This window comes from Colossoma macropomum, unplaced genomic scaffold (assembly GCF_904425465.1).
Source record: "Colossoma macropomum unplaced genomic scaffold, Colossoma_macropomum, whole genome shotgun sequence".
Classification (NCBI taxonomy): domain Eukaryota; kingdom Metazoa; phylum Chordata; class Actinopteri; order Characiformes; family Serrasalmidae; genus Colossoma; species Colossoma macropomum.
This window is the reverse complement of record NW_023494796.1, coordinates 28,252,514-28,322,613: the sequence shown is the minus strand read 5'-3', so window position 1 is coordinate 28,322,613 and position 70,100 is coordinate 28,252,514. Positions and strand designations below refer to the sequence as shown.

At 40.7% G+C, this 70,100-nt stretch overlaps 2 protein-coding genes across 2 annotated transcripts; one reads left to right on the top strand and one right to left on the bottom strand.

Annotated features, from left to right (window-relative positions):
- Window positions 1–12,769: 12,769 nt before the first annotated feature.
- On the top strand, window positions 12,770–15,224 carry wu:fd46g04 (endonuclease domain-containing 1 protein). Its single transcript, XM_036583241.1, has 2 exons — window positions 12,770–13,124; window positions 14,220–15,224. Exons 1-2 carry the CDS (start codon window positions 12,825–12,827, stop codon window positions 14,724–14,726), a joined length of 807 nt encoding a protein of 268 aa, XP_036439134.1. The 5' UTR covers window positions 12,770–12,824; the 3' UTR covers window positions 14,727–15,224.
- Window positions 15,225–18,989: 3,765 nt separating this feature from the next.
- casq1b (calsequestrin 1b) lies at window positions 18,990–58,986 on the bottom strand. The gene is made up of 11 exons (XM_036583240.1): window positions 58,734–58,986; window positions 26,808–26,901; window positions 25,372–25,472; window positions 24,516–24,627; window positions 24,331–24,404; window positions 23,471–23,601; window positions 22,068–22,113; window positions 21,888–21,942; window positions 21,685–21,785; window positions 20,877–20,951; window positions 18,990–19,733 (listed from the first exon to the last, which is right to left on the bottom strand). The coding sequence occupies exons 1-11, from the start codon at window positions 58,968–58,970 to the stop codon at window positions 19,176–19,178; spliced, it is 1,584 nt and encodes a 527-aa protein (XP_036439133.1). The 5' UTR covers window positions 58,971–58,986; the 3' UTR covers window positions 18,990–19,175.
- Window positions 58,987–70,100: the final 11,114 nt, after the last annotated feature.

The window sequence follows — 70,100 nt, the reverse complement described above, 5'->3', positions numbered from 1 at the left end:
TGCGCTCTTGAAACGTGAAAGAATCATTTGTTGAGAATTAATTCAGTGTAGAGTGTCCAATACTGAGGAAACCCAACTTAAAATTGTACTTTGCAATAAAACATCCTTTAGCAATGGCTCAGAGTGTAAGACCATTAACTGATTCTTATCATCGTGTATATCGATGTGCAACCATGAAGTTGTGCTTGTAAAAGAATAGAAACGGATTGTGTTAAACCTACTACACCAGTCTCGATGAATAAAAGAGCTGCCGTTAAGTTTCTCTATTTTGGGTCGATCTTGCTTTAGTAATAATGAGTGATTTGAGTGATCATGACAATACGGTAGATAAATGTTCAGTTAAGCATATTCAAATGTGTGAGTTTCAAGACCATAGAAACATTCAGCCGTGGTTGACATGTGAGACTGTAACACCACTTCAACATAGGGGAGGGTGGAGAGTGAGACGAGTGGAGGACAGAAGTATAAAGTCTGAAGACGCCCTGTGCACATCAGGCTTTCGGCATTTTGGCCCAACTGAAAGTTTCCAGAGTAACTCAACAAACAGCAAAGGTAAGCTTGTTGTAATTAGCTGGAGGCTTTTTGTGCAAAGAGCTGTTAAAAATTCTGAAAATGTATCCAAAATTAGTCACTGATTGAAATGATAAGCAGTCATACACTATATCAACTACACCCTCAGTTTGAGGGGATATGAGTCTTGCTGTACTATATATCAAAATTCAAAATTCCAAAAGTAGTATTTTTTTTCTGAGTTCTTGCTTTTTCCTATGTCATACAAAGATGCTACGTGATTTACTTATTCATCTGCAACTATTCATATAATCATCAGAGATGGGCTGAGTAGACTAAACCTACACTCAAGTAAAAGTATTGTAAGTAATTACTTCAATGAGACGATGAATCCAGTAGACTTTTTCCAAAAACCTGAGCAGAAGAAAAATTAGGTATGTAAACGATTTACTAATTAACTGTTAACCAAACAAAAGGAACTGTTCGACCAATGCTATTGGGTAAAAAAACTCATTTAAGTTGATTTAATGTCCGAAACAACAGTTCCTATTTGAATAGGAAGGTTGATCATTCATGTAATGTTCTGAATTGTGTGCATGAGTGTACAATAGGCAAAAAATGAAGCATGCATGTAAAAATAGTGCTGTTCAGAACCCTCTTTTGGAAAAAAACAATTTATATCGAGTATATTGAAAGCAACTATATCGCTGCTGTCGGAACAAAACCTTGTATCTCCAGAATGGTAACTTTACAGGAGAAAGAAAAAACGTACTTTACGTCTAATGTAAGTCAATGGAACCAGACTTTTTTCTTGGTAATTTTGGGCTGTTTCTTTTGGTCCATTCATTGCAAGATTTACGCACAATGTAAAGGGCAACAGGCATTTTCAGATTATGTCAAAAACTAAAAAACGACAAAAATGGTGATACAAGGTTGTTCCAATACATATACAATACGATATACAAGACAGACAATTCTTTGAGAGAAAGGAAAGATGTGGTGGATGGTGATGACTTTTGAGAGCAACTGAGGTACTTTGAAGCAAAGCTAGCCTCAGTCATGGCTTTTATGTTTGTTTTCAGTTGGGCTGGTAATGAGGGGTAAACTTTAGAACTTTAGGATATAGAGGTTTCAGTTGCTAACACTGTATTTCTTTTTAGTTTTTGGTTATTTAATTATGAACATACTTTCATTGTGAATCCTTTAGTTAAGCAAAAATACGCTCTTATGAAAGACATGTTTAACATGGCTTTAGACTGTTAACTATCAGTGTTATGTTCCAAGGTTCATCTCATCGCATTATATAGAATTTGGTTGATATGTACAATCTTAAGTGCGAGTATAGGCTATCAAGCATTTCACAGCAGCTTTGAATATAACTCAATCAGTCTGCTTCTAGATCTGTAAGTTTCTATTGCCATTTAATAAATAAACTTTTATCAGTTAAAAGAATTTGCCAAAATGTATGTCTATAATAAGGACTCAGTACCTCATAGAGCTGCAGGTGTGAGTTCTTAGTACATACAGCATCCATCAGCATGGGAACTGAAGTTTGTTAGGTGTTTTTTTTTTCTTTTTGAGAATGTTTTGGTCTGAAATAAAATGCCAAACTCCAAAATGAGAGGTGTTAGCAAAAGCAAAGCAATATAGATGCTGTCACCAGTGTAACATAATGAAATGAAGCTTAAAAAGGGTTAAGGAGCTTAAAGTCAATGACTAATATGTGACTGGGTGAAGTTTATGCTCTTCACAAGTATGAGAAGATGTAAAGTGTTATCATTTGCTTTTTTGAGGGTAAATGTGAAATGCATGTTAACCAATCTTACAACAATGCAAGGAACATATAATAGCCTATAATATATCTATAGTATATAATAGACTCACAAATCACTGTTTTCAATAAAATGTTGAAATTGCTTCAAATGATGACAGCTGGGTGGCGCTGTCGCCTCGCAGCAAGAAGGGTCTGGGTTCGATTCCCCGGCCGGGTGACCAGGGTCCTTTCTGTGTGGAGTTTGCATGTTCTCCCTGTGTCTGTGTGGGTTTCCTCCCGCAGTCCAAAGACATGCAGTCAGGCCAATTGGAAATAAATCGTCCATAGGTGTGAATGTGTGCATGAATTTGTATGTCTGTATGTCTGCCCTGTGATGGACTGGCGACCTGTCCAGGGTGTTTCTTGCCTTCCGCCCAATGACCGCTGGGATAGGCTTTGATGGTTGTTGGTTATTTTTGTATAGCTAATAACTTTCTTTCTTCTTTCTCAGAATGAAGAGTGTTCTGCTTCTCACTCTGGTTATAAGTCAAGGTTGGATTACTGGCCACTGTGAAGACCACAACAAGACCTACTCTGACCATAACAACTATCCATGCTTGCGTGCTCCTAACATCACTGCCTACAAAACCTTCTTGATCAGACATTTAATCCTGAAAGATTTTAATGTTGAGCAAAGCTCAGCATGGGCGAACTACTTAAACAGGTGGGGCCTGTGTGGTCAGACAGGGTCCAGCGCTCAGTCCTTCTTCCAGTTTGGAGACAGAGAGGATGTCATAAACATCTGCAATGGACAGAGCATTTGGGAAAGAGGCAACTTGTGCAAGAGCATAAAAGCATTTGACATATATCTCATTGAGAGTAAAAGACTGTACTGGGCATGTTACGTTACGGGAATAACACGGAAGCATTCTGTCTATGCCATTGTGGCCTGTGATCTTTTTATTGGACATGTTTGTCTTCCTGTTCACTATGAAGGACAGGACACAACTGCACCCAATCGTAATCAGCAGCTCTGTGGGCCGCGTATCCCATAAAACCTGAATGTTCACTCATTATTTTGCTAGTATAAAGCGTCTTTACGAAAGCAGCTCTTATCACAGATGTGATGGGTTTGGGGCTGAGGGGTCCGCAGGAGTTTCAGGATTGCTTAACTCTAACTGCTAAAAATAATTTTAAAAAAATAAAAGACGTTAACTTTTTCAATTGAATTTAGTTTGTGAGTGTGCTTTTTATTTATTTATTTATTTTTTTTTGTTTGTTTTTTAAACTTCTATGACCTTTTTTTGAGTTTTTTAAAACTATTATTTCTCCCTGTCAGTGTGTTTTGACTACAGTTGTAAACAAAAGTTTGGACACCCATGGCCTAACTGCACATTTTGTTGATTGTGAAGTGAAAAAAAGGAACCAACCTGTAAAAACCATATTAGTTGACTTTAGTCAATTGACTTATTAGACAAGGCAAAAGCTAATGATAATTCCAGAGCATAATAAATTATCTTTATCCAACCATGGGCTCCTCTAAGCAGTTACTAATTGATGCCTACAAAGCAGGAGAAGCTTATAAAAATATATGAAAGAACTCAATTTCCACTGTCCAATATCATTAAGACATGGCAGGTAAGGGGACCTGTGGCAGTCAAGGCAAAATCAGGAAGAACAAGAAAACTCTCAGATAGAACTGCATGTATGCTGGCCAGAAAGGCAAAGCAAAACCCCCAAATGACAGCAATGAATTGCAGTAAGGTTTAGCTCACACAGAAGTGATGCTGCATCGTTCTACTGTGTAGCAATGCCTGTACAAACATGATCTGCATGGAGGAGCCATCAGAAGGAAGTCTTACTTGCAACGGTATCACAAAAGTCATTGTCTGAAGTAAAAACAACATCTTGATTAACCAGAGGGATTTTAGAAACAAGCGCTGTGTGCTGAAGTAAAAATGCAAAATACAAAAGTGAAAAAGCTAATTAAGAAGAATGAGGACATATCTGATCAGGTGCACAGTGAGAAATGCTGACCTTAACTTAAGTTGATATTAAGTCTTAAGCTAGTATTAGTTTGTAGCATAGTGATTGTCACAATTAATTTTAAAAAACTTTCATTTTATCACTGATTGGTGGTCCTGATTTTTTCCCTTCATGTATTGAAAAGGCCATTTTAACTGCACTGGTTAAGGACGTAGGCCATATCTTTGTTCTGGCTAACAGATCACAGAATGCAGTTCAGTAGAGAACTTGCAAAAACACCCACAAGAGACTGTTAATCAGACCTGTGAACAATCCCCATAATGCTGTGTGAAAGCTCTATTTCATATCGGCTGCCAGTTAAACAAGACAATCTTTTTCTTTATCATAGGAATAAATGAAGAATGGAACTAAAGAATGCCTTTAGAACATACACACCTGGTTGAACAGCATAGTGGATAACACAGTTAACCTGAACATGGTAGACTGGGGTTTGATTTCCAGAACAGATCTACCTCAGACATTGATTCATTCTTATTTCCCTGGATTGGAGCATCTGCTAAATACATAAAGGTGTTATTTTCATCATTTCCATGAAAAAATATATGTTGAACTTCAAAAATAAAAGTTTGGAAGCTGCACCACAGGGATATCTAACTAAGCAAATTGTAAAGAAAATGGCATTTTGACCTTCAACATGAAATCAATTACATAGCTTGTTGTCCTCCTTGTTATATGAGTAATCCATGCTCTACACTGTAATGATGATTTGATGACAGCAAAGATATGATTGCAATAAGATTCCTATGAGTAGCTATTTGCCTTCCTTCTGTCTTAGCCCATTAGCATTAGCCAATTAGCCAGCTAGCAAGGAAAAAATCTGACCAAAATTGCCCAACCCAGTGTTCGTTTTTTTTAACATTCCTCCCACCTTCATATATCATCAGAAAGGGTATACAGCTGCACCACAGTGGGAGGTTATTAGGCATGTGTGCAGTGGATTTTTCATTTTGGCCAGAGTGCTGCTTTAACTGATTTTCGCAGGGGTCAGTCTGAGTTACAGCTATTATTCTAGTCCACTGCTTTGTTAAGGATGTGGCCACAATCGGTCTTGAGAGCAAACTCAGCAGAGAACTTGTGAAAACATTGCAACACCTCAGCTATTCTGCTATCAGTAACGGAAAAGCCACAGGAAATGTGTTTATGGGCTCTGAAAATGCTGCTTAAACTACAGTGCAAACTGCTTAGAACATTCCGCCAGCCGGTTCACAGTTCAACAACAACAGACGCTGCAGAACAGCCTGACTGATGGTGCTTGTTGAATGAAGTTCTCTATTAAAAGCCTGTTTCTGTATACATGCTCTGTATGTAGGTTGGACACCAGGGTGGTTTCTGTAGAACACTGAGCTGCATGGATGTGGACCAGTATGAGCAATATACAAACAATTATACAGGACTTTATTAAATTATGATAGTTATGTAAAAAAATGTGTATCTTTACACACTGTAGCCCAAGGCTTTCAGTCATTTAGGCTGTTAAATTGTCAAGCCAGGAGTTTTATTAGCAGTGGGGAACCCTCAGGGCTTTTAAGGCCTTCAGGCCTAATTATTTCTGTAAAAAAAAAAGTTGAAATGAAGTAGCATTACCAAGAGAGAGAGAAAACATGCTAAAATATGGATTGGATTTCGTGGGAGATTTTTGGACTACGTCATGCATCTTTATTTATCAACGCCATAAACACAGGATGAACATTATACTGATGAAAATATGATGATAATAGTAGAAAATTCATTCCCATCCTCAGAAGACTCGTCCTTCACCACGTTTTGACCGAATTCTCTTTCAAACTCGCTCACGATCACCACATTCATCCACGCAGGGAAGGGCTCCGAAGCACAACCCACGTTCCATAATTACAATGCAGTTACAAATTTCCACCAGAGAGGTCTCCAAATCCCCAAAACACACCTAATGTAGGTTAATAAAATCATGATGCTTGTTGTATTTCAACTCTGAAGGTGCTGTAGTAATATTTGAAATGTATCAAGTTTTGTTTGGAGACAAAAGGATTAAACACCTGAAACACCTGTAATTATCTAGTCAGGATTTGTTCTCTGTGGTATCTAGGTAGAGACAGCTAAAGGAGCTCTCTCATTGGTCAGGACTTCAGGAGCCGAACTGAAGGCCTAATGTTGTCAGATTAGCCACTAAACATAAACTGACAGTGAAATCAGTCGTGTTTTGATTTCCAGTGGGTGGGGCCAATTTTGTGAGGAAAAAAAGTCCTTCTGGAGGTTCTAGAAATGTCACGTCAGATATTAAAAATGGAAAACAGTAGTAGCTCCATAACTGAGAGTAACTGAGAGTAACTGTAAAACTGCTAGAATGCTTTTCAAAAGTTCTAAACAAGGTCATTGTGAGTGGTTTGATCTGAAATGATGCCCTGTAGAGAAGCCATTGGACACTGGTGCTGGAACCAGAGGTCACAATGTCAACAATGCAAATACTAATACTAAATTGGTTGAGAATATTCATCATACAAATGACGAGTGAACCTACATGTGTCTTCTGGGTTTTGTATGTAATGGCAAAATTGTTTTTTCTAAGATTTCTTTCAGTACTATTTTGCCTTAAAATATGTATTTGTGTTAAAAATGTGATACCTTTACATTTAAAGGATATACTTGATCTCAGGTGTGTTTCAGCAGGAAAAAACAAACTGACCAAACTGTGCTGAACAAAAGCCCTCTAGGCCCGGAGGTGTGCACCCCTGCATTATACCATTCGAGAGGAGAAGCCAATTCATTCACATCAGGTAAAAAAGAGCTATGAATTATGACTTTGAGATGTCTTCTTTGGTGCTCTACTAAAAATGGCTTTCCTAATTTTTCCTTCCATAATTTTGACATCTAGTTTGACCAAAGAACTGAACTGGGGCAGGCGAGGTGGTTGTTGCAGCTACAACCCACAAGGGGGAGCCAGAGGAGCATGAGCAGACTGCCAATAATGAGGTACACCTGATCCTCATTTCTAAAGCTATTTATGCTCTACCTCTCCACAGTGAGGGAGCTGGGTTTTGGAGCGAGAAAGTAACAGAGGGCCTTTGAACTTAACGGATAATTCTGCTGATTTTTAAGAAGCTCTGCATATTTATTCGCTTAAGGTTTACACAAAGTCAGTGAGAGTATTTTGGTGTGGATTGCTCTGTTCTAGACAAGCTTCCCAAGTCAGAATTGCTCACAGTGGTGGTGATGATAGGGAACCAGACTTCTGAAGAGTTGAATGTGTCTAAATGCTCCTTCACAGACACCATTACACCAATGATGATTGTTTGAAATGAGGTTTGGGCCTAAAATGTATTTTTAAAAATATATTCATAGCAGAAAGGTACGTGTAGTGTTGTGAGAAATATGTTTCAGATTTACCACCGTTTTACTGTCATCAGCACTCCATATAAAAGCTCAGAAGACCCCTGTAGGTTCACTGGTGGTTTGGATAGTAAATAAAATGGCTATATTTGTGTTCTAGTCATTGTGACCCCTGGTTCCTATCACCACCACTGTGAAGACATCTGAGACTAAGCTTCTCTACCATGAAACGTTTCACATCAAGCCACTCTGAGCGACTTTCATCCACTGACTTATGCAGAAATTTAGCAAAATTGATGGAATTTCCCTTCACCAAGGGTGCAACGCTGAGGTCTGGGTTATTTAGTCTTAGTCTACGTCTGGGGCCTGTCTCACAGCCTCACAAAAACACAGTAATGGCAAAATGAAGATTCATTATTTTAGGCCTTGGTTAATGACACCTGGTGGTTAAAAGCAGGAACAACAGCTCTGTCCAAAAGTCCAAATCTTTATCTTCTAGTGATTTGAAGTATGCTATTAGTTTCTTTTGCAATACATAAACACAAACATGATGTTGTGGTGTGATAAAAATGATCGCTTTACAGGCTCAAGATTTATAGCGGGTATTTATAGCAAACCTATGAGTAACCTTGTTCACTTAAAACTTCCATATGATTTTCACCCTTCATATGATTTTGTAGTCAAGGTGTGAGTCTATATATGAAATCTAAATCAAGATCTAAGTGTCTGGTTTTGGCTTGAAACCATATTGGTTGTCTTCTGCTGAATCAGTTTCTAAAGCAGTCATGTGGTTGTAGGTCAAACATGCTTTGGACATCACTGGTCACACGTGTTTTTGGAAAATAATCAAGCACGTGCTTTAATTAAGCGCTTCAAAGTTAAGTGAGTTGATTTTTTGACACACGCTCAGTTATAATGGTAAAACTCCAAAAACTGGAGTAATAATTAATTAATATTCTTAATATCTATGTATCTAAGCCATTTTCTTCATATGATCGGTGTCACAAAGAGTGACCGGAGGGGTCCACCTCCATCAGTCCTTGATTGGTCAAAGGTTTGGCCCTAAGCTGTACCTCACCAACGGTCTCAGGCATCAGGCAGCGCAATCATAGCAATTTCATGTAACAACTTTCTGTGAAGGAGCTTTTAGAAGCATTAAATTCTTCAGATGTCATCAGGTTACCAGCCTTCATCTTCTTTTCCATCAGAAAGAAGTTTTTATATCTACATCAGAGAATCTATGAGGTTTATAGTCACAAATTGCAATAATAGCTGCTCTTTTAATGAAGTGCATATATTGAGGTCACTTGAGGAGAACCAGCCAGAAATTGCTTCGGATATTTTTAATGTATTTCAAATGTGGAAATCATCCGAGAATCAAGGGCCGATTTCCCAGACCCAGACTAAGCCTAAACATGGACTGAAAAGTATTTCCAATGGTGATTCAACAGGAACTGGACTGTGTCATATTTATTTATCGCCTGATGTGCTGTTCAGAGACAAATTCAATACAATAAAGCTTTTTTGTGAACTTTGTGTGTTGTCCAATCATGAAAATCTATCACTTGTGCTGGACCATCCTCAATACATATACATATGCTGATACCACTGAGTGCAACAGGGACACTCATTATGCTGTACACTGTTATAGTCCTAAGAAGGCCAGTGATTTTGCACCATTTAGTTACTCAGTGGGTTTAACTGTGTTTCACAATGTTCATTCAGAACGCTGGACTCTATAAAGCCAGGGTGTCCAGTCTTATCCGCAAACGGCTGGTGTGGCTTCAGGTTTTCGCTCAAAATGAGCTGAAGCTCACCTGATTCTGCTTGTTTAGTCTTCGAACTGCTGATCAGGTGTCCTCCTGCTTTGCTGGAATGAAATCCTCAAAGGACCGGTGTGGCTGCAGGTTAAGATTGGACACCCCTGCTATGAAGTGATCTTGTCTGGGGTCATTCTGTTGTGTTTGTTTTTTTGCTATATTTTGCTTGGAATTAACTTGGACTCTGTTCATAGACAACACATTATATAAGACTACAAACTGTTCAGCATATGGAGTCTTTCCTTGAGCATGTCAATCAGACCAGTTTCTGATTACTTTTGATATCGTTTGCTAGGGAAAAATGGGTGAAAAGCACCTGTGTGTGCACCGATTACTCAAATGGCCTCATTCTCTTAGAGATAGCTTGTAAAGCCATGGCCAAGACACGTTTGGCTTCTGAAGTTCTTCAGTTTTGCACTGGAGCTACAATGCTAACTTACATAAGTATTGAAAGTCTCACCCAAAACCTTTTTTATTAACATATGAACATGTCGTGGCTGATTAACCACGTTTGGAGTAAGGGAAAATCACATACATTCGATTTTTCAGTAGCCATACATTTAAAGTCTACTTTCTTTTCATAAGAAAAGTTGAACTACAGCATAGTAAATCTAACAGATCTCAAAATATCAGGGTAACATGAGGCTGCCAATAAAACATATATCATCCTTTACATATACGGCAATTGGTAGGCAGACTGTCCAGTTTCATTATGTTATAGAGGTAACCTAATGTAGCATTAGGAGTCTTGCCCAGGGACGTTTATTGGTACAGCATGTGCTTTCCTAAGTGAGGAATCAAACCTCAGTCTGATGGATAGAGGGGAGACCGTTTGAAGAACAGAACGGTGATGTTACCATTTGCCATTTCAATTAAATACACTTTGTGTGTCTCAATAAGTATTTAACCCCTTAAAATCACAGGATTATTACAGATTAAGTCTTATTATTCAGTACAAGGACTTCAATGCAGATTGGCTGAGCTATTCTTAGGTTATAGATGTGTGTAATAAAATGTTGGGCCTACAATTTAAGTTACAATTTAAGGATCTACATAGTTTAAAAATGTAACAGTACTTGTTGATGTGGTGGGTGTTCTGTGGAAATAACAGTAGTAACATCACCCTTTTTGTCTTTAGTTCACATCAGGAAGGGAGTGGTGGGCAATACTGCTGACCTCCACCCTGCAAACTGGGGTTTGACTCCTAAGAACTCCTTGGGCAAGACTCCAAACTCTGGATTCTGGATAAGAGTGTCTGCTAAATGGTATAAATGTAGGCTAAATGTCTCTGTTCAGAAAGCAGGTCTAGTTTTAAATACAGAGCACAAGAGATGTTTCAAAATGTTCTACCGCACATTGAAGTTGCACAATTCCACCAGAGAGGTCTCCAAATCCCCAGAAATGTAGGTGATGACAAAAGCAGTTGTTGAAAACTCTTTTTTACAGCATATAAAACACTTGATCTCCCATTATGCAGTGTATAGCGCCCTCTAAAGGTAAGACGTGACATTATGAAATACAGTACACACAAAACAGGGCGTTAAATGGATCCTACATGCATTATGCAGAATCCTCCACCATGTATATTAAGAGTGGCCATTCACATCTATGTAGTCAGTATTTAATCTGTCCACTCTACGTTAATGGACCCTACACTGTTAGAAATAAAGGGTCTGTGCAGATTTTTGTTCAAGGTACAAATAATGCAAATCTTTCCTCAAAGGTACAACAGTGGTTTTAAGGTCCAGTTGTGAACTTTAACTAAGTTTTTCCAGGTGAAAAGTTAATATTTGTATCTTTTCATAACCAAATGTTTTAAAACAGAACAGTAAAATAAAAGCCTGGAGGCGAGACGGGGTGTGTGGAGTCAGTACAGCTTAGAAAATATCATTTCAGTGGATTATGGTCCAGTTATGTTCCCTGACTAAAGGTACTGAGATGTGATGAGTGGTACTGCCACAGTGACCATTTTGTACATTAATTTCTTAGTGTACAGCCACTTTCAATCTTCCGTCTTCCATTCTTGCAACCCTAATGAGTTATGGCTGATTCCTCCCAACAAAAGCTGCTCCCAAAGCTGGTGGAGGATGAATAAGAATCTTTATTCCACATCAAGATAAAGACACCAAGCACACTGCTGAGATCATGCTGTGCTTTTCAAACACAGAATCTGCTGGTGTGAACAATGGACTGACCACCCCAGAGTCCAGACATAGCATCACTGAATGTGTTGGATTGTGTGTCAGAAATTACACCCAACTTCTAAGACTGAACTTTGGAGGTATGGAAAAATATCAGCAAATTTCTTTGAAAAACTGAAAGTGAAGAATGTATGAAGTTAAACGATTAAGTGTGGACTCATGAATTACTTTACAAATTTTTATTACATTTACTTGTTGAGGCTTATTTGTTATTTTCTGTTAAATATGTACAAAAATGAATTTGTACTTGACCTTTTTGACTGAAAATGAAATAAATGGTATATAAATGGTAATAACTGTATCTGCGTTATATGGGGATCCATTCTCAAAAGGAATTGCCAGGATCTGAAATATCGATTCCTCAGTATTGATCCGCTCACACCTTTTTGGTGTGCAAACAATCTACGCTAGTTTAGTAAATGTGTTATTAATGTTGGCCATCGCCCAGCAGGCGAGGTAATAGTGAGCTAGTGTCTTGCTATGCGTTCTGCAAGATAAATGAATGACTTTTATAACCATTGGTCGATCAGTGTTCATCACAGCAGCATGTTACCATGTTTTTCTGGTTAGCGCCTCAAGCCCTAGGTTTATTATTCATACATTATACTACTATAAATTGCACATTCTGCAGTTATGAGAATGAGGAACTGAACTGTTAAGGTGTTAATCGATACCAAAGACAGACCTAAGTGACAGTCGCCAAAGTACAGATTAGAACGCATTTCTTCCTTCAACGTTCCTCAGTTTCTGGAAGGATACAAACTACACAACTGTAACATTACAGACCATATAAGCCACAAAACTGACCAATGCAAAGGACCAGTTTTAGTCAGTCGCTTGCATGTCAGTGATAGGAAGGTGGCAATTTCATGGATCAGTTGCCTAGTTAATGGAAATCTCAGGTCACTGCAAATGGGCGAAGTGTACAGCTCCAAAAACTCAAGCGAAGTGTGCTGTATTCTGTGGCTCGTGTACTCGGCTGAACTTTAAATATATCGATATTACCAAGCTGTGCCTTTCCCATGCAAATTTGAGGCCGCAGTGCTTGGTGGTCAATAAATAACATGATGGATAAAAATAGCTTTGGGTTCTGCTGTGTAGGCGCACCTGCGTGTGTATCTGGAGTATTTAAGACGCTAACAAAGCAGACTCCTGTGTTTCCCTGTCTGTATCACAGTAACAGGCACAATGCCATACGGCTCTTTCGTGCTCCTCGTTCTACTTCCTGCTGTCTCTCTAGCCGAGGTCACCTCTTTCACGCGATGCCCTCAGTTCTTTGTCGGAGGAATTTCTCCGACAGTTCTGACAGATAAAACAGACAATAATCGCTACGAGCAGATCTGTCAGTGCCTTCTGGACCAGAACCAGAAGCCGGAATACTTCTACGCCACACTGTACGACACCAGGAACAAGATTCCCGTCTACTCGGCCTATGAATTCCGTCGTGCTGACGTGGAGAGAGACGATCGCTGGTATGTGGAGCCACAGGTAAGAGTATCACCAGAAAACTCAAGCTGGCTTCAAGATCACATCTCATGAATAATATGGCCAGAATGTGACCATAAACATATGCTTTTATGTAATAGCCCTGTAATAGCTTATGTTATTACACCTGGAAATAGCAAAGAATACCAAAGATTTGTATTGTGAAGGTTTTTAGGTTGGAAATTATGCTATAAGCTAGATACTATATTGACGCTGTCATGCAAAAACCTTAATAATTTTGCATAAATGATATAAGAAAATCTTGTTATATTAACTTCCATTAAAAGTTAATGTTTTTTCCTGTGCAACAATACAAAAATACACTGTTTTAGTGTTTGAATATTTCAAGAATTTTATTCCAAAAAGCTTTAAACCTAGTAAAATAATAAAAAAAATTGGATATAATAAGTTTTTGAAATTAATAACAAATATAATGGAAAACATTTTTATTTATCCAATGAAATTGGTGTCAATCATAATATAGCATTAATATTTCTTGTATATATAAAGCCCACTCTTAACAATGTGTATCGTGGAGTTCTTAAAAGTGGTCTATAATACATTTTGGAGTTAAGCCCTTCAGTTGCCCAAAGAACTGTGTTTACATTGACCTGCCACTTGATTAGATGCACTTACTTTGTTGGCAGTTCTTGTAGGTACACAGTTACAGAGATGATACACCTACACAGTGCACCTATATGGCAGGTGTTTCTGATAAAATGGCCCGTGAATATCAGCACAAGGTACTTATACTTTATAGACTTGCAACTGAGTGTAAATGAACCTCTTTTCTGATTGGCTGTGTTGTGTTGGGCCCCATCCAAAAACAGTCCAGGCAGAAACACTCCCACATGAATGGGTGGAGCTAAACATCTGTAGGCTAAATAGATGGATATATGTAAATATATTGGTTTTAGAGATAATATAAATACAACTAATATACAAAAATGAGCTTTGCTTCCATATATGGACCGTATGGACTGTCGAATGAACAATATGTTTTAAAATTTTTAAGTATATCAAACTCTTTAGTGTTTTTGTTTTAATTTACTGAAATAATATGGTAAAAACAGAAACACAATCTTTCTTTTCTTACAGCTGGACGGGGGAACCATGGAGTGCATGGGGTCCCTAAACAAGATCCCGTCAGCCAACCGAGGCCAGCGGCAGGCGCTGAACAAAGACTATGAAGGCTCTGGCTATGACAAGGGCCACCTTTTCCCTGTGTACCACACCCACACTGTGGACACCATGCTGGCCACCTCCACCCTGACGAACGCTGCTCCACAGGACCCCTCCTTCAACCGCGGACAGTGGAGACGCTACGAGGAAGATGTGGCCACGCTGCTGCAGCAGGAATGCGACGGAGCTTATGTCGTGACAGGCGTCATCCCTGGAAATCAGCAGATTGGGGATGGCGTAAGAGTGGCTCAGTATTACTGGAGCGCCTTCTGCTGTTCCGGAGGCAGTGGTGCTCTGCGCTCAGAGGGCTACATCGGCCCCGATAACAATGGCCGCGTGCAGAAGGTCGAAGTGAAGCAGCTGGAAGCCGTTCTGAGTGACCACTATGGCTCGGAGTTTAGCATCTTCCAGGGCACATGCTAATGCTAATACCTGTAATAAATATTTTCAGCATATTTTTGAAAATACTTTAATAAAGAAAATTGTAATAAATTGATATTCTTGCAGGAAGTACTCATACCATCCTATCCCTAATTACCACTGAGTTAAGACTCTAAATCAGACGTGTAAATGTAAACAGGAACCATTAAATGTAGAGGAAAATGCAGTGGGAATCTCTCAGGGCCTTGCAGGCCTGTGGTATATTCATTTCATTGTTGAATTTTGGTTTGGAAACAAAAGGGTTAAATTGACATGTCAGATTATCCATTAACATAATCAGGAACTGAGAGAAGAATCAACCAATCATGTTTTGAATTCTAATGGCTGGTTCCAACTTTGAGAGAAAACCATCACTCTAGGCCTTCTGGAAGTTCTAGATACGTCACTGACTCTGAATATGATTGGTAGCCTGACCAATACCTTCTTTATGTCTTAAAATGTCCGTCAAAAGTTTCTAATAAAACATGAAATGTCATTTTACAAGCCTCAAATGTCTTTTTGTTTAATTGAGAAGAGCCAAAGTGTTTTAACTTTAACTTTAGTGCTGACTAACTCAGTGCTAACACAGCACTAGAATCCCACAGGTGCACTAGCTGAATTAAGGAAAATGAACTCTGTGAGGCAAAGAAAAGAGAGTTAGAGTAAAAGATGGGCAAACAACTAAAGGACAGTAGTCAGGAATTAAGTAAACGTGTAGGTAAATGACCTCATCTAGTAGTAGCCTCAAAAAGTATTTGGACACTTTGGCCATTTGACCATTGGTAGACTTTGATGAGGTTCTTTAAAACATTTAACACATAATAGACACATTTTTGGCACAACATAAGACTGATGGTCGACTCTCTGTGTGGAGAAAGCCTGGAGAAAACCTCCAGCCAGACTGTACTGAGAGTACTGTACAGCAAAATGTCAATGTCTGGACCTTTTTTTTTTTGCAGTGTTGTCATTGATGTGTTTACTGACAAGATATTCAAATGATAACGACCCCTTTTCCAAGAATAGTCTCGGAATGGTCTATTTAAAAGCAGTGCCACTTAGTTTGACATTTTATTTCCTAACACCATAATAATAAGCTATTATGTTTTAAGTATGCCATATGTCCAAATACTTTTGGGAGACACTGTAAATCTGCCACTGAATAAAATGCAAAAACAGTACCGTAGCAATGCCCTTCCACATAACAATTTCAGGCTGGCATGTCTGCGATATTCATGATACTTTACTCTACTGCCCCCTACTGGGAAGAAACTACAATAGCAGCCTTGTTTTGTCCAAAGCACATGGAGCTGCTGGAATTGTGCCCTGATCTGTCCTTTCTGAACAGACCCTGACTCAGCATAGCTTTGCACACCTGCTTGGACTCTTGCTTCATCCCTGAAGATCTCCTAGCTATCACTCTGCAGAGAGTTTGCTAGACAGCTAATGCTAATGGTACTAGCACTCATGCTTGCCCGATCCCATTTTCATCTCCCAGCATCACACATTTACAGGTATGATCTTGGAACTGTAGGCTTATTTAATGTGAGTGTTTTGAAAACTAGCTTTTATGACATTTCCTTGATATCAATCCTGAGAACTTCATATAGGATGTAAATTAAACAATGTTTCTTCACTGTTGGTACCCATAAAAGAAGTAGAGCTCATCGGCCTCTTAAGTCCCAATTTAATGACTGATTATTACCTTCACATGCAAGAAACAGAGGAATACTCAGCACAGTGAGGCCTTTTTGGAGTTCTTCTCCAAAAGGCCCTGTTTCAGATTAAAATCACTGCGACAGAAAAAAATGGGGGCACGCCAGTGGAATAGCTAGAATTTAATTTTAAAGGAGGCCTGATTACAGGTGGCAGGGCCAGTTCACTAATATTAAGGCCCAAAGACCCCAAGAGACTGGCATAGTGAAGATGGCAACCACCTGTTAGAACTCTTTATTAAAGCTAGAAACATTTTTTGAATATTAAAAACATCACATTATTCAAGTAGGAAGACATAGCCACCCTCAGGCCCCACTGTAGCTACACCCGTGAAGGTACGCCCTAGGAAAGCTAGTGGTAGCTGGCTATCTAGATACCTTACCTCAGCTTGGCTTCTTTTCTCTGGCTGAAAGGGGTAAAACTTGTCTCTGGTGTTCATTTCGTGCTGAATAAAACCAGAATCACTGTTTTCTTGATGATTTTGTTAGATGACTGAGATAAGAGTTACACTAAAACTAGTTTGTTTGTACTGATTAGCCTCTAGATCAGTGGCTAGGCTAGCAGTAAGGATTGGTTGACACCATAGGGATTCCCAGTGGTTGTATGATGTATATGCCTGCTGGGTACTGTGGTGGGAGAACATAGATGAACAAAAACATGAAAATTAGATCAAATTCATTTACACTGCTGCAGGATACACTACAGGATACTAAAAAATAACAGTAAATCTAGTTTTGGGCTGGAAAGCCCGTTTGAAGTGTTAATTCAAACTCACTCTCACACACTCACACGAGCGAAATGAAGACCATGGATCTGTATTTCTGTTTGTTAGTTTTCGTCATGTTCTTCTCTTCTTGCTTTTTCCAACATTGAACAAAAACAGTCAAACTGATGTTGGACATTTTCCAAACAGTGCTGCATTAAGACATTCTAGTTAGCATAGGCTTCTCCTTTCCAAGTCTTGTGGGGCCAGATGTTGTCTCGTATGGGAACGACCATGAGAAATCTTGGGTTAAATGTGTAAAAAGTGGGAGCATAGCCTTGATACAGATGTGTCCCGTGTGTGGATGTGCAGTAAAAATAAATCTCTTGCAAGTGAACAGTGCCTTTAGCCAACAATAGCATTTCAGTAGCTAGCTTATTTTGCTCGTGCTATCAATTTCTCCGAAGTTAAAAGAGCAGCACATATTACAGAATTTAGGGGCGGGATTTAGATATGTATTGTCATTATAAGATCACATCTGGCCCCACAAGACTAGCTCCTTTCCTAGAAAGTAACAAAATATGGTTTTGGTACAAGAAGGAGCATACAGTATATGATATGAAAAATATATATAAATCTGTTTTTACCATAAGGGTACACAAACACACATACAGCCACATACACAGTAAATCAACAACACACAGCCCTTACAGCTAAATAAAGCTGCCCCCAAGGTTTGCCTCCCTCTTTATTTCTCAGAACGCTGTTTATAATGAGCCAACAGCAGGTAACAGTTTGAGAGTATGAGCTTGGACCATAGACCGGTGGTGAATGATGACAGTCTGAGATGTTCGCTAGTCCGAGTCGAGTCTCCAGTAACAGAGGTTTAAGTCCGAGTCGAGTCTCCAGTAGAGAATTTTCAGTTTAGTCGCTTTGTTAGCTGCAGGCATTGCTTTGTACAAAAGTAAACCCCAACTAAAACCTATTAGGTTCAACACAGTATCAAATAATGAAACTTTCATTATAGAAATACCTTCAGTCTGATGATGCTACATGCAGCTACAGTTAATGGAAAGAGGCAAGACAACCTGAAAAGGTTGGTATATTGTAGATGCTAGCGTGTATGCTAACTAGCTAGTTACACACCAGCTGAATAACTAGCTAGTGTATTAGCTAATCCAGCTAAACCTTTGGTAATCTTAGTCTGTAACTTACAAAAACTTCAGATAGATTAGCTGACAACTTCAGCGAAGTTAGCTATCGTGCTAGCTAGCATATTTGCTATCCAAACATGCTAGCCAACCGTTTCAACTTGTTTTGCTTGTTTTCTTTTAAACACCGCGTTTAATACATGTCGTGCTTCTTTCTGTCCATCAGACTAAAGATGTTTCTATAATGAAAGGTTTGTTACTCGAGCCGTATTGAACCTGATGCCGCTGTGAGCTGTGGGAGAACGTCACTGCAGTAATGATGAACAAGTACACTGCAGAACTGACAGGCTTGTTATGTTGGAAACAAAAGGTTCCTACATTTGAGGTTGGTGATCCTAATTTAGTCAATTTTGTCCATTGTCAGGCTGAAATTTCAGTCTTCAGTCTAGAGTCTGAGTCAAGGGTCAGCTAAGGTGAGTACAAGTCAAGTCAGGAGTCCCCATCTCTGATGACAGTCATTGTAGACACGGGGGGTGGGGGGTGGGGGGGGGGTGCTGTCAACAGATCAATCAGGTAATGCTCCTCAAGCTTCAGTGGTGGCAGGGGTTCAAACTGACTGATGCTGTCTGCAGAAAGGCAAGGATTTTCTGATAACAAGTAGTGATGACCATGAAGTTTGGACACGAGATCTGAAGATGAACTTTGAACTTGACTAGATGTTGATGATTTTTGACGTCTTTTGGCCAGTGCTGGCCAACGAGCGATCCCTGAGATGATGGAAGTAGTTGTTTACTCATCATCATCCTCATCATCATTATCATTGTCATCACTGTCTTCATCATTGTCGTTGTAATCATTGTTGTCATCGTAGTTGACGGCATGAGTTCACTCATCGTCATCTTCTTCATCGTCATCTTCGTTATCGTCATCTTCGTTATCATCATCTTCGTCGTCGTCGTCATCATCGTCGTCGTCGTCATCATCGTTATCGTCATCTTCGTCGTCGTCGTCATCATCGTCGGCATCGTCATCGCCGTCGTCATCGTCGTCGTCATCGTCGTCGTCATCATCGTCGTCGTCGTCATCATCGTCGTCATCGTCATCGTCGTCGTCGTCGTCATCATCATCATCATCATCATCATCATCATCATCATCATCGTCATCTTCATCTTTTTCGTCATCGTCATCATCATCATCGTTATCGTCATCTTCGTCGTCGTCATCATCGTCATTATCATCATCTTCGTCGTCATCGTCGTCTTCGTCATCGTCGTCTTCATCATCGTCGTCGTCATCATCAGCTTCATCGTCATCATCCTCGTCAAGGTCATCATCTTCATCAGGGTTAACTTTGCCTGCCAGAACATCCTCGATCCAGGTGTCCAGCTCATAGGCAGTGGGCATGTCCTCCTCATCGTCCATCTCCATCCAAACACTGTCAGCCTGTGGAACAGAGATATGAGTAGAGAGACAGAGAGAGAGAGAGAGAGAGAGAGAGAGAGAGAGAGATGCAGATAGGAAGAGACAAAGAGAAACCGTGTGAGAAACACACTGAAACACATACAAAAACTGCCTAAATAATAAGAATAAAGATAAACTCCTCCTGAACGATGCAGTAAAAGGGAAAATAAGTTAAACACAGAAACCATTCTTACATTATTATTAAAAAGCTTTAGATTAAATCAGCCAGACAGCCCAGAGACAGTCCAGCACAGCATTCACATCGGATGTGGCACGCAAGTGCAGCAGAAATGAAGTGCAAGCAACTGTCCATCCAGTCCACACTGACAGCTCTGTCAACTAACCTGAAGGGACTATCAGCCTTTAATTTTTCTCCTTTCTGATTGTTCTACAGCAGGGGTGCACAGCTCCGGTCCTGGAGGGCTGGTGTCCAGCACAGTTTGGTGATTTACCAACTCAAACACACCAGATTACACTCATCTGTTAATTGCTAGGTTAAATGGTTGTGTTTAAGTTGGGAAACTACCAAACTGTGCTGGACACAGGGCCTCCTGGACTGGAGTAGTGCACCTCTTCCTTTTTTTTGCATGTTCAAAACATGATGGCACCAACAATAGATATTGTGACAGTCAGAATCACAGGTTTAGGTCTAGTCATCATTATCACAGTTCACCACTGGTGTACTGTCACTATTAGGGCTGACCCTTCAGTTTGGGCTGTAATTAGTACTTTTGATCATACAGTGTACACGATTGAAATGGCAATGACGGGTGCCTCACAAATGCTTCAGAACTGATTTCCCTTAATATAACATAGAGACGGACCAGCCGTGGCAGGCTAGAAGAGAAGTCCAGGCTGACAGAGAGAGAGTCTGGGAGAGGCAGGAGCGGCAAATACAGACAGGCAGGTCAGGACAGCAGTACCAGGCAAAATAGACTCAGCCTGTGAGGGACAGTCTGAAAATAGGGAGCTTGCAAGGCAGAAAGCAGGACTAGAACACACAACCCTCTCACAAACTCTCTTACAGACCACAGCCGAGTATTTCACGCAACGGACAGGCATCGTATCACAGCCCCTCAGGCAGCGAACAGGCTTTTAACACAGCTCTTCAGGCAGTGGCCTTACATCCTTCACATCCACCACGCCGATCTGAGGAGAGGAGAGGTCAATGCCGAAGGTCTTCTCCCAGTAGGGCACCAGCTGAACGACAAACACAGAGGTCACAGGACACGGTCATGATTTACAGACATTCTTTAATTCACTAGCCCTGTGAAAAATGCTTATTTCTCAACTTATTTTACTGAAACACTCACTTAACTTACATTTTTAGCACTGCATCTAAGTTTGGTTTACAAAATACAGTGTAAGTGTAGCTTACTCAGAAACACAGTGAACGTGGCTGCCTCCTTATAAGCTGAAATTGCTGAAATTTTTTTTTTTTTTTTTGTTACCCACCAATATATATACAGTCTATAACTGTAGAACTACAAAGTGCACCTATATAGTAAGTGGAGCTGATAAAATGGACAATGAGCGTAGAAACAAGTTATGCCTGATCGGCGTATAAGCATGTTCTCTGCAGAGGATGTGTTACCCTGTTTTCACTGAGAACTGTGACCAGGGATGTTCAAACATTGCATTTAATAGCAATGCCGACAGTGATTCGCAATTGAAAGCCCTTTTTAGTCTGGGTTCAATCCCTGATCTGAGAAACTGGTTATGAATTTCTCAATCTGGGGCAGCCCAGCATAATCAATATTTAGAGCTGCATAATCATGGTTAGCATAGTCGGTGTTTGTGTCGGTTCTGGGACACATCTTGATGAGCTTCTCAAAAACACTATGCTGAAGTATCTGTGCTTTAGAGAATCGTGAACTTTAGACGATCATAAGAGTGGGATCTGGTTTAGCGTTAGGTTTGTGGAGGCTCTCACCAGAGGGAAATCGTCCGGGTCAATCCAGATGATGCTTAGGTCAGGATTTTCTGTGTTCTCGCGGGCCACCTCCTTCAGAATCTCCAGGAACTCGAAACCATCTATCCAGTGTCAATAAAGACACAATACCAGAATGTTGAATGAATAGAATGATTATCATTCACTGTTATGAAATGTAAATGGGGTTGAGATGTTCAGGGTACCGGGGTCAGTTTCCTCAGCAAAGGCCACAATGTGCTGCCCATTGATGTCGTCCTCCTACACCAGAAAAAAACCCCAATATTAATCATTTTTGCCATATTAAAAGATGTGTTTCTATTAGTTTAGCTAAAAAACATGGGATATCTTAATGATGTATGTAGCGTTCTTGCTATCAAACCTACCCAGGTTTCATACATGCTATGGGGTTCCAACTTTCTCAGAGTTGGTCTGAAAAGAGAAGAAACTGATTCAGTCCCTCAAGAACACTGTGAGCTTATGGGATGCATTCATGTAGTGAACTTGGACCAAAATTAGGCATTTTTCATCAGACAGATTAGCTATTAGCTCCCCCTAATGGTCACTACCGGTGAATAGGGCAGTACATATCCCAGTAATCTTTGCCAGTTGAGTACTGAAAATCTTAGATTTACATTTCTGGTTGTCATTAGAATTAAAATTGTGGTAAGACTGTAAAAGTGCATTTCAAATAAAGGATTATACAGAACAGATGGTTGGAATCTCATCGTTTTATTGTTTAATCATAGGTTACTATTTGCAAATAACACAACCCTCATAAAAGTTTATGAATGGTTTAACATTAGTTTGTTCATTATTATTAATTAGGTCATAAACACGATAAAAGTCATTAATAAGAAGTTATAACATTAATAAAAAGGGCGAAAGTGAGATGTTATATCTGATGAATATGAATGTGATTAAGCTGACAGGTTTAATGTTGACTGATAAAGACAAGTAAGATCAGTAAAGATCAAAATCTGAGGTTTAACAGTATAAATAAGTGAGTGTTCACTATTAGGCAAACAACAGGCCTTTTTTATGTGCTATAAATGCTTATTAATGGTTTAAGGTCTTTATGACCTTATTAATAACCAATAATAAACTCATTTTAAACCATTCATGAACGTTTAAAAAGGTTTTCTAATTTTAAACTGGTACCTTTTCAGGTCACTTTGCAGTACAAAATGTAGCATAAATCCAGCCATGAGCGATATATTAGGATTTCCTTCAGTAAAGAAAAATCAGAATACACTTAGTAATGATCCTACCAAATTCTATGAATGTGGGTTTTCTAGAAGATGAGATTTTTTGGTTTGGAATTTGAAAAAAATTTGGATTTTTAGAAGAAACGGTTTTAAAAATGGCTGCTGAATTGCATTATTCAGTGAAAACTCAAAAAACAAATTTGTATGCTTTAGTACAAATAAAATAGACATATTTGGACATTTTAGTTACAGAAAACAAGCTTTCCAATGATGACATGATGTGCCGAGTGTGGGCGGAGCTAAGCCTTCATTAAAGTTGCTAACTTTCGGAATGCAGTTTAGACCCAAGGGGAACCCTGATGAAATAAATGTATTTCTGTTGAGTTTTGACGTTTATGATTATAGTTTAAGACATTTACACAATTTATCCATAAATCAAAACCAAAATCAACATTTCTCCTGTAGTGTCTTGCCTTAATTAGTTGAATGATGCTTATTTGAGCAGACAAAACACCAAAAACCTTTGATTTCTTCAAATTTCCAAAAAAACAAGGCGTCTCCAAAGTACAGCCTGAACATACCTCTCATGCTCCTCGATGTAGTCGACCAGCTCGGCCTCAGTGTATGGTTTTCCCGGGATGGTGACGGGTTCCTCCATGAAAGGCTCATAGAAGTCCACCTCATTCAGGTCCAGCTTCAGCTTCTTGGCAATCTGAGCAGACGCAGCAGTTTGGACAGTGAGGAAAGCCGATAGCCAAAAGCAACAGCAGCACTAAGTGCATAATAACAAGATTACTACAAGATTTTTGTTTACAACCAAATATACCGAACATTTAAACGGTTACAGCACGGCACTGACGTGGCTCCTATAAGAACCTATCACCTATCATTACAATAAAATGTATCAGATGAAAAATGCAAATATATAAATACAGTTTATATTCTGTAAAAAAACAATCATTTCTTTGTCCTATATACAGTCACTCCAAAAATATCTGGACGCTTTAACCCCTTCAAATCCCGGGATTATTATATACTAAGGCTCATCATGAACTCATAAGTGTACATTTTGGTTGCAAACCTGCAAAAATCTGTTCTGTTTTAAAGAAACACCACTTGGTTTGACACTTTTTTTTCCTTACACAATGAATATAATACATTTCTAAGTTTGGCATAAATGTCCAAAAACTTTTTGGGGCCACTGTAATTGAAAGGTGATGATAAATATGACACATATTTGTATACACTGAAGCTCTGGGCAAGTATTTTGTTTAAAACTATGCTTTCATATTTTTGCAACATATTAAAAGCAGCAGTAACTCTTATTTCCATTATATTATAAAAAAAAAATCGTTTTCAGTATGTAATTTTCAGAGGACCAACCATTTTATTTATCTAAAATGATTTGCAGATAAAAATATCCATAATGGGCTTTTCCTACTTTGGGATCGAAGGTGGCAAAGAACTTGACGAAGGGATGGAACTCTTCAGCGGCGTCATCGTACTCAATAAAGTCTGAAACATGGAGAAGGTCAACGTATGGATTAGTATAAAATACCGACAGGGCAAAATAGGCTTCTGGGTGACTGTACTGCACAGCATATACAGTCACTGATCTATACTTACGGCGAGAATTCTCGGTTTTAAAATATCCCACCAGCTTGATGTCCTCATCGAGGTTATAGAAGCCCTTTAGCTCCCTTTCATTGTCGATGATCTCCACTGGATCCTCAATGACCTGAGGAGAATGTGGTCAATGGGTCATTAATAATTGGCAGTTTTAAATTACGTTTATTTCACTTCAATATGGCCTCAAAGCTTGACCAGTCAATATACCGGTCCTAAAGAGGTCAGTGTCTGAGTTGATCCAAGTAACATCCACTTATAGCTGACAAAGCCATGAATGTAACCAGTTGTACTAGTTGTTTGGTTTGGTCAAGTAAACAATATGTATATTTGATGGGATGGACCAATGACATCATCCACTGCAAAAACAGGCACAAATGCTGCTGTTGGTTGTTGCTTTTGGCATCATTCATATATTGAATACTAACTTTACTGCATTTACACCTTTTTAGCCAATTCAGTGCAACTTCATCCTGATAAACTTGGAAATTCATGACTTTACAAGTTCACGAAAACCATCTTCACGCACCAAAACTCTGACTTTACAAGCTGATATATCACCAATCTCTGACACTAGGAGAACACAGCTGGCTCTGGTCCATCCCAGTAGATCCATTTTTAGCTCACGTGATACATTTACCAGTTGCTGATGACCACCTGAATGCAAACAACTGGTCATTAGAGCTGAGTAGTCAGTTTGAGTTGATAAGAACCATCCAAACAGGCCATTAGAACCTCACTCTGTGATTCTGAGACTGAGACAGATCTAAGTAGTGAGTTACATGCAGATAACAGCTGGAACTCTCTTAGGCAGGTTTCCAAGCCAAGCTCAGAGAGCCAGATCAGCGTGACTCACGTCATAGAGGAATTCCACCAGCGTGTCTGCAGCCATCTGCCCATCGTACTCAATGATCTCATCATCAGCGAAGATGTAGATGCTGTCCACCTCCTCCAAACCTGCCAAAAACAGAGTATTCTGGGTCAAACAGCTACTGTTGGCATCGACCATGAGGATTGTTCTTAAAATGTGGTGTATGCTTGTGGTGATGAGGGTTCTTCAGGTCCAGTGAACAGCATCAAAACAAACTTATGAATGCAACCGATGAAGTTTCTTCACCATAATCCTGGGCCAATGATTGATATTACACAATATCATGATCATTTATGTAAGTGCTGATATCATGAAGTCATTGTAGTCTATGGTTAGAAAAAAATTGTATACAGTAGAAAAGATTGCCCTTAATTTTAATTCTGGTTGAAAAGGCTGAAGATGAAAATGAGCTAGGCCGTCCAGAAGAAAGGTACCAAGTTTTGGTTTTCCACCAAGCAAATGCATGCAACTCAGAGCTCAGAAGAAATATTCGCCCAATGTGTATTAATATGATAATTATATTACCATCAGGGACAGTGCAAACTGTGAAATTCTCACATGTGGTACTTCATAACTGAATTTGGGTTATGATAATATGATTTATCTCAATAATTCCACACATGATAGTTATCTGTCTAAATATACACACTTAAAAGATGGTTCTTCAAGGCTTCCTTAGTTAGGAAAATGGATCTATAAAGAACCATGAACACCCAAAGAACGCTTTGCATGAATAACAGGCTCTTTAGACTGATGTTTTATATAGTTCTAAATAGAACTTTCTTGAAAAGTGTCCTTTTTAGAACCAAAAAGGGTTTTTCTACAAGTTTGACTTCATAAAATAGAAGAACCTTTTTTGGTGCTATATGGTTCTATATAGAACCATCTATTGCACATTCTCCCTCAATCTGAAGCATTAAACAATGCAAAGAATGCTTTAATCATGCAAAGGGTTCTTTGAGTGTTTATGGTTCCATATAGAACCATTTTCTTCACTAAACAACCTTTTTTGACATTTAAATTTAAAGCTTTAAATAAAGACCTGGGCCTCTTTTAGCATCTAAACTGGACCAGATACGTAAAATAGTTCATAGACAGCCAGACTAGTGCATGCAATCTGTATGAACACCAGCTCATTCTCCATAGAGATGCTGTTTCATGGTTCACCAACAGAGGGAGATGTTCTATTTTTGGTTGAACTCTAGTTCCAGTGCGTCCTACAGATGTTCCAGCACTGTGGGGTGCTGTAAACCAGCCGTTTGAATCTGGCAAATGGCCAAAGGAGGAAGAGTGATTCTTTTAATCTTGTCCTTGTGTGTTTTACAACCACCCCGAGAGGGGAGAGTGATGGTGACTGAGCAGCGGAACCGAGCGTGCGATTATTGTGTTGGGGTTCAGAGATTGCAGTACGAGGCCATTACCCAGTTTCTTGGCAACAGCAGCATCTTTCTTCTCGTCCACCAGACCGAATCCGATATCCTCGTCGTCGAGATCGTCGAGCACCTGGGCGGCGAGCTGCGTGAGAAGAGAGGAAGAATCACTGCAGCGTTACACATGTGCAGACGGGCGGAGAGCCCAAAAGCTCTGATGTATATCTATGTGCAACCTGGGTCTCAAGCTGCAAGATCAAGCAAGAGCTTCTCATAGCTTCCCATCTCCTAAGGTACGTGCGTGCGCATGTGTGAGTGTTCGTAACAGCTGGGCCCAGAGCGCCTCGCTGTAGAACGCTTAGGATCGTACAGCCGCTAATACTGAGGGCCTTCTCTGAAGAATGGCCCATTGAGCACTGCGCACCACCAGGTGGGATCTTTGGAGGGTTTCTCACATGCTAAATATGTGCACAGCCCTGCTGGGACGCTTCCTTGCAGACTTGCAGCCATGAAAGCAAAAACAAAACAAGCTGTTGGCACTAATCCTGTGAAATTAGAGCTGTTGATGCACAGCTGCCCCAACCAATGACAGAAGAAGAGAAGATGCATGTCTAAAAGGCTAAAAAGGAGGAGATCATATGCAAGCCTACACATATACATGGACACGCAAACATCCACCAAACTGTACGTTCACTGCAAGACCCTCTTCTGTTTTGCCGCAATTACACAATAGACCTATTTTGCAGAGGACAAGAGTTGCCCATGTGTTGCTAGTAGACACTATCAAATCTTTTTTTTTCTCTTATTGCATAAACCGGCAGTGCCCTGCTTGTTTTCATCATTACATACTCCCTTCCTTCACCCCTGCTGATGAGTAATCACAATGTTTATTGCAGCTGCTGCACATAAAGATCATTCAAAACCAGCCAAGCTCTCCATTCACCACAGCCAGGGAAGCAGCATCGTGAAGACTCGCAGCTTTAATGAGTCACGTTGGCTTAAAATCGCTTGAAACTGAACCAGATCTGGTCCCGTTATTACTAGTTAATACCTATACCTAAACCAAATGCTGTCACTGAGGCGGTGCATGATCAATTCCTTTAGTTTTGAAACATAATTGTACCATATTAATTTAATGCATTGACTCCATACATCTCAGATTGTTATTTTCTTATGAAACGCTATAAACATGCCCCTTTCCCCTGGGAAAGTGAATGTGGTGTACCTTTAAAACTCATTGAAGAGAACGCTTTGCCAAAATTTTCACTTAGCCCAGATGTAGTCAATCAACCAAAACATGGTTAATGTCCAAATTTTGCTTCTTTGGTTCACTGCTGGAGGCTAACGTTGCTAACAAACACTAGAAGTCAACGGTCACCCAAACTGTTTTGTTAAATGCAACCTTAAAACTTCTCTCAACCAGCTCAAACCACATCCAGGTCTTCGTTAAGGTCACATAACAGGCCCAGCAGTCATTTAGTGGGGCGATGCCCCACCAACCGACAGTCAACATGCCCTAATAAACCAACCACTTTTTGTTTACGCTTCTGTAGCAACAGGCGGCGAAAAACAAAGTGAAACAAAACTTCGAGCGTGCTGCTACTGTCGCTCTGCACATGTGGCATAAAAGGCTGCAATGATTAACACAGGAGAGTTGGCATGCATCACTCTGTATTAGCTGCATTACAGGGGTGCAGTGCATGTGGTGGGAAGATAAACGCTCCTTTGAACAGATCTGCCATACATTGCTCACTCCATATTTTACTTAGCTGGGGACGTTGAGGTGCATAGACATGCTGTTTTGATCATTTTTTAGAATTTACAGTAAGTTATACTGTGTTATACTGTATAATGAAGACCTGGATGTGGTTGGAGTTGGTTGAGAAAAGTTTTGGGGGATGTATTTCTGGAAAAGATTTGGGTGACTATTGACTTCCAGTGTTTGTTAGCAGTGTTAGCTCCGAAGCGAAACTAAAAAAGCTAAATTTGGACAGCAAATACATCGTGGTTGATTGAGTACGTTTGGGATGAATGGAAAATTGTGCACCACTGCTTTAAGAAACACAAATTGGACCATGTTATTTTTTTTTTTCAGGACATTTACATTGTATGTATACCTTTCGGGGCTAAAACTGTACCTGTACAGTACCGGGTTTTTCTTGATTTGCTACCAATTCGTCCATCTCAAACTAAAACTTAACGCTTGAAAATGTCAGCAGTTGGATGGATGGATGCACAGAAGGATAGACGAAGGTTAGATGGATGCATGGAAGGGTTAGTAGCTGTAGTTGCGTGCACAGGAACATACAAAGAAGGTAGCAGAGGTTCGGCTTCTCGCTCTCCCACAGCTAAGCATTGTCCTTTAAAGAACGCACTGCTTTGGAGGGGCACAAGCCACATTCAAAAAATCTGCAATAGCATCGCTCTTTGTTTGCTTCCTCATTTCGCAACTACGTAATGTGGCAGAAAATACCTCAACAGGTGAAAGCAGTCCAGACAAACCAATCCTGGACAGAGAGAAAGGAAGGATGCCATTCAGATTTTTTTTGATCAGGCTTTAGTGATAGGCCAACAAAGACTGGGGTAAAAAGAAAAGAAAGTAGAAAGGAAGGAGAGAGGAAGAGGGAACAGATCGAGGGCCTGAACATACCTGGTAGGTCAGGGCGGCGGGACTTGTTAGCAACTGCAGAGAGAAGTCAGGTGACTCTTTAGAGTTGGATCACAGAATCATGCAACTCCAGAATTCACAAGAGCAACCAACGGCACGCAGAATCACCAGGAGAACACAGCCCAGGGTAGAGCGCTGAACTGAGGCGTCGACAGTCCAACAGCTGTCAAACGCACCACAATGCAGCAAAGAACCACTTAAACGAAAGTGCACACTGGGACACTGTCGCTCGCAGGACGACAGATTCACACGTGCTGCTCCAGGCTATGCAAGCATTTGCACCTCATGTCCACTTTACCCCTGACTATTATTAAACAGTTCTCATGTAAACAAAGTCCTTCAGAGTGCTTGACGTGAAATGTTCTGTTCTAGAGAAACTTGCTGAGTCAGAAATGTTCACAGTGGCGGCGACAGGAACCATGAAATGCTTAATAGCTGCCTAACTGAGAGTTATTACAAAAAAATGTAATGCCTAAAATATTATGGTCATTTTGAGGGGTCTGATATGTATATTTCAGGGCCTGATATAAAGTTTTAGCCATTTAAAGTAGTCACTTGACCCCTAGGCCGAAACTAGGTCAGAATTTGTGAAAGGGCAACTGATGGCATCAAACCATGGTGGTCAATGGGGGTCTTCTTTATGATACAATACCATGGTCATATTTTCTAAAAGCATGCAAAAATAAGTCATTTGTTGTTAGTTATGCTGTCTGACCGTTGAAGAAAGTAAAAACTTGTGGACAAAGGTATTTCAGTAAGTTGTGCACTTTTGAAGTTGCTATATTTTGCAATGCGCTTTTTATTTTAAAGTTTTCAAACATAAAATCACCAAAATAGCCAAACAATTTTATTTAATCGACATATATGGACACAAAAAAAACGTGTGTAGACTTTGCAACCCTGTGTTTTAATCCGAGAAAGTACAAGATGCTTCATGCGAGTCTGAGTGGAGTGTTGTCATAAACACCGCCCCCTCCAGGGCCTGCACGGTAGTTCATGTGGCGAGGCCATGCGCTTTTGTTTGTTTTTCTTTTACAGCTCCAGCTCCGCCCACTCATTAACACACCTGCAACTCCTCTCTGGACTCATTAGCTCCCTCATACATACACACGTGTTTGTAGCCGCTCTTGAGGTGAGGTCTCTGCTTGGCAGATTGTTTAGTTCTTGGTTTGTGTTGGTCTGAGGCTGACTCTCGGCTTCCTCGCCATAAAAGTCTCACCTGCCTCACCTTGTTTGTTACAAGTATCTGGAGTCTTTGGTAGAGACTTTTAGTTAAGTCTTGCTATTGGCTGCAGCCATTGCACTGTACAAAAACACAGCTTCAAGTAATGAACCTCTTGCAGAGAAGCTTGCGGTATGTAGGACAGAACTGTAATCTTTAGCAAAACAGCTAGCTCTAGATTAGCTGAATTATGCTAGCTAGCATACATGCTATCCAAACTGCACGCGAGTCAAAACTTTCAAATATTTTTTTCCTCTTTACTGTATGTAGCACTTCATTCCATGCTTTTGTATGTGTACTCCATACCACTGGTCATTCCATGGCAAATAAATGGCTATTTAGGGTTGTAGATATCACGATTCCCTGGTTCCTATTACCACCATTATAAAGAAATTCGAATCGGTAAGTTTCCCTACATCAGGGCTGCCCAATCCTGGTCCTGAAACTCTACCAACCCTGCTGAAACCATTGAGCCAAATCCCTTTACAAAAAAACCAAAACCATTGTTTTTAATCCTAATAGTTTCTAATGGCCTTTCTTCAGCAGGGCCCCTGCAATCCTAATCTAACAAACCTGATTCAGGTAACCAAGGCCTTCAGGGGCATCTGATTATTAGAGTCAGATGTCTTGAATCTGAACTCTCCAGGGTGGTAGATCTCCAGGACCAGGACCCCTACACTATTTCACATCAAACCACACTGGAAGTCCTTTTTAACAGCTTTGGCATACGTTTTAATGGCAGACATAGAGCCGACGTGTTACGTGGACAGATACACAGTAAGAAACGTTCCATTCCACGTACAGTTTCTTTTCCAAAGCATGGCACGGTGCAGGAGAGTCGCTGGAACCAATCCCAGGAGGTGCATGCAGGACTTGTGCCAAGTAGTTGCAGCAAACTGTGAGATTTCATTTCTGAAATGCTTCCTTGAATTAAATATATGTGCAACAAAATAGAAAAGAACACAGATTCAATTTATGACCGTGAAACATTCTCAGCTGCTTGCTGGCAGTAAATTAAAGCAACCAGTTGATCCTTTTGACACATCCAGTCAGATGGGCTTCCCTTGCCCAGAGTCTGCCTGTTCAGAGAAATGCACGTTTATCCCATATTTCCTGTCTGGATAAACTCTCTATCCCGTGAATGCTATGGGAAAAGCAGTAAGAACTCTAAGATCTATGCTTTCAGACACTTTTTAAGCACATCACAGTATTGTGTTCCCCTATTTGAGCTCAAACTGGGGGAAGTTTGACTGCAACATGTTCACAGTGTTCACGAGTCGCTTCATGTGAGGCCGAGACAAGTCGCAGTCTCTGGGGTGCGAGTTCGAGTCAAGTCTTGTGTATCTGGGGTGTGAGTTTGAGTCTTTGGTATTTGGAGTTTTACTCTTGTTAATTACTCCATGCAAAAGTAAACCCTACAAAAAAAAACCTGTCTGCTTCAAATAATGAGCCTTTCATAATAGAAAACCCTTCAATCTGTAGGGCTACATATGGTAAAAGCAGTGTTCGAAGGTATGCTAGTTAGTTTTATAGCTAATCTAGTTGAATTTTTAGCATGTTTTAAGGCGCCTGTGTCAGGCTCCAGTCCTCATGGGCCAAAACACTGCAGACTTCAGCACCCTGCTTCATTAAACACACCTGATTCAGCTCATCAGCTAATTAGCAAGGCCTTCATGAACTATCCAAACTCCATGCTAGTCAACCTTTTTTAAGTTGTTTTGCCTCGTTAATGCTTTGTTCTAGCTGTTAGACTGAAGGTTTTATCTAATGAAAGGCTCGTTATTTGATGCCATACTGAACTGGATGCCGCTACAGTCTACAGAAGAACGTTGCGGCAGTTATCTCTGCTTAAAAGCACCATTAGAACCCTTTCTAATGGGAATTGGTCTCATGCTTTCCAATAGAGACCTCTAGTCTCCTGTAGAACACCTGTAGATCCCATTAAGAAGCCACTAAAAGCATTTAGAATCAGCCATTGTTCACCTCTTAAATGAAGCATCCCTTACTTTGTGATATCATCCCATTAAAAAGGCAAAACACATTATAAAACCACCAGAAACCAAAAGAAACACTTGGTTTCTGTTGGGATTGGTTTTATGGGTTTTTCGGCAGGGCTGACTGTGCATGTCTGTAGCAAAACCGTCAGGCTTATGAGGTTGGAAATGTTTTATTCCCTGACCACACTGGCGTCCAAATTTAATCAGTTATGGTTGGGGTTTTTTCTCAGGCTGCAATTTCATATGTCTTGAGTCTCGAGTCGAGTCTCGAGTCCTCATCTCTGTTTAAATCGAAACGCCAAGTGAACATTTTGGCAAATAAGTGTTCTTTAACACAGATGTTTATGGGATGTCATAATCCAGATTAGCGCTCAACTGAACACTGTAATGCGCTTAAAATATTTTAAAACCTAATTTGGATTTACAGTGCATCAGGTACGTGCACCAATAACAGACTGTTCATCAATACTAACATGGTCATGACGTGAGACCATCAGTACCAGTGTAATAGATCTTCAACAGACCACATCAGATTTTATTTATACATTGCCCGTCAAAACTTTGGTGACACCTTGGCTTCTTACGATATGTTCAAAATAAAGTTAAAATGATTTTCGCTATTACTTTTCAAAGAAGAAACCAGAACTGCAGAGGTGTTAATATAAAACAGCTATATCGATGGCGACAAATCAACAAAGAAAACTTTCGGTTGTACAACAATTTGAAACCAAGATGTCCCCAAACCTTAGACTGGTAGTGAACATGTTAAAAGAACACTCCAGTCAGACTAGGAAAATCACCTCCTGGTGACATATCTAGAAGGTGGGAGGAAGTTTTGAAAAACCACATCTGCTTCCGGGTTGGATTTCTTTGGGTGCAGGCTGTTTGGAATGTGTTTCTTTACAGTAACATTGGCTATCTAGCTTCCTTCCGCTGCAGCTTTAGCTTCTCAATTCGTCCAACCTCCAAGAAACATCATCAGAAGGCCTAGACTGGCCAGAGTGTCCCTTTAAGTGCTCTACCAGTATTGTATTCCCAATTGTACGTCTTGGTGCCAGGCTGAAGTTGGACATGGTTATGGAAAGCCAACAAGCGGTTTGGATGAAGTTTGGGTTTGATCAGTTATCAGAAGGCAGCAGGTTGTTGGTGTGAAGTTTGGTTTGGTTGGTTACTGTGAGAACGATGACAGATGACATGACTCAGACATGAGCAACAGCCGGCAGCACGCATTCAGCAAGAGAGAGAGGGAGAAAAACACAGGCCGTCTGTTTTAGGCGCTAAGAATACGTCATTTGTCTGTCTAAAAATGTAATAATGGTGGTACAGTTTCTGTCACTCATTGTTCAAAGCCCCCCAGACAATCGTTCCGCGCTTCCCGAGAAGGAAATGAATGCCACTTAGCTTTCGGTTAAATGAATGGGGCTGAGCCACCCTTCTCTGATCTTCCCATCAAAAAAAAAAAGAAGAAAAAAAAAAGGAAAGTAAACTGGTTGGGGTGCAAAATTGAACAGTGTTTTGAATGGATGTGACCCCAGAAGTCCCACTGAATGGGTTTGTGGAAGGAAAAAAAATGCTTTCGTAGCTTGAAAGTCTGCAATACAGTGCAAATATTAAATGCTTGACAATGTCAGAAAGGTCAGCCGGCTTCAGCTCTGAATAGTTTGAAGTTGGCACTTTTGTCCATTGTGTTCTTTTTTGGTTGTTTTCCCCTCTACGTTGCCAGCGCCTTACATTTATCCTTGCCAACTTTAATAAAACCAGGGCTTTGTCATAGAGACGTAGATTGCCTTAATTACATTTCATCTGGCATCAGTCAGAGTTGGTGCTCTGCAATTAATTTGTTGAAAAGCCTAAACTCACACATACACGCATGCAAACCGCTGTGGTCGTTGACGTCATGGTTTCCTGTCTGTGTTCTGAGTGGATTGCGCTGGTGAACCATAAGAAGGCGAAGTGTAGCTGTAAAAGGGCCTATAAGAGGTCAGTGCTAGTAGAGGCCTCAAATAGGCATCACTTCATTTGAAAGCAAATCTCTACCAGTGTATATCTGTGTTTATATAGTACTCTGCAAAAGCCAAAAGACCACCCTTCATTTATTTTATATCTAGTCAAAATGGTCAAGCGTGTCTACTCTTGACCTTTATTACATCGTCCATTCTTCTCAGGAGGCTCACTTTCAGTTTCTCAAAGAAATCTGCTGGGATGTTTTTCCACACCTCCAAAGGTTTTAGAAGTTGGTTGATCATTTTCTGAACGAATCAAACCCATTCAGTGATGTTGAGGTCTGCACTCTGGGGTGGTCAGTCCATTGTTCAGCTTCTTTGTTTGATGTGTTCGTCTCCTTTTCTCAGTGAGGTTCTTCTTGACAGCTACACATCCTTTCAGACCCACAGCGCTGAGTCGTCTTCTCACAGTGGAAGGATGGAGAGAAACACCTGTGGATGTTTTCAGATCTGAAGCAGCTTGATTTTCTCCTCTCTCTCACAGATGAGAGCTTTAAGTGCTGTTTATCTGATGGGGCCAGCTTTGGTGGCCCACCAGACCTTGCATAGTTGGTGGGAGTCCCATTTTCTCTACATCGTTTTAGTGTTTTGAGCTCCAGTTTTGGAAACTCCACTTTTTTTCCACTTATTTTCCTTTGACCTTATTCCAGTGGGCCATCTTATATCTAACCTTCTCAGAAACACCTCCTAAAAATGAATATCTCATACTTAAAGGCCGTTTTTGCTGGAAATCAAAAAAATGAATGGTGGTCTCTGACTTTTGCACACTACTGTGTTAGCGTATGTGCTCTCAGATAAGGGTGCGATGCTGAGAATTGTCCGCAACAAAGTGAGTGGGGGTCTCATATGTGCCAAGCCTACGGAGAATGCTTGGTATCTGTTCATGCAGGAGCCTGTTCTCCACGTTCTCCTTGGCAACCCAAGGCTTAATGCTGGCTGCTGTAGACGTATGATTCATACTTTCTCCACTATTACACAGCATATGTTTTTTCCCTTTCATTTCCAGACATTTGGCTTCCACAAGCTCTCACATCTCCTTCACCTGTACTCAAAACTGGAGCCAGAACCCCACCACCACCAACCCAACCCGACCCTCCCCATCCAGTGCCATGAATGACTCATCGAGCCTCTGGCATCACCTCAGCTTTGGCTTTCTACTTCTTCTCTATCAACCTCAGAGGACCCCACTTGATGATGTTAGCACTGCTCTTGTTGTTCTAGCAATATTTCTTAACCATTCCTCTCTCAGAATGATATTACACAGGCGAATCTTTGCCAAGAGGCAAAGCAAGCTGGACCTTTGCGCAAGGCCTGCATACAACAACGATTACAACTAACATGGATTGTATAATTGAGGCCATCTCCGATGTTCAGGAAGGGTTCTACCACAATACTCATTTCCATTTAAACGCAGACCAAGTAAGTTCCCAATGCTCGTATTTTCCACCAAAGCAGAGACAGAACAGATCTCACCAATCCATTCAATTCAATAGAGACACTGAGCGAGTTTACATGCACTCAATAGTCCGATCACAGCTTAACCAGTACACAAAAGCCATCCGAGGTACAGAACGGATAACTGGCTTAGCCCGAAAGCGCTCTACCACACATTCCACCACAGTGCTTTTTTTATAGGTACACTTTTCACTTCAGTTGTCAAAACTGTAATATTTCACAATAACTACAGTTTAGAAATGCACCATGTTTCTTATATAATCCTGTAGTACTTTCAAAACTGACAGGCGTCAAAGAAACTGATTCATTCAGTCCACTGGCAAATTTAAGTCATTTATCAAACATGTCAGATCTGTAGAGTCACATTTTAAACCTCCCTTTTAAACCGCTGTTTAAAACCAAGTTGTCAGATGAAGTGAAAGTTGTGAGAGCACTTTGAATGCTTTAACGTCTAGCCGCTCTGAGTTATTACAGCGCTAATTATAAGAAACAGCACCTTCAGTAGCTTACCACTGCGCTATACCACTGCGAATGACTTAACAGTCATCTTACTAATAACAATGTCTTTGCGTGGAGTAGACTGCCTTAATTATATGTCTTTTTCAGTGCTGCAAGTGTTCATTAATCTCAATCAAGAATTCTCGACTGACCACCTCAGTTGTTGCAGGTCTTAGCTGATGCTATCAAACACGATGGGCCAGATTCATAAAACTCACTATGATGTTTTAGCTGCTTGTCCTGCATGTTTCCTGATTTTGGGAGTCTAGTAAAAACAGAACAATATAATTTTATTAGTAAGAATTCAATTTACACTAGTAAAACTTTTAGACTTATATTGTGACTAATACAAATTATTTTTTTAGTCAAATTTTTATTTCACTAGTAAAAATAGAATTTTCACCAGTCAAAATTTAAATTTCACATGCGAAGTTTAAAATTAATATTAATTTCTTTTTACCCTGCGGTATTTTCATCTATGTTATAGTCAAGAGCCAATCAATATCAACATGTAAATGAGGTCATACTGTCTGGTTGGCTGCCAAAATAGATGTGATACAAGAAATGAACAATGAAACAAACAAAACCAAAATTTTCAGAAACAGACTGAAAATTCACTGATGTTAGAGGAGAGGGCCTGACTCGCAATTTCCGTTCATCCCAAAGGTGTTCGGTGGGGTTGAGTTCAGGGCTCATGTCTTACTATCTTTTGTTAGTTAGAATTAAATTTTCACTAGTAAAACTTTCATTTGTATTAGTCGGAATTAAGGTTTTACTAGTTAAATTTAGATTTTAGCTGGTCCAAATTTAATGTTCACATGTGAAAAATAATATTTACTATTAAAAAGGAAATTTTCACATGTAACAATATAATTCTTTATTTTAAAAAAAATAAACTTTTTAAACTGCTGTATTTTGACCTGTGTCCTAAGAGCCAATCAAAATCAACATGTAAATGAGGTTAAACATATTAAAGACCCACGTCAAGTGTTGGCTCCCAAAATTGACTTGACAAAAGAAACCGACACAAAGAAAACCAAAATTCTCAGAAACAGAACTACAAGTGCTGGCAAATAATAGTGAATAGCCTGATGAAGATGCTTTGAAAGTTTATCAGAAAATGTGCATACTTAAAAAATAAAATTTTAAAATTTTAAAATTCAACTTTTAATTTTAGGAATTATATTTTAGCATCTTTAATTTGACATACGCTAAAGTTTAACATTCAATTCTTTGAACATCGACATGCTGGAATTGTAATTGCTATGGCAAGCTTTATTTCCAGGGAATTTGGGGCTGAGAGGTGGGGCTAAACGGCTGTAGGCTGAATAGCTGGATCTATGGAACTGTGGCATTACAAAAACAATGAATTCAAAACAGGCTGATTCACAGCTTCATTTCCATATACAGACTCCACGGGGACTGAATAGTATGTCTTAAAACTGCATCAGAATGTCTCCATTCGGGCCCTTTAGGTGGCTTTGTTTCAAAGACTGCTGCAAGCAGAACTGCAGCAACAGAGCATTACACAATGTAAAACTTTAATCACCTTCTTCCTTAGCAAAGCAATAACCCGCCCGACCATGCGGTACTTCAGCAGTACAGCTTTATGTTCGACCCCTTGCTGGAAAAGGAGCATTTGTTTCTCTGTTTTTCGAAATATTGCATGAATATGAAAGCTACGCTCCTGCTGTGATTTGTGAAGCTGGCCGTTTGATGTATCCTGCAAATAACCGAGCTTTTCCAGGAAAGCGGGGAGGGGAAATAAGTTAATGAGTTAATTACGCGTTGATAAAACTTCTTCCAAACTCAATTTTCTTCCAACTGGGAAATATGACTCAGTCTCGCAGGACTGACGCATTCTGTGCTGCCCAATCAGCTCGCGTTCACATTTTGGCCATGAGCAGAAACAAAATGAGCTTTAAGTATTACATTTCGCGTTGAACACCAGCAACATCAACACTATTAAAGCAGCAAACTGCGCTTTGGCAATATGGATCAGCATACAAGCCAAAAAAAACAAGTATGATGTCTGTAACAGAAGAATGGCACATTTAAAAGAGCCATTTTGTGAATTGCAAAGAACCCTTAAGAACCCTTGAGGAACCTGTTTCCTTGATAGGATGTGCATTTCAATCACATTGGTACATTATTCAAAAATTGTGCACCGGCCAGCCTCCTTGTTTTTACAGTAATTGTCCATTTTATCAGCTCCACTGACCATATAGAAGCACTCTGTAGTTCTACAGTTACAGACTGTAGTCCATCTGTTTCTCTGCATACTTTGTTACCCTGTTCTTCAATGATCAGGACCCCACAGGACCACCCACAGATCAGGTACTGTTTGTGTGGTGGATCATTCTCAGCAGTGACACTGACGTGGTGGTGGTGTGTTGCGCTGGTGTGAGTGGATCAGACACAGCAGTGCTGCTGGAGTTTTTAAACACCTCAGTTGTCACTGCTGGACTGAGAATAGTCCACCAACCAAAAACATCCAGCCAACAGCGTCCTGTGGGCAGCGTCCTGACAAGGTAGGAGTGTCTAATAGAGTGGACAGTGAGCGGACACAGTGTTGCACCAGCACAACACACACCAACACACCACCACTACATCCGTGTCACTGGAGTGCTGGGAATGATCCACCTCCCAAATAATACCTGCTCTGTGGTGGTGCTTTGGGGGTCCTGACCACTGAAGAACAGGGTAACAGAGTATGCAGAGAAACAGACGGACTACAGTCTGTAACTGTAGAACTACAAAGTGCACCTATTAAGGTCAGTGGAGCTGATAAAATGGACAACAAAGGTCGTTCCAAAATAGAGTCTCCTTGCACTAAGCCTGAATGAGAGCTGGACTGAATGAGCTGTGAGAATGGCAGCCGTGTAAATGTTCGGCGATGGAAGTGTGACACGGTCAAGTCCCCTGCTGCTGGCTTCACACTGCGTGGGGCGTCAGAGATGGCAGGAGAGACCGGGGGAGTGGAAAAGCCCTGCTAATAGCATCAAGCTGCGTGCTAACTCATTCAGATGGTCACCGTGGATGACGCACATTAAGGGTGGCCTGGCCTCAAACAGGACATGCAGTTAATTTACTGAGTCACTGCAGATAGACACTGATTAGAAGGCTCGATGTTGGGTTCCGTGAACTCTATGTTTAACAGGGCCACTCAAAGCCATAACGTGTCTTGGAAGGCGACACATCATCTACTCTTAAAAAGCATCGCTTGACAAAAAATCATGGACAAAAATACGTTTTATGTCCGAAGGTTAGTAGACTCCTGCTCACCCAATATTTTTTTCCAAAATTAAGGGCTTTTACAGGGACCCCTTTAACAGTAATAGCCTCTACTCCTCTGGGAAGACCTTACACTAGACGATGGAACATTGCTGTGAGGAACTGAGTGAGCATTAAACTTAACAGCTCATCCCAAAGAGATCCATCACTGCAGTGGATGCAGTTCCACTGCTTTACAGCCCACTGCTGGGAGGCTTTATACCCCTCTAGCTTACGCTTGGCATTGGGCATAGTGGCCTTAGGCTCATGTGCAGTGTCCTATTCAACAGGCAGTCTGGATACTTATATAATGTAGCTAAAACCAGTAAGTCACGCAGGGTCGGTTATTATATTAGCAAGTCTATTTTAGATGACCTAATAACTTGATGAAGTTCGATGCAAATGAATGATGATTTGGGCATGCAGTTTCCATAGTGCTAACTGGCTAGTTGGGCATTACTTGTTGGCTACATTAGACCAAAAACTAAACAATCAAACTTCGAACACCAAAGACGTCTTGGCTGATCAACTATCAATTTAAGACAAGGGGAAAATTTGGAATTATTCTTGAGTAAAGGTCAGTCTGGTGACCGTATGCCCTTTTATATGCAGTCACAAAGCAATAAGCACATGATTTAGAGGGGTGACCAAAGTATAAAACTCTATTGCTTGACTTTTTTTCTCTATGGACCATTCACTGAATTACTTCCACATTTAAAAAATCAACATCAGTATTCAGACCTTAGATATTTACAAAGATTGTGTTATGAGCGATTTAAACCCAATACATTAATAGAGATAGTAATAAGCTAATATTAGTAGTAATAAGCTTTCTGTTGAGAGGTGTCTGTCCCAAATCCTAACCCCTAAATTTACACTTAAAAAAATAATACCTGACCAATTTTGTGTATTTATTAAATGTTTTTTTTTTTAATCTTTTACATTTCTACTGAATTGAAGTTGAAAGATTTCAATTTATTGTTGTTTAAGAGTTAAATTGTCAAATGAGATAAAACTTAAAAAAATGCTATTCCACCGTTAGTCTGTGGGCAGAGGCTTATTTTAGCCATGCCCCTGTCTTTTAAAGCTGCATCCCTGTCCATCATGGCCACATGGTGAGAAGTTAGGTTCCATTGTTTTGAAGTAAATGTGCCCCAAAGTCAGAAAGTCAGTGTGGAACATTAAGAACTGTCATTACCGAAAAACATTTTCTGCAACTAAGCAAACGTCTTTATGTTTTAAAGAAAAACGTGAGGATTTTATGTCTGTAAACTGTTCAAAGCTGTGTTTGCTGGTCATGTCCTGACTAGCTTTTTGAGTTCTGTTCAAAATTAGCAAAAATCGTCACGACCGAAACATTTTAATTTAGTCTCATGATTGTTCTGGTAGTGACAAAATGTAATTTTAAATCATTTATTTTAATAAATAAACCTGATTCTAATATAAGGTCATTCAAAGCAAAGAGATCTTAGTCTAAATTCTGAAAGGAGTTTGAACTCTAACTTTGAACCAATTTGGTAGAATGACCATATGTCAACATCATAACAGTTGTAGGTCCGACTGTCCCACCATGTTTTAGTAGTTATAGGGTTATAGAGTCTCCCCATTCGTCTCAGCTATTAATAAGTAACATGATGTGCAGTAGACACTGCAAGCTGTACACAAACAGGATTGCATAACACTGTACTGGGTACCCATGAAAGATTTAGGTACTGCCTAGAAATGCATGAGTCACTCTATGGGAGAAACACAACAGGCAAAAACCATGAAAGATGAACGATCAAGCTGTGACTGGTACACAGACGCAGTAAAATCTGACATTTAACAAGTACTTTAACAAGTACTTTTCATATTTACTTCAGCTGTTTGTCCTGTCTTTTTGAGCATCTGTACACATTCCCGAATAAAGAGTACGTACATCTTACTGTTTTATTGCTGAAAGAGCCAAAAGGTTGATGCATTTGGAAAAATAAAAACAAAAATAAGCAGACTAATCACAAAACCTTTGGTGCTTGGACCCCTAACAAGCATGGCAGTAAACATGTAGCAACATTGTTTTCTCTCAGCATGCAAGTGACGTGAAGACACGACTTTAAGGTTTCTATCTCAGCAGTCGGTTTAGATCATGCACACATACTGCCACACATACTGTCAGCTTGGATTTGTGGGATGTCAGTCATAACTTCCCGCATCCAGATGACAATAAAATGACCACACAGTGATCATGTTTCTAGTGGGTTGTATTTTCTACAGATGCGGTTAAATGATTTTAGAAAACTAAATGCTGATGTTTTTGTGATGATATAGTAAAGCTTTATACATGTAGCTGCCATTGAAAAGGCCTGTTTAATTAGCCCACTTAATCTTTGTCTCAGGAACTGTTTACTATGGATGTGTTCACTAGTGAGGGTCATAACCAAGTCCATACTGCAGAAATGTGACCTTCTACACACAGTGCACCACACTGCTAACTATAGTTCTACACTGAGTGTTAATGTCTGATCTCTGCTACGTTTTTGCCATGTTATTCCTTTTGCATCTATAATGTTCATTATACATGCCTCGCTGCAAGAAGGGTCCGGGTTCGATTCCCTGGCCAGGTGACCAGGGTCCTTTCTGTGTGGAGTGTCTACGTGGGTTTCCTCCGGGTACTCCGGTTTCCTTTCACAGTCCAAAGACATGCGGTCAAGCCCTTTGGACACACTAAATTGCCCCTAGGTGTGAATGTGTGTGTAAATGTGTATGTCTACTTGTCTGGCCTGTGATGGACTGACGACCGGTCCAGGGTGTTGGGTGTAGGCTCCAGCCCCCCACACCGCAACCCAGAAGGATAAGTGGCTTAGATATGTATGTTTATGTGTGAGTGTTTGTTATATATCTCATAAGCTAAGCTTTTGATGCTGCTATAGATATTTACATAATACTAGCACTTACAGTTGACTGGGGCAGGTCTAGCAGGGCAGGAATTTCTGTGGCAGAGGTGGCATCCTATGATAGTGCCATGGTTAAAGTCACTGAGCTCTTCAGAACTGCCCATGCTCGTGTATAGAGACTGCATGGCTATGTGCTTGATTTTATGCACCTGTTAGCAATGGGCATGGCTGAAACACCTGAACTCAATAATTTGGAGGGGTGTCCACAAACTTTTGGTCATAGTGTATTTATATGACATATAAAAAAAGATCAAATTCAACAGTATTAGCATTTACATCTGCTCAGATTTGCCTGACCTACCACATCCACTAAGATTTAGACTGTCACAAGCCTCTCTAAATTCAATTTCAGAGTTCGTCTTGTTCGAGGACTGTTAAAGTGCTCTTTCTTCCATGCTAGAAAATGTGTCCCAATTACTAAGAAGTCTGCTTTTGAAGTTCATTCAAACAGCAATGAAAAACAGGATGTGGGCCTTATTGGCAACGCATTGCGCGGTCATGCACGCTACATTCGAGTGCCAGGCTCAGGTGCCTGTGTGACGTAATGTGCATGTAGAGCCACACAGTGATCAAGGCCTGCGCTCTCTCCACAGCTGGGACCAATTAAATGCTGGCTGAATGAGAGACAGTGTAGGAGTCAGGCATCTTTGGAACGAGAAGCATCTTTTGGATTAATAAATGGCCGAGTTACTTCAGAACAATGGCAAAAATGTAGCACAAACACAAGCGGCCTATGTCTTATAGCGGTCAGTCTGAGCTTTAGTTCACAATCTTGGTAAAGTATAAATGACCTGGTATGTTACTCAAAGGCTCTACATTCTACATTCCTCTTGTTTTTTATGTTTTTCTTTGAGGTTCAGTTATAAAATCTGCATGACTTCGTGCACCAAAACCAGTTGTAATACCTTTTTGTGCAACCATTTTCTGCTAATTTCTGTATATATATATTTTCAATTTATGGCCGTTCCTCTAACAGTTACAGTTCACCACTGGTTTATATACTATGTCAAATTCTTTTAATTCAGTTCAATGGGACTGTAGGTCAAATGCAAATAAAAACAGAAAGCAGTGATTTTATAAATCTACTTTAACCTGTATTTAAACAAAACTAGTACAAAGACAAGATATTAAAGGTTTTACCTTATGAACTTTGTGTTTTTTGTAAATATATGCACATATAAAAAAATGATGCCTACAACGTGTCCTTTATGAGTCCTTTTTGAGCAAAGATGGCCAAGGACACATTGCCAAAGAAGCATTAGCAAAAATTCCAACAGTTATAAAATAACATGCCTCTGTGAGGGATTGCAAGGATTTTAGGTATATCACCCTCTACAGTGCATAATACCATCAAATAATTCAGGGAATCCAGAGAAATCTCTGTGAATAAAGGAAAAGGCCGAAAACCGCTGAAACTGAATGCCAGTGACCTTCAACCCCTCAGACAGCACTGCATTCAAAACATTTATGTTTCTATGATGGGTCACCTCATGGGCTCAGTATTTTTTTGACAAACTGTTGTCAATAAACACTGTTCATCACTGCATCTACAAATGCAGGTTAAACTAAGCATTAAGTCAACAGTGTCCAGAAACGCTGCCGATTTCTCTGGGCTTGAGCTCAACTGAAATGGACTGATGTACAGTGGCAAAGTGTGTTGTGGTCGAGACAACCTTTCAGATTGGTTATGGAAATAATGGTAGTGTTCTCCAGGCCAAAGAAGAAAGGGATCTAGATTGTTACCAGCATAAAGTTGAAATGGTAACATCTGTCATGGTACTGAAGGGGGCATTAATGCTTGACCTAATGTGAAGGTACCACTAATGCTGGGCACGTTTTGAGTAATGTATGCAGCCTTCTAGGCACCATCTTCTTCTGGGACATCCTTGCTCGTTTCAACATGACAACATCAAAAGACATTCTGCATGTGATGCAACAGCAGGGTTACATAATCAAAGAGTGCTAGACTGGCCTGCCTGAATTGTCTCCTATTAGAAATTTGTGCCTTACTAAGCGCAACACTAAAGGCCTGTACGGTTGCACAGCTTCTTGTATAAGAGAAACAGAGGAATGGCAGAAAATTCAGCTTTCAAAACTGGATCAGTTTGTGTCTACAAACAATTACTTAGCATTGTTAAAAGGAAAGGTGATGTAACACAGTGGTGAACATCCCCCTGTTGGTTCTGGAATGTGGTACTATGTTTGGAATAAATGTTCATAATGTAAAACATCAAAAACTGCTTTCAATTGAATACATTAGAAACACAGTTTACTATTTGCTGCTTTCTGCTTTTATCAGCATTTCATACACTGTCCCAACTTTTTTGGAATTGGGGTTGTATAATAAATATTCTGTTTATTGAGCTTATACACTCTTTGATAATACAGCATCAGAAAGCTTTGTCATTATCCCTGTGTTTTAAATATACCCTGTGTTTTGTAAGAGTTCAGCAGGTGAGGTAGTGACCCAGGAGGCTCCCCCCTAAATATTTCAGATGGCACTTTGCTCCTCTCCAGTTCCGTGACATTTTCAGACATGAATAAGAGATATTAATACAGCCGTCCATCACGCTGGGAGCAGAGCATGTATTAATCATCGCACGCGAATACATGCACCGGTGAGAGTCCACCTCACCGTTTCGCTCTCGCTCAGTGAATATATAGAGGCTTTGGTGAATATCGCATTCCATCACGTCATGTTGCGCTCACCTCACAGAGCAGTGCAGCGAAGTCTGCTTGCATTATAGACAGACGGATGGCCTTGATTACATAATAATCATCACACACACACACACACACACACACACACACACACCTCTTCGTTCAACTTCAGTAAGTGAGGATGTGAAGATCGTACTGCAATAACCTTATTGATCGTTCGGCTAAAAAAATGCTGTTTCTCTTTGGTTATGCAAGCAGACCTCTATTGCTGTATGAAGGGTGGATGCTAGTCAAAGGAACGAAACTGTCTTAGGCCCCTAGGAGGGGCCTTATATTGGTCATCTATATATATATATATATATATATATATATATATATATATATATATATAGGTCAGCAAAATTGGTGGAACTTCCGTTTAAGCTGGTTTTAATATCACATTTAATATCTGGTGTTACATAATAACATTGATGTAGCGTGTAGTTATGCCATTAGCATTAATTTCAAATAACCTAGTGGCATCAATGTAACGTATGTATGCTAACTTGCTTGTAGCACATATGTAGCTATATCTGTGTTTTGGTTACTTAATGACCTCATAACTCAAAAGACCTGGTGATACTCATGGGAAAATGTAAACAAGATATGCCACTGTTAAGCTTTACAAAGTGTTTAAGACACAATTGAAAACTGTCCAATCAGATTTTTTCTTCAGTTAGATACAGCCAAGCAACCGCTCCCATTGGTCAGGACTTCAGGAGCTGAACTGAAGACCTAATGTGTCAGATTAACCAGTAACACTGCAATGGGTGGAACCAATTTCACTCTAGGCCTTCGGGAAGTCCTAGATACATCACTGACTGAATGTGAGTGCTAGTCTGACCGATGCTTTTCAGCCAGTTGTATGAAATGGAAGACAGCAGTGGCAGCTCTATGCCAGGACTCCTCACTGTAGGATTCAAATCTACTACAAGGTCAAATTTATTTTAATGTCTTTTTATAAGCTTCCAATGTCCATGTAAACAAATGTTCATCAGCATTAGCTTAGCGCTAACACACTCTAAATCCCACAGGGGCCTAGCTAACAGTCGTGGTTTACCACTGCTTAGTGGTATTTATCATTTATTAGTGTCAATGCATCCAACATGTACATGTACAACAATAAACAATAAATAAAATGATAAAAATGATGAAAATGAAATGTCCTAGGAGCGGATAAAGTACACTGGGTCATCTTGAGCACCATGGGCAGGGATGGACTGGCCATCGGGAGGATCTGTGGTTGTACTAATCTGGTCTAGACAAAAGTCCAGGGCTGGATTCAGTTCCCAGTCCAGCCCTGACCATAGACGACAGTAAGTTACTGCTGTGAAACTAAAGAATGAAGTTCTTGTCTTTGCCTAGCGCGCTAAAATCATTAGCTCTGCCCACATGTTTACAGTTCCCAGGCATGTTGAACATCAGGAGTGATATAAAAAAAAATTACAATCTTGATTTTCTCATAAGAAACCATCACATCACACCATCAGGGTGCTTCTTTAAGCTGAGCCCCAGCAGGGGGCAGACCAGGCCACACCGTGGGGCAGATGCCTGACTTGCAAAAGAACAAGAAATCCAAGAAAGAAGGAGTCGCTCTTGTGTACTAGAGGGCCAGAGAGAGAGAGAGAGAGAGCGCTGGACTTTGCCGAACATGTAGTTAGCTGCAGCAGAGGGGACGCAGCGGTTGAATGTCAGCGGCATGGGAGAGGTGGTAATGGAAGCTAAAATTAGCCGCTAACAGGCAGCCACCAGGCCATAGCCAGCGGGAGCTATTCTGGCAGGCAGAGGTATTTTGGCAGCTCCTGAAATTTGCTGACATGTACAGCAGCCCAGGCCGTCCTTTCTCCGCAGGCAGCGCTGTGGAATTATGGGAAAGTGGCCCATTCGTCACCACAGATGGACAATTTTGGTAGCCAGAGAAATTTTCAAGAAAATTACCAGATAAATTTTTTACCATTCAATTTCTGCCTCCTTCTTCCAGTACGAGATTTATGAATGCTGCTGTATGTATAATAAACAGCTGTGTTTATAGTGATTATTCTCAGTAATTTCAGTTTAGCCTCACTCCCTGGTCATGGTTATAATGGACTATTATTACTTGACAGCACGACTGCATAAAGACAGACTGGTATGAAAAAGGCAATTAAGCAATCATCCACATTACGGAGAGGAGCGACTTCTTGGTGTTAAGAGGGCGAATCTAATCGAGTTATCAAGTGAAAAGTTTGTGGCTTCACTCCAAAAGCTATCTTAGTATTTTTCAGTCAGAACAGAGCGCTGCACAGGCTCAGCAGGCCGCACATGATGCTAGTGTGCATGTTAGTATAGATGTCTCCAGTGTTGGAGTAATTACTCAAAAACAGTACGTTAATCATCACATCTTTCAAAACATGATTATGATTATGTTACTTCCTGTAAAAAGTAATCTCTTGACTCACTATTGCTTCTGTGTTACTCCATTTCAAATTGTCACTACGTTACAAGCATATTTTTTTTAAACTAGCAAAATTATCTGCCAATATCATGATGAACTTCAGTAAAAAAATGTCTAAAAATAAGTTAAATAATCTTAAAATATTCTTACAAAAAATCTTAAAATGAGAAATATTAGATATATTGAGTGAGTAGATTTAGTATGAGTTTACTTGACAAGACATATTTATGTAGAGTTTAAAATTTGAGTTTGAGAGTTTAACTAATTTAAAAATGTGCATCCAGGGGGCGCCCTTCCTGTCTCTTGCCTAGAGCCCCACAATCACAAAATGTCGTGTGCTGTGATAAGTTGTTGTGACAGATTTTGTATATAGAATAATGTAACAGTATCATTTTACCAGTACCATTTATTGTTATGATGTTTGATGTGATGAAGGCTAACTAGAATGCACTTATCAAAAATGAGCATGTGAGACAAGCTGTTATGTATGAAAGCCCTGAGGAGTAAGATGAAAAAAAAGTGCATTACTGAGTCTAATTTCCACTTTATTTACAACCCCATTTCCAAAAAAGTTGGGATGCTGTACAGAATATCAATAAAAATAGAATGCGATGATATGCAAATCATGTGAACTATATTTTTAAAGGAAAATTCTACAAAGACAACATATCAAATGTTGAAACTGGGAAATTTTATTGTTTTTTGAAAAATATATGCGCATTTTGAATTTGATACCAACAACACGTTCTAAAAAAGTTGGGACGGGGGGCCTGTTTACCACTGTGTCTCATCACCTCTTCTTTTAACAACACTCTGTAAGCATTCTGTAGTTTTGAAAGTGAAATGTTTTCACATTCATGTTTGATATAGGATTTCAGCTGCTCAACAGTTCGGGGTCTCCTTTGTCGTATTTTTCCTTTAATAATGCGCCCAATGTTATAAGTGGGTGACAGGTCTGGACTGCAGGCAGGCCAGTTTAGCACCTGGACACTTTTACAACAGCATAGCTCCGTATTAATACATGCAGAATGTGGTTTTACAATGTCTTGCTGAAATAATCAAGGCCTTCCCTGAAAAAGACGTCATCTGGATGGCAGCATATGTTACGAAAGCCTGTATATATCGTTCAGCATTAACGGTGCCTTCACAGATGTGCACATCACCCATGCCATGTAAACTAATGCACCCCTATACCATCATGAATACTGGCTTTAGAACTGTGCACCGATAACAAGCTGAGTGGTCTTTAGCCCGGAGGACACAGTGTCCATGATTTCCAAAAAAATGTTAAATGTTGGTTTGTCGGATCACAGGACACTTTTCCACTTCAGCTCAGTCCATTTTAAATGAGCTCAGGCCCAGAGAAGGTGGCAGCATTTCTGGATCCTGTCTATGTACAGTTTAGAGTTTTACTAGTATTTGTGGATGAAGCGCCAAAGTGTTTTTACACACAGTGGTTTTCAGAAGTGTTTCTAAACCCATGCAGTGATTTCCACTAAAAATCATGTCTGTCAAAGATCACGGCCAGCAAATACTTGTTTTTGGCCTTGGGATGCTTTTTTATACCCAATCATGTTACTGAGCTGTTGTCAATCAACCACCAGGTGTTTTTTTAGCATTACACAACTTTACCAGCCTTTTCTTGTCCCCAACTTTTTTGAAACATGTTGTTGGCATCAAATTCAAAATGGGCATATTTTTAAAAAACAGTGAAATTTCTCAGTTTCAACTTTTGATTTGTTGTCTCTGTACTATTTTCAATGAAATATAGGGTTTAAATGATCATTGACTTTTGTTTTTATTTACATTTTGCACAGCGGCCCAACTTTTTTGGAAATGGGGTTGTACTTTTTCTTCCTGTGTAACATACTAAAAACATCCAGATTCTAGCATCACACGCACAACTTCAGCCATCAAAAACCTCACATAACTCTTGCAGGACGTTCTCTGAAGCTCTTCCAATAGATGACATCAGCAGGGTCACTAAGTTTAATGTGCTAATGTATTAAATTGCCCTGGCCTTCTTCTCTATCTATTATACATCTATTTGATCTATTGCTCAGGGAAGTTCCATAATTGCACATTACATTCCTTTTAAATTATTTATTAACATCAAGAACCCATCTTCCTGAGGAATGATACCAGCTGAGAGATACAGGAGGTATCTTGATACCTTCTGAATGGCTATGAATCCTTTTATGGTAACTGAGATGTTAAAGCTCAGAACTGACAATTAATTAGATACGTTTATGTGTTTTCCAATACATCCCTATACAGAATACATCAATTCAGCTAATTTAACGGTATTAATGTCCCCACAAGACAAATATCAGAAGCCAGAGTAAGTGGGATATATTGCCAATAGGATGCATTGTGCTTATCTGAAAGCATAAGCCATAAGCTGTATATGGCCCTCCAGCCAAACACACTGCTGACGTTACACTGTGCTATCCAAGCTGAGTGTCATGGATAATCACCTGCCACGTTGTACCGCGCACACGGCCTGCCTCTGGCCAAGTAGGTGCTCCACTTGCATTTGACAGATTTAATGCAAGGCTGGGAAGAGCACAGTACAGTATGCAGAAATAAATCTAGTTTTCAGTCTTTCCCATGCATTACTGTTTAGTGCATGACTTTGCTACATTTAAATCACTTATTTCACAATCTATATTCATTTTCCCCAAATAATTTTAGAAAGAAATCAGGGTTTCCATAAGCAGGTATTAGCCGGTGTAGCCAAAAAACTCCAAGGCCGGCCAATAAAAATCTCACTGGACACAGTGGACCTTATTCATAAGAGCTGTGTTTGGTCAAATCCACTGGGGAGAACTTCTAGACCTTCAGAGGAGGCCTAATGATTTTTGGGAACAAAAAAAATACATGACTGTAATTGTAATTCAATAGACTAAACTGGACGGAAACAAAAGGGTTAAATTCTTGAACCATCATGTGGAAAATTTTCCAGTCAGGGACCGGTTTTCTCTGTAGTGTCTAGGTAGCAATAGCTAAGCGAGCTCTCCTATTGGTTAGGACTCAAAGCGCTGAAGAGAAGGCCCAAAGCCTTAGATCAACCAGCATAGTTTAAAAATGAAAAATCACAGTTTGATTTCCGATAAGGGACCAATTTTGTAAGAAAAACATCACTCTAGACCATCTAGAAGTTCTAGATACGTCACTGACTGTGAATGCGAGCAGCAGCCCAATCAGTAGCTTGTTAGGAATGGAAAACAGTGGTGGCAGCTCTATGTCAGAGCTCCCTACTGAAAGAGTCACTGTGAATCTGCTACACGGTCAAATATGTGCTAATATGTTGGTCACAACATTGAAGTAAAAACATGTAATGTCTTTTTTAAGCTTCAAATGTTTGTTTAATCTAGAACTGCCGAATAAATATTAATGCAAATCGCTATTAGCTTAGTGCTAACAAATTACTAGAATTCCATAGGGATGCTAACAGTAGTTAGCTAAGCTTGTCTACATACACTCTATCATTTACAAGCGGCAAGTCCTGTTCATCTCATGGTTAATAGACATGCGCTCACTATCCACTGTGGTAAAACAGATATTTGGACTAAAAAATGGTCTCATTTTCTCTTCTGCGATGCTGTTGGGGAGCAGTTCAGGTTGGTGAGATGCATCACAGGACAAGATTAGCATTACATTATTTTAGGCTATCTGAGAATACGTGATGGTTAATGCTACCATGTCATGCCATGTTTTTGCACAGCAACCAGCCTACGATCAGCGCTTTATCCATTTGTCCGGCAAACCGAATCATTCCAGGACACCGTGACCCGCATCAAAATTTCCAAATGGAAACTCTGAATGGCAAATGACTATAAAACGGTAAAACATTTGCAAATGAAGTAGTGAACTGTCTCTTTAAAGTGCCCTTGTGCTTTTAAAACGGCTTTGCAGTGAACGGCAAATGCAATGAAAAGCTTTTCCACATAATTCTAGCTGAAAGAACATTTGTTTAACAGGGCGTTCTGGGAGCTCAGTAACAAGCCTTTACCTTTTCCCCCTTACAGTAATTTCTGTTAGTGAGGAAATCTTTGCTTTTCAATCAACCCCTTAAAATCTCAGGCTTATTACATACCTGGGCTTATTATTCAGTAACTACAGGGACTTCAGTGCAGACTGGCTGAGTTCTTAGGTTACAGTAGTGTGTAATAAAACGTTGGGCCTGCCCGTGGAGGTCATTTAAGGGGTTGGCAATTAGTCTGAAGTGGTTCTAATGTTGGAGGTGTTACTCTTTATGATCAGACATTGCTCATCTCCATTGATATTCCACTAAGAATGTCTTAACAGGTCGGATATGCTTGTTGTATACAGTTGTATGCAAAAGTTTGGGCACCCTGGTTACAAAAACAACAGTTTTGCTGATTTTCTAATTGAAAATAAGTGAACTCATCCTCTACAGAAAGCACACCTGCACATTTTAATGCACAATTACTGTTTATTACCATACTGGGAAAAATTTTTAAATGCAGCCTGTGTAAAGTAAATGGCACTTTTTATATTTTCTGTGTTATTTTGTTCTTATATGTTACATTCAGCAAATAAATAGGAAGTGTGGCAATTAAATTAGTAGAAAAATGGCATATTTAAGTTTGTTCCCAGTAGAGGATGCATTCTCTTATTTTTATTACTTATAAATTGACCAGCGTGTTCGAACTTGTATACAGCTGTATGTATATGACATCATCAGCTTGTAACAATGAAATTGAGCACATATTGTTAATGAGGCACTGTATAGAATTTGAACAGGATCTCTGAGGGTAATAAGTTAAATATCAGCATCGATCTGTCTAAAATTTGCATTCATCATATTCAAAAGGTATGTTTTGCATGCTTATAGGACTGCAGCATGCAGGAAGGTAGATCTCCAGGACCAGGGATGGTGACCACTGGGGTAGAGGTATTTGGGGGGGTGGACTTTAGAGGGGACGTCCCCCAGTCAGTGGTGGAATCCTGCACCGAAAGTGTGTATTCTTGCAAGATCACATTAGGCCTCATAAGACTGTATAATGTATGGCTTTTGTTTGGCAGTTTGTCGTTGAAGATTTTAGGTTTGTATTCCATCAATAATCAATAATGGGCTATTTGCTTCATATGATTAGGTCAGATCTCCATTGCCAATCCGAACGCAGGTCATTTACGTACATCAGTCTTAAAGTCACAGTAGCAAAACCAGACTGTTTAACTCTGCAAGACGAAGAGAGGTTTGAAAATGGTCAGGTAAAAATGAATTATGGCCATTTTTGGGACTTCCACCCACACAAACATTATAATTGGACCTTAGAGGAAAGAAGTAAACTGACCTGGCCTAAACCACATGTTTACCAGCCACCTAACCATCCATAAGGGCTTCGATTGCAATGCCATCTGTGAAAGCAGTGAGTCTTGTATGCCAGAACTGTGGCGCAGTTGCTGGGAGCTTCCAACCGAAGGCCAAGCATTCAGAGATTTTCAATGCTGTATAGACCCTCAGTGGAAAGGAGACTCTCTTTAACTCTTTCGAATGTCCCACAGCTTCTTTTGTCAACAAATGCATCTGTCCTTCATATCTGACTTCCAGAGCAGGGAGAAAGAAAACAAACTTCTACACCACAGAAGCTGTGTCCTTCACCTCTTGTCCAATTTAGAAAATCAGCTCTCAAAGACCCAGAGTGATTCAGACCGCATTCATTTCAGCCCTTTCAGATTTGGTAATCAGCTTTCGGTGGTTTTTCACTGCTGTGTATCTGTTCTGCTGTGTCATGCCAGCTAATAAGAGACTGCCAGAAACTGCAATGCTAATGCTGCTGCCTCGCAGAGAGAGAACATTAGCACAAGAGCTTCTGCACGGCTTTATAATGATGTTATGGTTACCATGACAAGAGCGCGATAGCTTAAGGGATTTGCTCTATGGCACTTTCAGACACTCTGATGAGGAGCTCTTAGACAATGAAGACTCTCAGACTTGCTGTAAAACAGGCTTTGAGAGGCAGGGAATGTGGAGGTTGGTATCCAAATGCAGCTCTGTTCCTTCAGGCTGTAGTTTTATCTCCTGACAGGGACGAAACGATGGCCAAGGTTCGAGTTTTTACGTCAGCTGAGTGGAAAGGGCTCGAATGCACATTGTTATTATCAGGGCTAAATGGTGAAGTGGAGATTTTCTACACTTCTAGACTGTTAAAAATTTTCCGGGGCCACTCGTCACTTGAGATGTTTGTTGCAGAGGTGATGTGACCAAGGAACAGATGCTAGTATGCTAGTTATGGTGGTAGTTTAGAGTCTATGGCAGGGGTTGACAACGCAGATGTTAAGAAGAGCCATTTTATCCTTTCAACAAAAATCAAACCACTCTGGGAGCCTCAACATTTTATGCCCATTTGACCATCTTGGCTGTAGATATGTCTCAGTGTGTGCTAAGGTGCTAGTATAGGCTAAAATACAAATGCAAACGCAGACTTACTTTGCTCTGCTTTAAGCTTTGGCTCAGCTATAGCTGCTTTTCTCGCATCTCTGGCAGGAAACTTTTCTGCAAAAGTGGAATAGATTCTTGTAAAATGTCTCTCACCCTTTTGTACGAGGCTGAAGTCGCTTCTCATTCGTCAGCTTCTTGCTCAGATTTTCCTGTTCCACCTTAAATGATGCCTCTGCTGCATGATTTAAGGTGGAACGGGAAAATTCGAACAAGAAGCTGGCGAATGAGAAGCTGCCTTCAACTTCACGACTTTTTAGTGTTTGTCAGTTTCTCGTTGCAGATTAAACGTAGCAGGAAACCAGCTGGAGTGATTATAAACACAAATAAGTCCTTTTGTCTCCAAACTATGTTCGTCTTAAACGGTTCTCTTCGCCTTTTGGTTAGCCACTAGCTGGGCAAGCTAGCCGCAAAACAGGACAGTAAAAGAGCTGCTTATTGCCGCCCCCTGGTCTATGACCTCTAGTCAAGATGAGTGAAGTAAATAAATAAAGTAAATGGTCATTCAAATTGGTTTAATGCTGCTCTGTTCTAGAGAAACTTACGCCAGAATTGTTCACAGTGGTGATGATAGGAACCAGATGTCCAAAGCATTTTTTGTTCAGACTGCAGGCACATCAAATTTGTTTCTCAAATCAGATCTTTTGAGATGTCCACACTTTTATTTGCAGGTAATTAGATCAGATTTGTGTGTCCAGACATCACCAGCCTAGCTACATGGGTTGCTATGGTAACAACATATGCATCATTAACTACGTAGCTACGCTAGTGACACGGATTTCAAATGTGGATGCAGGAGAGATGGAGATGCATCATCTCGCCCTCCAGACTCCTCAGAATTCTCTGGCAGAAGCATGAATTTTTGGCACTCTTTTCGAATCCCAGCATTTTGGTCACTCTGGATTTGACATCGTTGTCATTTGTTGCGTTATGAGTGACGCAAATGACACTTTGAAAACTGATTTGAGCGGCCAGAGCATCCAGACCGAGGCAGGTTTGTAAAAATCTGACTGGAATCGCATTTCAAACCACCTCCAAATGTGGTTCGGGTCTGATTTGCATGTGGTTTTTTTGCTGTCCAGACTATCACAAATCAATCTGGATACAATCTAGATACGCCAACAAAATGGATTTGGGCTGGCAGTCTGAACAGGGCCTCAAAGCTCCCTCACGTACAGTTCTTACATATTCATGGAGGAGAGGTACATGCTGGGCATTGTAAAGCAAAACCGACCCTAAAGAAAACTTCTTTTTCAGATTTACGATTTAATTAAATTGTGTTCAAACATAGTTTGCCTAGTCATGGAGTCCATCTTTGGTGATGTAATGAAAAAGGTCTTTAACTTTGGCCCAGTTTTGCTAACATTAGCAACTCTGCATAGCACGCATGAAGTGGCAGCTAAGTTTCTCTCGCATGTTTGACTTTGAGCTAAGGTGGAATGAAGCTGAGGGTGTCAGCAGGTGTCACCATTTCACTCAGTGTTCAGTAGAACATGCCTTTGACTTTAGGCAGAAGAGGAATAACTGAAATTAGTTGTGAAGATGGGAGATTTGAGAGATTTGCTACACTTTTAGATGCATCTGAATGTCTTTCCGTGGTTGCTGAGGTTCTCACCAGAGGCTAAGCCATTCAGTTTCAGTTCTCTGTGGAACGACTGTTAGCATATTTTCAATGTTCTACTCTTACAAGAATGGGGGAGGATTGTGGTTTTTGATCCATTGCTTCAGTAGCATAACTCTTTTTTTTAATGTGGTCTCACAAGCAGCTGTAATAAATAGCTTTTTAATTTAGGCCAAAAACAAGGCAAGTAAATGACGGGCATGCAAAACTGCCGCACCAATTTAGACTTGTGGATAACTCAGATGCCCTACATTCACAAATTCCAGTCCTGCCAGAGCTGTAACAGATATATTCTTGTTCCAGCATAGTGTCAGAACTCAGATTATTAGATTCAATTACACTAGCTGTCATCTGTTACTAATCTAGGCCCAGTTTCTGAAAGTGTTGCTGTGTTAGGATCATTTCAGGTATTGGCCAGTGCCCATAGCAACCCTTACTTGACCATATTGCAAAGACCTTTCCACTACAATGAGTGAGTTTGCCCTAAATATGTTTAACAAGGTCCGAAATAAACGTAAATTTCAAAATTGTATACAAAATGTAGGGAAAATCTATTGTAATATATGCAGTATTGTTTTTGCAATATTGGCTTTTGCAATGGACTTTTGATTCATCAAAATATAACGTAAACCAACAAAAGCTAATCATTTTAGTCCTAATACAGCAGCTCTGTCTTCAAGCATGTCATGTTATTGATTCACTTTATCCATAGCTGGCCAGCCACACAAGCCTAGGATCACCACATGTAATGCCAAAGCATTGCCTTGAGTGGTTTAAAGCAGACTGCCATTGGACTCTGGAGCAGTAGGAACACGTTTTCTGGAGAGATGAATCACACGTCGCCATCTTGCAGTCTGATAAACAAATCTGGGTTTGGTGGATGCCAGCAGAACGCTACCTGCCTGAATGCATAGTGCCATCTGTAAAGTTTGGTTGAGGAGGAATAATGGACTGAGGTTATTTTTCATGGTTTGGGCTCCTTAGTTCTAATGAAGGGAAATCCTAATGCGACAGAATACAGTGTTTAAAGACATTGTTATTGTGTCAGCAGTTTGGGGAAGTCCTTTTCCTTTTGCAGGATATCAGTGCTCATGTGTAAAAAGTGTACAATAACTAGATTGGCCTGCACAGAGGCCTGACATCAGCCTTCCCCAAAGACAATTGGAATGAATTGGAAGGTTATAAGCCAGGCCTTATCAACCAACATCAGTACTGATCTCACTAATGCTCTTGTGGCTGAATGGAAGCTAATCCCCATAGCCATGCTCCATAATCTATTTGAAAGCCTTCCCAGAAGACAAAGGGGTTAGAGCAGCAAAGGGGAACTATATTAACGCCCATGAGTTTGGAATGAGCACATGTGGACACAATGCTTTTGGCCATGTGATGCATATATAATAGAATCTCAACTCTGGGAATAGAATTAATCCTCCATCCAAAATGCAATACCACCTAAATTGTGTTTGGCACAGCTCAAGGCTATTGAGCTTTTTTGAGGATCCTCCTAGGCTCTTTAAAATCAGTAGTCGGTTTGCCACCTTCCTGGAGGCCATCAGTTTAAAGAGTGCAGGAGTGCTCTTAGCAACAGCACATCACTATGAACTCAGATCGCAGAGTGGAAGTGAGTCAAATCGATAAGTTATAAAAAAACAAAACAGTGGTGATTTCTAACATCTACCCCAGCCAAGTTTTGGGAAGGGGATGAGGAAGAGGTGAGCTACAGCCCTTGCTTGTCTACCGCTCCCCAGAGTACTGTCTCTGTTAGCAATCAGCTGTCCAGGGCTATTTGCTGAGGTGACTTATAACGGCTGGCTGACTCTGTAAGAGGACACTTCTGCTGTGGACATCAGCTTGGAAACATCAACGGGCAATGCACACATAAGGATTAACCTGTCTTTCACCTATAAGTTTTCTTTGGATGTATACAATGTGAGCTGGATTACACAAAGTGCTCAGAACATTAACCTTTAGAGGTTACCACTGTCATCTTGCTATGCAATTTAGATTACATAGGTAATTACATGTTGTATCCCAATTATATCATGAACAAAAATACGGTAAAAATACTGTAAATCATCAAATTCAATTAATTGTTTCAATGAGCTGAGTAGGAAGTAATTCAAATCAAATTATACCATGCTTTTGTTATCACAGACAATAGCTGCACCTTCTAAGGGTTAAACAGTAAAGGAATATCCTGGTAAATGCCTGCTTTTTCCACAGTCTCTTCAAGAGCAAGGCCTGCTGAAGCCTCAATATAGTGGTTAATCGCACAAGTGAACACATTTGTCCACAAAGCTCATTCAGCCATTGATAAATCAGACCAAGAACTCAAAGCAAATCTTCCGACTTAACGCCTCATCATCAGTAACCCTTGACTCAACTGGCATTTTGCCTGGCAAGCCTCAGACAAGCTTCTCATGAAACCAACTAGGTCTTATTTCATCCATGTCAATGCATGGCATGGACCATCTGAGGTTTCTCTACTCCACCACATTGGTCATGGCCAGAATCCAAGACAGCACCTTCAACCGCTGCAATCTCAATCAGCTCTTTCTTGATATATGACACCTAGTGGCCTTTTAAGGGCCATTCTAGTCAAACCAGTTTACCATTACTCCTGCATCGTCTTCCTCTTAAATCCTTATCCCCCTTTCCTTGCATCAAACCATTGTACCAGGTCTGGTGGAGCCAGTGAACACACCTCCAGAGCAAGCTCTTCCACTTCGAACTGCTGCTTGGCCATGCGGTTCTGCCCAATGGCCTTGTGGTAGTAGATCACCATGACGTCATACTTTTTCATCACGGTCTTGTAGTTTTTGTTGGTCAGTATGTGGACGCGGTCCTTGCCATCGTACTCGGGGATCTCCAAGCCCCTTTCCCCCCAGGACAGAATTCCAAAGGTGAGAAGAATCGCTGCAAGCCCCCAGCCCCACTTCATGTTTCCCAGATTGCTAAAATACAAAACTCCTTCTTTGTTTCTGTTTCCTTTTTACTTTGTTCCTAACGGCAGGTTACATAAACAGTTAGGAACAAGGTCCAGTCCGTGTGCCCGCCACCCAGAAAAGAGCAGGACCGACAGTTCACACCTCCTTTTAAACACATGCATGCACACGAACCCTTGCGAGTGACTTGCAGGGGCGGGTACCCCACGACGCAAAGCTGTTGGAGTTGCATAAACAATGAGGAAGCGGTAAAAAAAGTAGGGGTGACACTGACCAATGATTGCCCGACTAGTCGGGAAGAGAGGCAGGCTAGGTCAAAGAGGGTGGGGCCGATTCTGACAGCACCTGTTGGAAGCGGTGAAGGGGTAGTAAGAGGGACACAGATACCTTCCCTGAGAGACAGAGATGCGGTTGAGCTAGAGAGGGAGGTGATGAGATTCCATTGCCATATTAAGTTCTGAAGAGGGCTTTGACCCTCACTAAAAATAAAAGCTCAGCTGGACAGTGAAAGCAAAGCAGGCTGGGTCTCTGTTGCTTGCTCTGGTTGTGCTACAGCGAAGTGTCACATTTGGCTCTGGTCCCTTTGGCACAGGCTGGGTGTCATCACGGCAAAGAAAAGCGACACATAGACTTAAAAATAAGGCTTCCTAAATGGTTCTTGGTTTGAGTTCAAGGAAAACCTTTATGTGTAGGTTCTTTTAACTTCAAAATGGTTTACAAAAAAGGAAAAGGGGGTATCTTGGCCTAAAACTGGATGTTTTTGTGTTGTTATGCAGTATCCCTGTAGGTTCATCAGTGTTCTTTCACCACAGTACAAGCATGTATTATGCACGTACATACAACCACTGGGAATCCCTGTGGAGCCAACCAACCGTGATTGCTAGCCTTTTTTTAGTCTTTCAGCTGGAGTAAAGAAGCCAAACAGAGGTAGGGTATCTAGACCTTTTCCTTGTTGTCCCCCTCATTGGACAAGTCTTTTCTGCCATTTAAATATGTGTTGCATCCATTGGAATGATGATTTTATACCTGGTTTCCTATGAGTAATGTTAGCTATCTGGCTTCCCTCTGCACCTCAGCCCACCACAAAGTAGTTGTAGATTCAAGATGCATCGTCAGAACGGGGCTTCTGTAGTATTTAAACAAGACAACAGGACAATCTTAGTCCACTGTACCACTGTAGGACACAAGTAAACATGTCAAGATGTGGCTATGGCATGCGTTCATCCTCGCCAGCCTTCGTCCTCGCTCAGAGTTTGGGCCCAGCCTTCCTGCCAGCTCTCTCGGGGCCCAGGGGATGGCCGCATGCCATAGTGCCAATGGCTACATTTTTCATTTTGGTCAGAGGGTTCCTTTAACGTTCTTCTGAAAGGTTCTTTAAGGAACTGTCAATATTTTTCCCATGGCATCGCTCCAAAGAATTCTGTTTTAAAGAGTGTACAATGATTCTGAGAAAGCTGTGAATAAGAAAAAGGGTGAACCTTGCAGTCCAGTGGCTGGCTCACCAATGCAGGTCACCGTTATGTGGGTCTATATTTGACCTATGATTTGTAAATACATGGTTTTGCCACCAGTGGGAATGTACATAGCTTCGGACTGCGCTTCAGCTACTAGCAAGGCCTGACCTTTATCTCTTCCTTCAGAAAGAGAAAGAGCAGCTGATAGACACATGAACTTTCACATGTACTGAGAGAGAGAGAGGGTAGAGAGAGGGGGAGAGAGGGCCTATTCATACAGTGTGCCTTTATTTTTACCTATAAAGACTCAGCAGAAGAGAGTGAGACGCGGAGACGAGGCACTGTGAAATATTACTTTACAGAGTGAAACTGGAGACTGGAGTTATTAATAAAGATTGACACCTGATCTCTGCTCCTTTATTCTATGTGTTGACTCAAACAGACCATGGCATTTGGAGAGGTCGGGCAGGGGAAGGCCGCTTTCACAGGCAGGGAGCACAGCCAGCAGCTTTGTGAGGGGATGACCATGCTTCGCTAAATCCTGTTGCGGAAGTTAGCATGTTTCTGCACCCAAAGGCATTTAATGCTCAGAGTTACAGAGTTACAGCACATTTTGATCAAGCATTTACATGGAATTATATAAATATAATATATATAATATATATATATATATATATATATATATATATATATATATATATATATATATATATATATATATATATATATATATATATATCGCTGCTGTTGGAACAAACTTTGTTTCTCCAATATATGTGTGTGTGTGTTTGTGTCATCAAAAGTTTTGGGACGTCTAGCTTTAGAACACAGCTTAAATGTGTTGATTTTAAAGGGGAACAACACCACTCATGTAAATATTTACCACACCCCACCTGATCCCCTTGTAGTGATGTCAATTAGGAAAATGAGACTGTAGTAAATATACAACTGAAATTTGCTTGTTTACATCTATGCCATTGCTGTGGTCATATGGTAGTTCAAATATATAGATCCATGAGCTTCGCTAGTGAGCTTAATGCTTAATCTGTACAATGGGACAGAAACTGCACTGACCGTTTAGAGGGCATATCTTAACCAACCCCACACTGCAGCGCCATCACATGGTAGAGTCAGAAACAGCCCACCTTTTGTACTGCACCTCTCATGATGAGGCCTTTTCCTTGCTGTGATTTTACATTTCTCTTTTTCCTTCAAGTTTAGACTGTATGTGTGTGAGTGTGTGTGAGTGTGTGAGTGGGTGAGCATGTGGGTGTGTTTTTTTTTCTTGTGCCCAGCATTTTTTCCAATTCCATGTAGTCTTATCTTCTGTTTATGCGGTACTTCGAATCACTTCAAGGTGAATATACCTCGTGAGCTCTGGATTATGTATTCAGGACTGAAGCCAACTCCACCAGAGCAACATGGTGAAAATGTGACACCTCTGACTGCAGGCGCTAACAAGATCTCACACTATAATACCAAGTGAGAGAGAGAGAGAGAGAGAGAGAGAGAGAGGCTGCATTCACAGTTTCCAAAGACCCCATTAATCGAATCAGTTGTCATAACCATGATGATGCTTTTGAGCTCCTGGGACTCTTTAGAGACATAAATATCCACCTGTGACGTATACTGGTCAACAATTTTTCAATTGAGAAATATCCAGTTAATATTTGAGATAAATCCAAATCATGGAACCCAAAACTTGAAGGGGCCACATTTTCCTTGTATTTTATTGTTTCCCTGAGTTTCCTTATAAGCTCTGTGTGGTTTTCTGTACAAAAAACAGGTGTAATTCATTTTTACATGACCATTGGTTTGATGGACTGAAGGCACCCACAGAATTACCAACATAATCAGGGCCTGACAGAAGAAACAACCAATCGCCTTTTGATTACCAATGGGTGGGAGCAATTTCGTCAGACTGCAGGCCTCTGGAAGTGCTAGATACATCAGTCTCACCAGGTTTCAGTAGTCGTTAGCCAGAAAACAGTAAGGGCAGCTCTACGCCAGGATCCTTTACCGAAAGAGTCGATATATAACTGCAACATACAACAAGTTCAAAACATGTTACAGTCTGTTGAAAACTTCAGATACAAAATATTGCATGTCTTTTCAAACATCTGTGTTTCAAATATCTGTGCTTAATCTTGAATTAAGCACATTAGCCAGCATTATCCTAGTGCTAACATAGAAGTAATCCTATAGGGGGACTAGCAGAACTTTTATTGTAAAGGTGACCAAGTTTAGCTGTTTATGGGCTCAAATAGACGGTATGGGCTGGGGAAGACTGGCACATTGCAAAATGTTAACACTGTTTACAAGCTTAAAATCCAAGGCTTATTACATACAAAGGCTTATTATTCAGTAACTACAGGGATGTCAGGGCAAACTGGCTGAGCTATTCTTAGGTTATAGAAGTGTGTAATAAAACTTTAAGGCCCGCCGGTGAACCCTGGCCATTTAAGGGGTTAAAATGATTTTTTTTCTTCGTTTTTGACTAACATAGTTACTAACACTCCTTAGTTATAGCCTAGTTACAGTAGCCTTAATCAATAGGTGATAAGTGCTAACACTGGCAATGTAGGCTCATAAAACTGCAGTGTTTAAAGATGACGTCTGGCAAATGCTCGTGGCGGACCCCAACAAACACCCAAAATGCAGTATTAGATACAGCTAATAGGTTATAGGCTATTTAAAACACTATTGATTGATGATAATTGATAAGACTCTTGGCTACCAGAGGAGGACAAGCTCAATATAAACACATCGAGAGGCCGACTTGTTTAGACGGTTTGTGTTTTTGTTTTCACACAGAACATTCTGTGAATTGAACAGGACTAATCCTGTTGGTATTGGTGTCAGGAGGTTGGAGTGAAGCCTAAACCCTTGGCTGTGGTGGTGAGGCTAACTCTGCACCTGGGAGTAGGCAGAAGCTTCACACTGCATATTTTTTCCGGAGAATGCAAGCTTCAGCAAAACACATCCTGACCCTCTGCAGTATCCCAGTCGTTCACGCACTCTGACCTTGCAGCATGTCTGAGGCTGTTGCCAATAGGGATGACTGATGACTTTATAGTTACGATACAAAGAATGTTTTTATGTCCAGTTTTTTTTTATTTTTATGGGTTCTGCTTTATTGGTGCGCGGAATTAAGGATAGACAAGTTAAACTACTAAAATACGTTTTTATTTCCCAGAAATCATTAGACCTTGATGGCTCTAAGGGTTCCCCACTGCAGACTCCCTGTTATGGAAATGCACCAAAATTTGAAAGTGGTCAAAAGTGGCGTATTTGGTTTTCAAGACAGACAGACAGAAGAAGGCTAAATATTAATTCACTCTACAGTCAAATGAGAAAATGAACACTTTTCTTGAGTATTGATGAAAATGGAAAATAGTGAGGTCAAAAAGCAAACTTTTTTATAGTTCTAATGCTAAAGCTAATTGCGTGGTGTGCCAAATCTTGTCCACATGCTTTTACAACCATGAAGTACTACATTATCATAATTTTACAACTTTTAATATTTGCAAACGACACAAAGGCCAAATAAGATTAGAGAATACACAAAGGAAACGAAACGAAAGTGTGTTGACTTCAACGTTTTCAATCAAGCAATGGCTATAAAAAATAGCTACCTGCCTGAAATCGCCCCTATCTGCTGTTAAGGAAAGTTAAAACAACTAGAGTTGTAGTTAACCTGGGAACCTGCAACCGGGAATGCGATCAGGTACAGGCGTTTACATACTGGATCACCCACCTCATTCAATCTGATAGAAATTGTATTGGATTGAGCTATTAGTCGGATTATGAACAGATTATCAGGCTACATGTATATGTGGCTACTGTCAAGTATGGTGGAGGATCTGTGACCTTTGGGGTTAGTTTACCTCCAGAGACCCTGAGGACCTTGTTGGAATAGATGGCATCATGAACACCATGAAGGACATTTTAGATGAAAATCATAAGAGAAGAGTCATTACTGTTATGTTGGCGAAGGAAGTACTAAAGTACCGAAGTACTAAATGCAGAGGTGGCACTTAAATTAAGTCTACCTACTCAGTGGTCATTGTTATTTCTCTCTTATTTTCAGTGTACTGGGCTTTTTTACCATCTTTACTAAGGGTGCCAGTAGTTGTGGAGCTGACTGTATAATTTCATAGCGCAGGGTTGTTTTTAATCTCTTCCTCATGCTGTTGCCGTTCTGTTCCGTTTCTTCCATCATCGTGATCAACAGCAGAAGGCCTGAGATATCATCCTACAGGGAGAGTTCTCTTCTTCAATACTTACTCAGATTACTATCAGTCATCCTCACCACACCTTCCAGGACATCAGGCTGAGAATTTCCACTCTATTAGTAAGCGCTTAGGATAAATGCGCCCACTCAGTTAGCCTGCCAAAGTTGCTTTCACATGCATTCACTTCTTCTCAAGCAGAGTCTCTCGAAGCTCTACTTTGTGTTTTTTTTTTTCAGCTTTCTGCCACTAACAGATGGTCCAGGGGGAAAAAAAAAACAAAAGCATTTCACTTCTGTTCGGCATCAAAGTAGCTACGCAACTCACAGTCTGGTGCTCTGGTGGCCGGAGTCACGCTGCAGGGGGTGCTTGACCGCGTGCAAGGAGCAGCAGGGCACGCTGGGCCGTGTTGGTGTCTGAAATGTCTCACGGTGTCTGGCGTTCGTCCTCACTCACACTCCCGTCGCTCAGCGGGATCGTTGCGGCGACACATACACACGTTCGCCCACCGCCCGTATGGGAGCCAAATGGGCTCTAAGAGACGTTCAGAGTGCTTGTTGCTTGGGCCCCAGACAAGCTGTTGGCAGACGGTGGTGCCAGAACAAGACAGGGAGGGGGGTGCTTTCTGCATGCTGCTTAGAGAGGTACCAACAAGCTGGAGAAACCTGCTACTTTCAGAACTTTTTAGGTGTTGGCTGTGCATGCTTGACTTGGTGCACACAGTATGCCAGTGGCGAACAGTGACGACTGTGCTGCGTTCGCACCGGCAACGAAGCAATGCTACAAATTGACCGCAGGTCATTCATATTCAGATGGAGCTGGCGATTTCCAGCCGCAGGAGGCAGCGCTAATGTTGGTGATGTGAAGTGGGCAGAGTCAGCGATGCAACAAAGTGGGCAAAGTGTAAATTTAGGCAAAATAGGAGTGAAGCTATGTGATGATTGCCAGTTGGAATTGAGCCGGGTGGCGCGTGGTTTATCCCCAGAACGGCATGCTCCTTTTAGGTATTTGTTCCTGCTAGAGATGGAGGAAAAGCGGCGGTGCTCACCACAAATAGACGGTAGTGAAATACACCCGAATACTCACACCAATGTCTACAGGATCATGTCTAGAGTCAAGCAAAGCTACACAAGATTGAGAATATAAGCAAAAAATACTCATTCCGCCAACATACAGCCATTAGAAACATTATAATTAGCTACAAATTGAACAGATATGACAACATTACTCATATTTCCCTCTTAACATGTTAGGGCACCAAGTCAGAAATTCTAATGTTTTTGTTTTCATAAGCTCTATGATGTCTCAATTCATGCAGTTACTGCTTTCTTTTATTTACATGTATTTGCCTCAACCCAACACACACAGATTCATATTTTGTTCCTTGCAGAAATCGAATGACTTTAAAATGATTGTAGCTCTACATCATTGCGATCAGCTCAAAAACTTGTGGTGATTATGTAATAATTGTGACAGGTCTAGGGATGGTAAAGATAGATATGTCAGCCCACAGACGCTGCCATGGATGAGATGAGTTTATTCGGCTGCCTGTCTCCACTGTGACCATTACTTCTACCTGCTGTGGCTCAGCTGAGCTGCTACAGCCTGCCTTACTCCTCTCCTTGCATGTAAAACTTGCTGTATTAGTGATGTAGCACCTAGCAAGCAGTAGCAGGGCACATGAAGTTTAGTTTCACTGTGTTTTTGACCCCTGCTGCTACAGAAATATGTTCAAAAAGCAGTGCCAGCTCTACCTAATAAGTGACATAAGCAGCTAACATAAGTCTCACAGCCACCAAGGTGCCCCCTAACAACTTCTGGATTATTACTGTACTATTATGGTGTCTAAGGTGCTTGAATGAGGGGAAAAATAGCAACTAGTTAATTAGGTCTCAAAAAAGAGACATACCCATCAGGATCGGGTGTTAGCATTATGCTATTTCTTCTTTTGGCTTGTAGTAGTCAATCTGGGGTCTGTCTAATGAAGCAGGGTCAACTTAGACTGACTTTCAGCTTCACAAAACCTAACAAACACAGACACAGTTAACAGGTTTAACCGAGGTTAACAGCTTTCAACAGCTTAGCTGACTCACTCACAGAGTGGGGCTGCCGAGTGCTGAAGCGCACAGTGCCTATCCTCTGTATCCACTCACCAAAAAATTCCAAATTGCTTCTGGAAGCAACATCAGCAAAAGAACTGCATGTGAAGAGCTCCATGGCATGAGTGTTCATGGCCGAGCAGCTACACAAAGCAGCTACACTCCTTGGCAAATGCCAGGAGAACATTATCTTCCTGACCGCACTGTTCCAACTGTAAAGTTTGGTGGAGGAGGGATAATGCTATGGGGTTGTTTTTCAGGGGGTGGTCTAGAACCCTTAGTTCCAGTGTAGGGAAATCTTAATGCTTCAGCAGAACAAGACATTCTGGACAATTATATGCTTCCAACTATGTGGGAACAGTTTGGAGAACATCAATGTCTGACCTCACAAATGCTCTTCTAGAAGAATGGGCAAAAATTCCCACAGACACTCCAAAATATTGTAGAAAGCTTCCCAGAAGAGTGGAAGCTGTTATAGCTGCCACAGAGGGAGCGACTCCATATTAATGCCTATGGATTTGGAATGGAATGTCATAAAAGCTCCTGTAGGCATAATGTCTAGGTGTCCCAATACTTTTGTCCATATAGTGTACTTCATAGTAAGACCCCTGGATCAAGAATGCTGACAAAGTTATCTGTATTTTAAACTGCAACTTATTGGAACCACAAACAAGCCTTTGATTGTCAGCACTAATTTGCCTCAATACACCAATAGTCAGTTATAAACATAAATAATTTAGACATCTTGCCAAAGTCTTTATTAGTTAGCACATAGTTTTACAGTACATCAAGATGGGCCCCCCCAAGGAATCCCGCTTAGGACCAATGGTAGAGCCAGCACTGTCAAAAATAAATGGGTTTAGTGGTGCATGATGATTGATTGGTGGGGTATTGACGCCAAGCTTTTAGGAAAACCTAGTTTTATATTTTTTTACGGTTAAGGTATGGCTAGTTTTTAGACTCACGTCCATCCTCTGGTTCTTGAAGAAAGACTAAGTAACCTTTGTGTTTCTCTTCCTACAGCATTGAATTAGACTCTGATTTTGGCTTAGGGCAGAAATTTCTCTTCCAGGTTGGTGTTGTTTTTTGTTTTTTTTTCGTTAACACTGCTGTTTATTTGTTTATTCTCCAGCTTGTTGGTACCTCTCTGAGCAGCATGCAGAAACACCCTCCTCCCTGTCTTGTTCTGACACCACCGTCTGCCAACAGCTTGTAATTAAGCATATAATGCTGAGACTTTCACCCTATCAAACCAAGCATCTCGCCAGTGATGCATCATCCTCAACTCATTCAAATCTGCTGCCAGTGTGTTCATGTCCACGTTGGCCACAGTGAAACGCCTCAGTGCGTAGGATCTGAGCTTTCTGTGCATTAAAGAAGCATGAGGCTTCCTTTATTGTTGGTAGTTTTGCAACGAGCATCTGAATCTAAGTCTAAAACTTCACTGTGTGGCTGAACGCAGCAGGCAGCCGTCTTAGACAGCAGATGTGCTGAATTCTGACTCCCCACAGAATCCGACTCCCCTCGTGCGCATGCATGTCATGCAGGCTAGGCCTGTCACAGTTATTACGTAATCACCCAATCCCAGTTGTTTGAGATGACTGCAGATGATCGCGATTGTCATCCATTTCACAATAATATTAAGGCGCTTATACCTTTACCCTCAAAGCAAAAATGTAACCTTTGCTCGACTCTACACACACACAGTCACGCTGGAACAGAAAAGGGTCTTCTTCAAACTGTTCCCTCAAAGTTGGAAGCATAGAATTGTCCAGAATGTCTTGGTCTGCTGGAGCATTAAGATTTCCCGCCACTGAAACTAAGGGTTCTAGGCCAACTCCCGATAAACAACCCCAGATCATTATCCCTCCTCCACCAAACTTTACAGCTGGCATAGTGCAGTCAGGCAGGTAATGTTCTCCTGGCATTCACCAAACCTAGACTTGTCCATCAGACTGACAGATAGAGAAGTGTGATTCATCACTCAACAGAATGTGTTTCCACTGCTCCAGAGTCCAGTGGCGGCGCTTTACACCTCTCCATCCGACGCTTGGCATTGTGCATTTTGATCTTAGGCTTCTGTGTAGCTGCTCAATCATGGTAATCCGTTTAATGAAGCTCTTGACAAGCAATTCTTTTGCTGATGTTGCTTCCAGAGGCAATTTGGAACTCGTTAGTGAGTGATTCAACAGAGGATAGGCACTGTGCGCTTCAGCACTTGGCAGCCCCACTTTGTAAGTTTGCTTGATCTTCCACTTCGTGGTTAAGCTGTTGTTGCTCCTAGGTGCTTCCATTTCACAAGAATAATTCACTACAACAGGGTGGACATCTTGAGCTTGACCTCAGCTAAGCCTGGATACAATATAATAAACATTAAGTGAAATTAACTTATACACTTACTGAACATGAAGCAGCAGTGTGTTGCGTTGGTCTGAGTGGATCAGACACAGCAGTGCTGCTGGAGTTTTTAAACACTCACTGTTGGTCATCCTCTAGTCCTTCATCAGTGGTCACAGGACGCTGCCCACAGGACGCTGTTGGCTAGATGTTTTTGGTTCTCAGTCCAGCAGTGACACTGAGGCGTTTAGAAAGTCCAGCAGCACTGCTGTGTCAGATCCACTCATACCAGCGCAACACACACTCCACCACAATGTCAGTGTCACTGCTGAGAATGATCCACCACCCAAATAGTACCTGCTCTGTGGGTGGTCCTTTGGGGTCCTGACCCTTGAAGAACAGGGCTAACAAAGTGTGAAACAGATGGACTACAGTCTGTAACTGTAGAACTACAAAGTGCTGCTATATGGTCACTAGAGCTGATAAGATGGACGATGAGTGTAGAAATAAAGAGGGGGGTTTAATGGGTGACAAATGGCTGATGATGTACATCTGGGGTAAATGGAAAACCGTAAGTCTGATTTCTCGCCAGACCAAGTATTAACGTTCTTAGCTTGAAAATACATTTGGAGTTTTGCCAACGTTGTTGTGAAAATGTGCCTTTTTCTAGAAAACTCAGCCCTGATGGGAAGCACTCGGTTTTCAGCCCTGTGCATAATTCTTTGTCAAAGGCGATGTTTGAGGAGGAATCCTGTTGCCGGGCAACTACAGACCTAATGGACTGATGGCTGAGGGTGACTGCGTGAGCGGTCCTTGGGCTCCGAGTGAACACGATGTGTTTTGTGTCTTTGTTTGCATGCGTCTTCTTACATGTTTGTCCAGGCATTTTGATAGAACTATCGGTGCAGTGTTGACGGTTCTCACAGTCCAGCTGGAGGAATAATCAAATTTACAGAGTTTATCCCCCCCTTTGACCCCAAATGTAGGCAGCCAAGACATGTTTG

Coding starts and splice junctions, on each gene's coding strand:
- wu:fd46g04 (XM_036583241.1), top strand. CDS start 12,825: ATGCCATACGGCTCTTTCGTGCTCCTCGTTCTACTTCCTGCTGTCTCT. Junction 13,125..14,219: donor GCTGGTATGTGGAGCCACAG/GTAAGAGTATCA, acceptor CTTTTCTTACAG/CTGGACGGGGGAACCATGGA.
- casq1b (XM_036583240.1), bottom strand. CDS start 58,970: ATGAAGTGGGGCTGGGGGCTTGCAGCGATTCTTCTCACCTTTGGAATT. Junction 23,602..24,330: donor TTGCCACCTTCGATCCCAAA/GTAGGAAAAGCC, acceptor GCGTCTGCTCAG/ATTGCCAAGAAGCTGAAGCT. Junction 21,943..22,067: donor ATAGCATGTATGAAACCTGG/GTAGGTTTGATA, acceptor TTTCTGGTGTAG/GAGGACGACATCAATGGGCA.